Raw genomic sequence first — 72,089 nt, forward strand, 5'->3', positions numbered from 1 at the left:
TCCCTTATAACCAAGGGGATGTTCAGAGCCATTCATGAGGGATCGGCCCCCATAATCCAAACACCTCCTACCAGGTCCCACCTCCAATGTTGGGGATTACACTTCGGTATGAGAATTGGGCAGGGACAAATATCCAAACCATATCAAAGCTAAAAAGGTTCTTTTCATCTTTTTTTAATTAAAATATTTTTTTTGGCATTGGTGAATTTCTTATCATCCCAGTGATGCTTTAAAAACTTGTATATGTTTGTGTCTTTGTCCATCTGTGCTGCTACAACAAAATACCATAGCCTGGTTACTTTATAAATAATCGAAATGTATTTCTCACAGTTCATGAGGCTGGGAAGTCCAAGATCAATGCACTGGCAAGTTTCATGTGTGGTGCAGGCCGTTCTTGCTTTCAATAATGACACTTTGTTGCTGTACCCTCCTAAGTGGACAAATACTTGTCCTTACATGGCTGAATGGTCAGAAGGGCAAAAGAGACTTCCTTCAGCCTCTTTTATGAGGTCTCTAATTTCATTCATGAGGACTCTGCCCTTCTGACTTAATCACCTCCTAAAGGCACTACCTTTAATACTATCACAATGCAATGAAGTTACAACATACGAACTTTGGAGGACACATTTAGAACACAGCAGTTTGTTTTGGTTTCAGCATATCTGTTATTTCAATCCATAGGAATTTCCATCATATTTTTAGGAATCAAAAATTCAAAAAGATCTTTCTATAAAGCAAATATTTTAGTGTTATTTCCACTTGAGTTCCATAGCTTGAAACTATTCTTGATGATATTACTCTTAAAGTCTAAACTCCTTTACATGCATTACCAGATCAGCTGTGATTTGGCCTCTGCTTGCCTCTTGTCTATTTTCTCCTTCCCCTTCAACGTACTCATACTATTCCAGCTTTCTAGGCTTCTTAAAACATGGGTTCCATTCCTTTGTTCTTCTTTTGTTTTTATCTTTTAGTGTACTCCTACCTAACCTCCATCTGTTTCTGCGGCCCATTTTTTTTTTTTTTTTTTTTAGCAGAAACCCTTATCTAGAAGCTCTGCTTCCTCATTCCTCAACCCCTTCTGTCTACTTGCTGTCCTAAAACTTCACCTCTTAGAGGATACAGCCAAACTGCATCGTGTCTGCCTTGTTAGTTAACTGTCTCCAAAGTAGGAAATATACCCCTGGAGAGTGAGTTCATTGCATATTTGTATAGCATTTTTCCCTAGATCCCAGCAACAGGCCATAAATATAGAAGGAGTTGAGTGTATGTGCAACAAATAAATGAAAGCATTGTAATATTATATTACTTATGATGGCCCAAAGAATGAGAGGGTGCACATATGTGGTAATGTAAGTGTGCATGTGTTTGAGATGCTTAAAATTATTGTTCTTGTAAAAATGATTTAAAGGAAGATTTCCTGTTATAATTATTGACAATGAAACCTTTATAGCCATCTTTTCTGGCATGTAATTTAAGCAATTTGTTCTGTTTCTTGATTTAAAGTTATAATTATCATTATTTGAATTACTTGCTTTGTATCAGTTTTTACAGTATTCCTATTGTCATAAATTGAGACAATATAAATAAGTATTTATGTATCTTATTCCATGTTTTATGTCCATTGTTATTAATCTTTGGGGCCAACAACTGTAGTGTGTTCATGCCCATATTATACCACTCTAACTGCTACATTGAACGAACATAACTCATTAGGACGCAACTATTCAAAAAAACTATTCTTTTTCACTGTGGCCTGGAAATCCACCATGATATGTTCTTCCTCTTTTCTCTGGGAGAAATCTTAGATAGTCTTCATAACATTATTATTATGCCATTATTCTGGCACAATAAGTCTAACAGTCACTCTTATCTGAGGAAAATTCCCATCTTGTTAATTAAATTGCATTTTGTAGTTGAGCCTTCATTTTCACCTCCCCAAGCAAAGGCCTTCCTCAAGCTACAACCATAGTGAGAAGAAGGAATGTTGTCAGTTTCCTCTCTCTTTCGCCAATACTGTGCTAATGCTATTGCTACACTTCTTCGCTCTCAGTCCCCAATTCCCATCCCACTAGGTTGCCTGGAGCTCCCCATATGAAACAGGGGTGGGGAAGAGATGAGTAAGAAATAGTATATCAAATGCACTTTGAGTATCAAGAACATTATCTCTATTAGTAAATGTGATGATAAAGAGTAAGAAAGATATAGAAAGGTGGGAAAGAAATTTCCTTGTGGAAATTTATATTTATGTATGTCATATTTTTGCCTAGTTTTGGCAGGTAGGAGTTTTCATTAAAGTCACCTCAAGTCTCTTCTTCTCTTACTTTTGCTTCCCTCTGACAACTGGCTTTATTATCAGTAAAAGATTTTCACTCAGCAGCTCCCATATCTCACAGCAGAAGTATTTGCCATCAAAGATAGGATCAGACATGCTACACTTGGTCCCATGTCCCAAAATCACAGTAGTCTTATACACATTGGAAAGGGTATAAATCTTAGAACCAATAAGTTGTGAGGAGGAAAATATAATTTTAAAAAATGTAACTTCCATTGAACCACATATTTGGAGAGAAGAAAAGTGTTACTGCACAAAAGAGCTATGTGAGGTGTGTTAGGAATTTTAAGTGCAGAAGTCATTAACCAATGTATGGTGATGGAAGTAAAAAGGAAATGCATTCTTTTAGGAAACAGTACCACATTTGGGGGTAGAGGTTTGTTGATTTTGTTTGGTTTTGATTAAACTTGTAGAAAAAAAAACAATTCACACTGGCTTTCAGAAGACTAAATCTTTATGAAACATGATTATGTTGAAATACATAACAGATCTCAGTCATTGAAATCATTATTTTGATTTTAAAAAAAAGTATTTGGAGGCTGGGTGTGGCAGCTCATGCCTGTAATCCGAGCACTTTGGGAGGCCAAAGCAGGTGGATCTCTTGAGGTCAGGAGTTCGAGCCAGCCTGACCAACATTAGCCAGGCATGGTGGCGGGTGCCTGTAATCCCAGCTACTCGGAACGCTGATGCTGATGTAGGAGAACTGCTTGAACCCAGGAGGCGGAGGTTGCACTGAGCCGAGATCATGCCACTGGATTCCAGCCTGAGCAACACAATGAGACTCTGTTTAAAAAAAAAAAAAAAAACTATTGGAATGATTTTGATCAAACTTACAAACACTTACCTAAATACCTAGACAATAAGAATCTTGTATATATAATAGCACAACTTCTAGCCTTTGAGCAGTCTTCAGCATGGGTGGAGTCAATGGCTCAGCATTGTCATTAACAGCAGGTCCCCTTCTCTCCTGCTCCAGCCTTGACATTGGCTTTTCTTAAAAGATGGTGGCAATTTGGCTACAGCCATTTCAGCTAGTCCATAAAATGCAAAACTGATTCAGAGGATGTGAAGAGCTTAATTTTGCTATGGTTCTTATTTAGATATGAAGAGATGATTTTAGAGAAACCCTCTCACTTCCGTTAATGCGTTTGGCCAGAATTTATGTGTCTGTTTCTGATCATGCACTAGCAAATGGTTTACAATTATTATGTTGTCCACATTCTTCTTGTCTGAGGTTACATGGACATTGATGAGTCAAATAAAATATACAATATTAAAATCAGAAATCTTTGAACTTTAGGCTAGGAATTTATTTTTTGAGTTCTTGTTTGAAAGAGAAAAAGTTATTAATTGATAAAACACACATTAGAATAAAAATATAAATATCAACCCTGACCACCATTGTTTCTATTGACTTCATTATTGGATTTTACTTCTATTATGAAATAAAAAGAGAATTGGCTTTAATGCTGGTGTAAAAATAATAAGTTGTCATTTCCCAGTTTTAGAATTTTAACTGTGCTTTGTGGTGTTGAGTCATTCCTAATGACCTTTCATATTACAAATGCAGCAAATATTCCAATAAATAAACTGGGCATCTGCACTTTGACTCATAAAATCATAAAAGCCAAAGTAAATTCTGAGATTAAAATGTAAGTTATCTAAACTTCTGATAGAAATTTAACCTACGAGTCATTTAACAATAGCCAAAACCATTTAATGCCTCCTTACTATTAAATATATTTCATTTTATAGTTCACAAAAAAGTTTACGTTTAAATAAAATAAAAATATCAATTTTTAATTTAATTGATTTAATAGACTTGCTATCTAAACTGCTTTGCTTCTTTTAGGAAGTTTGTAAGAAAAAAAGGAAGTTGGCATTAGTAGATTCATCATCGAACACAGTATATGAAAGCCTGGTTATTGTCTAAAGCTGAATGATTAACAGACATGAGTTTTTCCTGTACTCTAGCAATAAAAATAAATGGTAGAAATAGTGTTTCATGATTTTGACAGTTGCTTCTGTTAATTAACAATTCATAATTTCACATGAGTAAATATTTTGGCTATTTAAGTTCTGCTGTTCACCTCTGTATCCATCTCTTGAAAATCTTTCCTAATGCTTTAAATGAATACATCTGAATAAAATAAATAAACCAGAAAAAAAATTCCAAGGATCAAACTGTAAAATACATTTGTATATTAATAGTTAATAAGAAAAAAGCATTCCAAAAGCATGTAATTTGTATAGAACACTGTAGTATAGTGTGCTTTATACCATTTTATGTAATCTAATGGAGATAAACAGCCATAGGTCCAAAGGTGTTAACATGGCCAGAAGATGGGGAGCGGCCTGCATCTAAAACACAGGACAGTGAAAAGTTTTCTTATGCTTGAGTCAATTCATGAAATCTACTTTCCCACCATTCTATTTCCTTAACATTTTCAGTTTCTAAATTTCCAGTTTAGTGAAAGGCATGTTTTAACAGAGTATATTAACTTTGTTCCATGTACCTCAGTGATGAGAATTAGAACATGTTCCTTTTTATCAAATAGTAGAAACATATTTGGATGCTGCTGAAGTCAAATATTTAGTGAACTTAAAATCTGTCATGATTTACAACTACACTATAGAAAAACAGGATTTCAACAAGCCATTACGAACTGTCCTAGAAGGGTTTGGAAGTCAGACATTAACTCAATCTTAAAATGAGTTGGGAAGTGCAAGATTAGGTCAATGTAAAAAAATACTATAGCACTAGTTGGAGTTATTATATTGGCAAGTCGGCAGAGAATTGAGAAATATAAATTATATACAACTGATTTTTATTATGAGTGGCTGATACATTCTATAAATTTGCTGCAAACACAGAATCAGTCAATATTGAACCATTGTTCCTATGGGAAATACAGGTTATGGTCCCTCAAGCCTCTGGTTACAATATTTTCATCAACTGATTAATGCAATACATGACCTTATTTTTTGTATGTCTCTTTGTCTAAAGACAACTTATTTAATATATATTGTTGATTTATAAACATTGACCTTATGTCTACAGCCCTGTAGCTCATTCTAGAAAGAGGTTAAGCTATTTTCTCCATAAGGCACATTCTTTTGTCTTCCTGTGTTTAGAAAAAAGGGCCACAGTTTAGCAATATCCTTGGGGGACATTTTAAGCAGTGAAATCACCAATAAGAAGCAAAAAAAAAAAAAAAATGCCTAAAGTATGGCACTAAATAGATCACAAAAGGACATTTGTTTATTGTTTGTGAGCTGAAAAAAGAAGGCAAGACATCACTTTGAACTCAGCTGGAAATGTGCTTGTTGGACAATTCACATTTTTTACTACACCGGACTTATCTGTTTATATCCACAAAATTGATTTTTGTATTACAAAAAGTTTTACCAAGTAGACAACTTCACAAGTAGGGAATTTGTAAGTAATGAGGATTAACCTGTACATAAAAGAGAGGCAGAAAAAAATGGTCATAATTTTTAACCTCCAAATTTTTAAATTCAAACTCATTACTACTAACAAAGATTTACAAATAGATTATTTACGGTTCAGCAACAATGCAGAAAAACAAAAATCACTCTATGTATTGCTCTACTTGCATAGACTTAAACCCCTATGTAGAGCTTAGCCAAGGTGATTTGAAAACTCAGGTTTTTAAACTTTAGCATGCATCAGATTTCATCCGAAGGCCTTATTAAAACACAGACTGTGACGCCCTCTTCGCAGGTCTAGCCTAGGGCTTGAAAATTTGTACTAGCCAGGTGACAGTGATATTCAGGAACTATATTTTGAGAACCACTGGATTAGATCAAGTATAGATCAGGAAGACCTTGTAAATCTACAGGACTTTGGCTCAAAAGAGACTGCATGGGCCTCTTTGGCCCTGTTCCTTTAGTTTCACACCTCTCATGAGATTGTGTTGCTCTCATGTCAAATATAGGAAAGTTAAGTAAAAATAAAGGAAAGGTCTGCAAAATAAAGAGCTATTCTATCTCAGTCTTGGAGCAGAATCCACCATCCCTACGTTTCCCCAGTGCATGGGGCTTGTGTCACTTGGATGGTAGCCCAATTTTACTGTATTAGACTCATGGTGGTGCTGAGAAATGTCCAAAAAGGAAATGAAATTTCAAAGTTACTAAATAGTGGGAATTCAAAGCTGAAGAAAAGCCAAAATTAATATGCCATATGAACTCAAGAGGCTTTAATCTCTCTTGGATGCATTAACATTTCTATTTCTAAATATCCTAACACTATGGACTTTATAACAGTTCTCAGTTTAAGGGGTTGAAACACAGAATGCAGTTCTCATAATCAGGTATACCAGAGGGTACATAATTAAGTGCCCTCTTATATTATTGTAATTAAATTATATTATGATTTTACCTTGGAAACATCAACAATTCAATTAAAAAGATTCCTACAAATAAATCATTAGTGCATATAATGGCAATACTGGAATTCCAAGCGAATGACAAGAAAATAGCTTATTTCTTACTAGAGCAAAAAATGTGACGTGCAACCCCTTTTGGAATGTCTATTTGTCTTTAATAAAACTGATGTATGGTTAGCAATATAGTATTACATATGATTTTTAAAAAATATTATCTTTTATAGGTCAAAGCCAGACGTGTACAAAGTATTACATGATTTTATTAGTATGGTCAGTTTTATAAAAATAGATTTTCAATATATAAAGAAATCGTTAAAATCTTTTATGATGAATGGAAAGGGACCAGAAGAATCTCTGTAAGAGGTTCTCTGCTTATTAAGTGTCAAAATGCTTACAAGAATGGTCAAATCTGAAGATACTGTCAGGGTTTTTTAAGTATTTCAAATATGCTCAAATTTTTAGAATGCACAATTGGCAAATGTCTTTTGTAGCTTACATCAGTGGCGTTTGTTCACTACTTTTACTGTAGAAGTGTCTAGCATGTACTTCTAAAGACAAACTATGGAGCTTGAGGAATAGACAAAACATATTTCTGATGGGACATGGGAATCTCAAGCTCTGGGTTTGAGCTGCTTATTCTGGTTATTTTACTTGGGCTGTTTTTTCTATCTGACCAGGATGACAAATTTCCTAAGAGACTTCTATCAGATTAATAGCAGAGAACCTGAGTCAGACTGCATGCATTTAAAAACCACTCCTGACTTTTACTTTATGGTTATCTCAGACCAGTTTATTTACATGTTTCTATCTCATTCTCTTTATCTGCAAATTGTGGGTGATAGATCCTACTTTGCAGGGATTAGAAAATTACCTAGTGTATAAATAATACTCAATATCTATTAGTATAGTTCTATTTTATTTTGTCATAAATTGATTAATATTTCTTTTTTCCTTGTTTTTTTTTTCCAAATATCCAGTTTCAGATAACTATCAATCTTGATTCCCAAAATAATGGATTAAATGATTTCTCTTGAAGAGAGAGGAAAAAAATCTGCTCAGGCCATGTATCTTTCCCCCAAGTGAACTTGCTAATTTTCTCTGTAAGTTTGGGTATGTTGATTTTTCACAGCACTGTTATAGGCACCATTTATTGCACTGCAGAGTATTCAGGGAGCAGTTCAGCTTCTAGTGCTATTAGGGTCCCCAAATTACAAATCACTGTAACTGTGACCGTGCACCTGCAAAACACTTGGCCTGCTAAATTACCTAGATCCTCTTCCTCTAATAGAATATAAATAATTTCATAATAGTTTGAAGAAAATAAAAGCCTTTTTTTGTCACCAGAGTCAATCTGACAAAGGTAATTTTGTCTATTACAGGGTTTTGCCTTCAATGTGAACTGATCATATAGCTATGTCATTGGAAGTTAATATCATGCCAACAAAGTCAATTTAAAGAGGTAGTTGTGTAGCAAACTCACCTGAGAACTTATAAGTACCAATAGTTGGCATGAAAAATACTATAGAATAAAAATATATAAAAATATCCTAATGACTCAGAAGAAGATAAGTAGTTCTGTGGGTTATTTTATTAAAAAATCAAAAAAAATTGATGGACTAGCATCATAAATAAAATATAAATATATCCAGACTGTGAAATAAAAGAAGAGACCCCTAAAGAGAAATAAGAATTAGGTGAAAAGACAACTGGTTAAGTTTAAATGAGAAATGTAGAATAACAGAAAAATTGTAAAGAATTTAAAATATAATATTTTGTTCAAATTGTATGTGGGGAGCAGAAAATTAAAACATAGACATGGCCAAAAATCCTGTCAGTAATGTAAGGTAGAGAAAATAGATAAATATTAAAATAATGAAAATATTAGAATGTAATTATGAGTGACAGAAAATGAAGACCTACGCTAAGCATTGTAGGTGCTCTGAGAAATAAAAATATTTGAAAGAAAAGCATCTTAAAATCTTTAATCAGTGAGCAATTATAAAGATGTTTTTCAAATTATTTTGTAATAATCTCTAGTTGAATGGTAGCAACAATATGAATTAGGTAATTACATGTTATGGAAATATCAAGGTTCATTTGCTGGGCTAGTATACGGGCAACTTACAGAAATACTAGAGGTGTGGTGAAAAGAAGGGGTAATAATGATATTAGCCACCTTTGTGCAGGATCTGCCTGTGCCAGACATTGTTCTGAGTACTTCACACACACTGAAATATTCAGTTTTCAAAACAACACTGATCCTCAGAATAACTATATTAGTCAGGGTTCTCCAGAGAGCAAGAACAAACAGGAGATATACCGATATGTATATCTAGAATGAGATTTATTATAAGGAATTGGCTTATGTGATTATGGAGGCAGAAAATTCCTACAGTCCACCCTCTGCAAGCTGGAGACCCAGGAAAGGTCGTGGAATAAATTACAGCTTGGAGCTGAAGGCCTGAAAACCAGGAGTTCTGATGGTGTAAGTTCTAGCTCAAGGGCAGGAAAAGACCAATGTCTCAGCTCAAACAGTCTGGCAGAGAGAGAGAATTCATCCTTCCTTTGCCTTTTTGCTCTATTCAAACCCTCAGCAAGTTGGATGATGCCCACTCACACTGGGGATGGCCAGCTGCTTTACTCAGTCCACCAATTCAAATGCCCAGTCCTTCCAGAAACACCCTTATTGACACACTCGGAAATAATGTCTAACCAAATATGTAAGCGTCTTGAAACCAGTCAAGTTGGCATATACAATTAGCCTCACCTACATTTCAGATGAGGAAACTAAAGAATAGATACGATAAGAAATTTGAGTAAGGACTGCCTAGCTTATGAATGGAAGAAGCTTGAATTTGTACCTGGCTTCTTGGGCTCCATCATTCATCCTTCTGATCAGAACTTGAACAAAGTATTACAAGAGGGCACGCATTTTTCTATAGCATCCTCTGGCATCTGAAAGAATGTCTGACACACAGTAAGCCCTCACTAAATGTTTTCAGAATGAATAAATACATATTTTTACATCAACTTCATTATTATATTTTGAACAATTTATTTCACTTGCATAATCAATTATGAATGTTAAAACATGGAAAAATTGTACCCCTCACAAATTCTCTATACATTTGAACAGATTTTGTTTTATATATTTGGTGCTTTGTTAACAAATGGCATAGAAGTTTGTGACTATGAATTGTTCCATTAGTTGTTCCTTTTATCAAACAGATTGATGTCTCAAAATTTAATTTTAGAGAAATAAATTGCCATCATTTATTTTACTTTATCTTTACCCTAATTTATCTTAGTTTGTTTTTTCATTATTAAATCTCTTTTTAAATTAGTTGCACATTTCTTTTAAGAAACATATTGTTGGACTTTGGTTTTAACCTAATCTACAGCCTTAAGTTTAACCACATATCCTAACTAATGTGCATCTGTTGCATATTGGTATATTTCAAATAATTCATTTCTCTTTCTCTTTTTAAGGTATTATTTTTGTACATTGTTGTCTCCTTTTTAACACTATCTTTGACGTAAAATTTAGTTTTATTAATAGCTATCTTAACACTTTAGGAATACAAATGAAAACAACATTTCTATAATTATTAAAGTGTAAAACAAAAGTGTAATAGCTTGATTTTTCCCTAAAGGAAATTAGCAAAATTGAATTATCCTATTTCCCAGTGTCTACTTCTTATTTTTGTTAAAGTACTGAGTTATATCTTGAAATTAATATTTTGCATGTTTTCTGCGCAGAAATTCATCAATCTTTTCCATTAGGCATCTATTTTCCTCTACAAGTATTCACCTACTGTAGCAGGGCTTCAAAAAAAAGTCTCTCTCTCTTTATATATATATGCTTCAAAACTGAGTTGTGACACTGAGCTTCTGACAGTCAAAAGGGTCCGCCACAAAAGGAAAAAAGCAACAAGTTCATGCCTGATCAAAAATTACAAAGAAAATAGAGGGAGGAAAACAGGACCTTGCCTCTGCCCAGAGAAGGCTAGACAAGCATCAGCTACAGCAGAAGGGAGAGAAGTGTTGCCACATGACTCTGAAGAAGGACAAAGATTAAAGACCAAATGACCAAACTTTGGTGAAACAGAAAAATGATTTTTTTCAAGGAATATCCCTCTATCTTGTGATGAAATACAACTTTATTTTCCTATTCACCTATATTTTAAACTCTTTGCTAACATAATCCTTAAACTGTATAGCTATTCTCTTTCTATACAATATTCTTTCTTCTTTCCTCACTGTCTACTTCCTTTTTTCTGTGTTTTTCTATGTAAAAAAGCTTGTCCTCACACAATAAAACAACTCTAAATCCGTCATGAGAAGTCAGACATAGGAAAAAAAATAGAGGAAAAACTTCAGAAGCCAAACAAGCCATAATAAATTGAATAAAATCCAGAAGTGAAGGAAAATATTTGCAAGCTGGATTACAGTAGGGAATATCATCTATTCAGATCAAGCATTATGAAAAAGATTATAAAATAATTGGCTAAGGTTAATACTTGGAAGATGCCCATGGAATGTGGGACACTGGATTTTTGAAGTAAATGAAAGGCTCAGGATATGGTCCAACATGAATACAGCAGACAAAGCTGAAGTTTAAGAAGCAGTTCAACATGTTCCGCACTGTCTTGAGAATATTTCTGCAAGTATTTAGCATCCAGCTTCCAATTTTGAGGCAGAAATTCATCTTATTCATATGCAGTCATCATATCCATGCCTTGTCTTTTGACTTTCACTTTCTTCAATTTGATATAAATGACTATACCAAAGGAAGATATATATTAAAGTACCTAATACATAAATAGATAATATATAATAGGAAACATGAAGTATAACACACAAACACATATGTCTATTACGTATTTACCTAATAACTACATAATTATACAGAATTAATTATACTATGTTGTGTTTAGGAACAAGTTGCATAATTATTAGATAAATATGAGTGTTTAATATTTTAAATGCTTCTGACATTTTAAATGCCTCTCATTTATAAAAATAGTAAGCACATTAAATTTACGGATCCAGTGTGCTTGTCAGAAATTTATAATTAAGTTTAGAGAATTTAACTTGAAATATATGAGATTTTCCATTTGAAATATATGAGAATATGATTTAGTTTAGTTCTTACTCCTTCCTTCGTGCACAAGTGCACAATATTTAACAATACTTAATTTACTAAATATATATAATTTTAGCATGAGAATTGTATATATGCCATGTCAAAAATTTAACTGCTTGTAACAGTCAAATATATTAAATTTGCATTTGTAGTTTACAATATTTAAGGTCATTTGTTGTTTCCTTTTTGCATACTTAGGAACATCACTAAAGCAAATCACTCTTACACTATTTGTTATCCATTTTTTCCTTTCTTCTTTTCATCCTGAAGTATTTACTTCTTCCACACTGACAAATATTCCTCACTTAACTTCCAGGTCATTATACTTAGCTGTCTTTTTTTTCTTTTAGACATCTACTCTTTAATTTTTATGTACCCTAGTACCCAGTACTCAGAATTATCCTCTTTTCTATTTATACTTATTCTCTTGATATTCTCCATATAATCCTGAGCCAGCTTGCCAACATTTTGGGCCTTGGTTTTCCATCTATAAAATGGAGGTAACTGTACCAATTTTATTTAATTGTGTGAAATAATGAAATTAACACATACTTAGAAACATGTTTAGAATAGATTCTGGTTCACTAACTATGAGTCATACATAGGTTCTGCAGTTATTATTACTGACTCATCAGTCACCCAAGCTCAAGGCTTAAAACACCTTTTATAGATTGACCACTACCAAATTTCTCTCTCTAACTCAGACCTCTCTCCAACTCCAGACTCACATATGAAACTTCAGGATCAACATTTCCATTTGAGTGTCTAGAGGGCATCTCAAACATAGTAAGTTTATAATCGAGCTCCTACATTTACCTGCTAAACCTGTTGCTATCTTAGTCTTTCTTAATTAATTGCAACTGCAACCTTTCGGTTGTTCACACCCAAAAACTTGGAGTCATTTTTTTCTCTTTCTTGTAAATGCTACAGCCAATCAATCAGTAAATCCAACCAGATTTGCCTTCAAAATATATTTAGAATCTCACCCATTCTGATTACTTTTGCTACCACTACACTGGTCCAAAACACTATAATCTACCACTTGGAATATTCTAATAGTTTCTCATTAGCAGAGATAAGGAAGAGCTTGAATTTGGCGTACCATTTTATTTCATTTTTATTGCACCTCATTGTATTTTGCAAAAATATCAATCTACGATAAATTGAAGAAATATTAAAAAATTGGGTCCATCACTATAGACCAGTTAAAAAGCACTGATAACACGTACGGTAAAAAGTGGTAGATAATTCATATGGGAAAAATTAAGTGGAAATGAGAATAAGGAATATGAGCATCAGAAGGCAGAGGCTATAATTGAATTTATTTTTCCCTTCATGTTCTTGTTTTAAAAATTATTTTAAATACAAAAATCTGAAAGTAGATTAGTACCCAGGTGCCTTCAACTTTTATTTAACAATTGTTAAGATCTTGCTTACTTGTCTTATAATTGTCTATAAATAAACCTATGCATCATTTTTATGTAAATATAAAAATAAGTTGCAGATATCATGACACATAAAACACTCGGCATCCATTTCTAAAAAATGAGGGCAATCTTTTTCCAAAGGTACAGTGCCATCATCACACCTAAGGAAATGTCAATAATTCTGTAATGCCATCTTTTATTAACTGTCCTGGCCACTTCTAAAACTGAATGTTAGGAAAAAAAATAATATATTATTCCTGAAATCTTGGGTCAGAAGGAGATCTGAATTTGGAGGCAACCTTGCTTTAATACAGTATGGAATTTCAGTTTAAATTTTTTTTTTACATTTATAAAAATTTTTTAATGTAATCTTAAAATAAATGTGTTCAATTGCAACGATAAAAATTTAGAAATGATTTTTCAAAGGTGTACAGACTGTTAAATACCTATATTTTAAATCCTAAACATTACTATAAGGTTCTTCCATCCAAAGCATTTTCTTCACACTTTTCTATCAGTAATGTAATATAATTCTTTAGTTCATTGATGAACACCCACATAAAAATGAGACCTCATTTCACATTATATAGATGAGGTTTTCACATATAGAGATAGTACAATTTCACTCCCTAATGTTCTTAAACCATTTCTTCAAGTTCTCTCCTAAAATGATTGTGTATATATATATATATAATGTATAAAGGCAAATAGTCAATAATTTATCATTTTAAAGCTAGATGACTATTTCAGAATGTTAGTTCATCTTTCTTATTTTAGTCAGTTTATACTGAAAATGTGTGAAACTTTTCCAGAAAGTCAATTTTAGTCTGCAGTTGGTATTACTGTATACATTTCTTTTTACTGAAAATGACATATGCATTTTAAAAATCTGTTAAATGGTGGGGATGTACATTATTGACAGAATCATTCACATAGTGGGGATGTTTTCCCCTCTCATAGAAAAAACCATGGAGTATCTAAAACATTTTGCCCTGTGCATACATCTACAGATCTCCTGTCTTCTCAACTACAGATTGGGTTGAGCAGAACACAGATAATACAGAAGTACATTTTTTTCCAGATTAAACTAGGGTAAGTACAGAAAAGCATATGTCTGTATATAATTATAATATAAAACTTTATATTTATTTGAAACACGTATATGCCAAAATCATCCTGCAGATGTTCAAGAAAGTTGTTTACTAATTTGGTCATTCACTTGTATTTTAAAAAAGAATATAATCTTAAGTTTTTAGATTGCTTAACACTTAGAATTTCATTTCTGACTGCTTTCTGAATGAGGAACTCTTAATTTGAAAGATTGTTGGCAGAACTGACTCAAGTACATCAGCTCATGCACAATATGTTGTTCCTTCTCTGGAACTGTACATATTGTTTTTCTTCCCCTTGTGGATGTTTATTTGAAGGCTGAATAGGTCACTCTTAGCAGGAGAGCTAGTCATGTGACTGCCAGATACTGAAGACAGATGAGTCAGTTCCACACAGACTACAAATTATGCATGCTGGATAAATCTATATTCATATTTGCATTTGACCTAAGCCTCAACTTCAAAAATAGATTTAACAGAAATTATACAGAAATTCAAAAATTGTTTTGCTAGGAAGCAAACAAGTTATGCAATACAATTTAAAAAAAGAATGTTCCCTCTGCAAGAAAGAGATCACATTAGTGATGAAATACTATATGTCAGTCTGAGCTTAAGCCCAAATTCAAGAACATACTGTACACAAAACTTCTGAAATCTATTTATCTGATGTGTGACTGATAGCTATTGATGCAGCTTGGAGACCTTAGGGCAATACTGACTCCCCATCATTTGTCATTATAAAGTATTCTTTGAATGGAAAGTTGTTTGCCTTTCATGGTCAGGGGAAAATAGTCCTGGTGGCTGGGTGCTAGTTAGAGGATAAGAACGTGGGCTAAGAAGGCAAGGAGCTGGTTTCAAATCCTAGTTTGGCCACTTAGTTGATTACATATATCTACAAATTATAACTGCATTAGTTTACTCATCTGTAAAACGTGACATGACTAATAATGATACGTGCTCCACAGGACCAAGCTAAGGTGTGACTCATCTGACATAATCTTTTAAACAATTTAGCATACAGGTACATACTTACCTAGGCTGTAATACCTGTATTTTCTTCTCTTTCATTCTTTTCTTTTTTTTGAGACAGGCTCTCACTGTTATCATCTAGGAGTGGTGCGATCTCAGCTCACTGCAGCCTCGACATAAAGTCAAGTGATTCTCCCACCTCAGCCTCCTGAGCAGCCAGGACTACAGGCATGCACCAGCACGCTCAGCAAATTTTTGTATTTTTTGTAGAGACTGGGTTTCATTGTGGTGTCCAGGCTGGTCTCCAACTCCTCAGCTCAAGTGATCTGCCAGTCTTGGCCTCCCAAAGTGCTGGGATTACATAAGCATGAGCCGCTGCACTTGCCGTCCTCCCTCCCTCCCTCCCTCCCTTCGTTTCTTTCTTTATTTTTGAGAGTCTTGCTCTGTCACCCAGGCTAGAGTGCAGTGATGCAATCTCGGCTCACTGCAACCTCCACCTCCTGGGTTCAAGCAATTCTCCTGCCTCAGCTTCCCGAGTAGCTGGGATTACAGGCAAGTGCCACCATGCCAGACTAATTTTTGTATTTTTAGTAGAGAGGAGGTTTCACCATGTTGTCCAGGCTGGTCCTGAACTCCCGGGCTCAACTGATCAACCCCTCAGCCTCCCAGAGTGCTAGGATTACAGGCGTGAGCCACTGCGCCTGGTCTGATTTTCTTTTTAATTAGGTCTTTGTATATGTACTATTGCACCACAAGCCTATAGTGCACACAGACTGTGATTTTTGTAAAATTTTCTATGCATTCTAAGATCTCAGAAACATTTGTCTTGCCTCTTTTCCCAACATACAAGAATTTGAAAAATAAGCCTCCTTTTAACAAAGATCTGCAACTAATTTTTTAAAAAGAACCCTGAGAAGAACAAGGATATAATGCTAAATACTGATCATAGCTAAGTAACAGCAAGTTGATGCTGTATGAGGACTAAGTTCTGATTTTTTTTTTTTTAATCTTGCCCAAATTCCTTTCTAAGGAGTCTGGGGAGTCATGCCTTACAAACCATAAATTCTCATCAGATGGGTTTTATTTGACCGTATATATCGTGACTTACTTTTCAATCTGACGCTGGCATAACTTTATAAGACAAGCAAAAAATATTTAACCCCCAAATATATTTCCTTGCCTTATCTTGAAAGTGACCTGCAAAGTCTCTTGTGGGAAAAATCCACATTGTATAGAAAATCCCCTTTCCCCCTTGTTTTCCTTCCTCTCTTTCTAGATCCAGAAGATAATCAACTAAGAGCCAGGCACCCTTTTAGGTCTGATAAGAAACAATTTACAACCTGCTCTCTCTCTGAAGTCAGCTATCTGAGAGATTCCTCTGCACAATAAAACTTGGTCTCCACAATCCTTTATCTTAACCTGAACATTTCCTTTGATCCCAGGTCTTCAGATAAACTCAACAAATTATCAATCAGAAAATATTTAAATTGTCCCGTCTTTCTGAATGAAACCAATGTTTTTTTTTTTTTTTTTTTTTTTTTTTTTTTTTTTTTTTTTTTTTTTTGAGACGGAGTCTCGCTCTGTCGCCCAGGCTGGAGTGCAGTGGCGCGATCTCGGCTACCTTTTTCACTCAGATGTGTTTTTGAGGTGTATCCATGTTGATACAGGTCACTCTAGTTAATTCACTTATCTGTTATATAATATTTGTGGATTTAAAATATATTTTTTCTTGAGTCAACATTTAAAACTTTTAAAATTTCTTGTTTTACAAACATTGCTGCTTTGAACATTTTCTACATCTCAATATACAAGAGATCTACAAGCTATCCAGCAAGAATGGAGGGGGTATTACCATCCTCAAATGCACTAGAGAGTTTCTAAATTTGTCTTTCCACCTGATTGTAGCAATTAACATTCTCATGGTATAACACAGCCTTTTTGGTACAATTACATATTGTTAATTTCATGGACACAAAAACTACTTCATGGTTATTGTAATTTGGGTTTTTCTGATTATTAGTGAAATTCTATTTCTTATTTTTTGACTATTGAGGCTTTACTTCTATAAATTTTCTCCATATTACTTGTTTATCTTGCCATTTATACAGTGGACAGTTTTCTTAATGATTTTGAAGTATTCCTGATATAATCTATACCATCTGTTGAGAGTTGCATACATTGCAAATATCCTATCCCACCTTGTAACTCATATTTTAATATTTTTCTTTTTTTGCACAAGCATTTTAACTTTTAAGGTAGTCGAGAAGTTTTTAATTAAAAAAAATCTTTCTCTGCTCAAGGACAAAAAAATTCTCCTTTACCTACACCTTGTGTAAATCAAGAATGCTAGTTTATTTTATTTTTTCATATACAACCAATTGTTTAGGCCTTTCATTTGAGTCCACTATTTCCTCACATTTGTCTTAAGTCATGTTTTTATATATGAAATGCCTGTTTTTTTGGCTTTATCTAATTCCACTGATCTCATTATCTATTATGTATCCCTGAACCAACTGTACAATATCCTGGTTGCATAAATTTATGATTTCTTAATATCCATACTGTTGACTTTTGTACTCTTCAGAATATTCCTATTACAAGTACACAATCTTCCCATATAAATGTTAGAAATAACTGGTCAAATTAATGATTGGCAAAATTTCTAAACTTAAAGATCAACTTGAAAAATATATGACTTTAATAATATTTAAAATATTAATAATATTCAAAAATATAAATGACTTTAATATATTGCTTACCTTATCCATGAACATTATATGTCTCTTCATTTTATTTAATCTCTGAAATCCTTTAAAAAGCTTATTGAATTTTCACCATCAAGGTCATTCATGTATTTTATATAATTCATTTCTGAATACCTTGTGTATATTTTTATTGTATATTCTAAAGTTTTAGATATATTATCCATCTGTTGCTGAGTTATAGAAAAGGAATTGACATTTATACATTGACCATAAACAACAATGTTGCTGACCTCATTTATTAAGTACAATAAATTGTCTATATGTGATCCATAGTAAACTATGGAGATATATATCTTATATAAAATTTAAAAATATCATTTACCTGTGTTTGTTTTATTTTCTTATTTTACGATTTTACAAAGGTATCTGGTACAAGGTTTAATAGATACAATGAGACTGGGTATCCTCGTCTGATTCTTATTTTTTAAGAGCTGGACATATTGGTTCACAACTGTGATCCTAGCACTTCGGGAGGCCAAGATGGGAAGATCACTTGAGCCCAAGAGTTTGAGACTAGCCATGTCAACATAATGAGACCCCATCCCCATTTTTTTAAAATTAGCTGAGTGTGCAGCACATGCCTGTAGTCCCAGCCACTCAGGAAGGAGGCTGAAGTGGGAGGATCATTTCCACCGAGGAGGTTGAGGCTGCAATAAGCTGTGATCATGCCACTGCACTCGAGCCAGGGTAACAGAGTAAACACCTTACACACACACACACACACACACACACACACACCACACACACACCACACACATACCACACACACACACACACATACCACACACACACACACACAAAAGAGAGAGAGAAAAGAGAAAAAAAACTTTTTGACATTTTAACTATATTAAAATGTTCAGTGTAGGCTTTGTTTATATCATTTACCAAAGTAAGAAAATTTTTATGTATGTTACCTTGTTTTGTTTGTTTGTTTTTTTCTGAGATAGAATCTCGCTCTGTCAACCAGGCTGGAGTGCAGTGGCGCGATCTTGGCTCACTGCAACCTCCACCTCCCAGGTTCAAGTAATTCTCATGCCTTGGTCTTACAGGCACACGACACCATGCCTGGTTAATTTTTGCATTTTTAGTAGAGACAGGTTTTCGGCATGTGGGCCAGGCTGGTCTCGAATGCCTGACTTCAAGTGATCCACCTGCCTTGGCCTCCCAAAGTGCTGGGATTACAGGCGTGAGCCACCATGCCCGGCCTATGTATGCTATCTTGTAATGATTTTTGTTTTTTAAATTATAAAATAGGTTTTGAATTTCATTGTGTAATTATTCTGAATCTTTTGAGATAACTGTATGCTTTATTTTCTTTCATTTATCAATGTGATAAACTTATTGATACATATTTCTAAAGGTAAGCAATCTTTGCTTTCTATGTTTGCTTATATTTTGCTGGATTTGGCTTACTTATATTTTGTTTAGAATTTTTGCACTGCATTCTATTTTAATGAGTAAGATGATTCTATAATCTTTTTCCTATTGTCTTGTCAGAAATACAATAAATCAGCACTATCTTTTTGTTAAATATTTTTGTGTGAAATTCATGTACTAAACTATCTGGAGGAAAATGTTTTTTTCTGTCTCTCTTTTTTAAGTTTAGATTTGTCTACTGATTGAATTTCTTCAATATATTTTTACTATATAGATGTTTGTTAATTCTTCTTAAGTTTGGTTTGCTTAGTTATGTTTTTCTAGGAAATAGCCCATTTTATCATCTTTCTGAATAATTGTCCCAAAGTATTTAATAGTGTTCACTTTCTAATTTTTTACTATATTTAGAGGTTTTTCTTAATTTTTATTTTTAATAGTTTCTGTCGTTTATACACTCTTATTTTCTTGATCTGTCTCAACAGAGTTTTATCAACTTTATGTGCCTTAGCAATGATTCGAAGGCTGGATTTTTTTACCTTTGCTGTATCTTTCTTTGTCTTTATTCAATTTCTGCTCTCTTCAATACCTGTTGTAATAGTTTTGTGGCTTATTCTATAACCTTTCTTTTCAAACTTTTAAAATGAGCTATTTACTTCATTTTTCTTTCTTCTTAAATTTTAATATTCAATTCCATAAATATTATTTACCATTTATTTCCACTGGATACTACTTGTTTACTCTGTATCATTTTCATTAATATTTATTTCTAAATATTTTCTTATTTCCATGATAAGTGCTCATTTGTTCCATGACTTAAGAGCATATCTTTACATTTTCCTTAAGTATCATTTATATTTACTTCTACCTCAATTATGCTGTTGTCAGACAAAGCATTTTTTTTTTCTTGTTTTGAGACGGAGTCTCACTCTGTTGCCCAAGCTGGAGTGCAATGGCGCGATCTCCATTCACTGCAACCTCCGCCTCCTGGGTTCAAGCCATTCTCCTGCCTCAGCCTCCTAAGTAGCTGGGATTACAGGCATGCGCCACCAAGCCTGGCTAATTTTTGTGTTTTTAGTAGAGACGGGGTTTCACCCTGTTGGTCAGGCAGGTCTTGAACTCCTGACCTGGTGATCCACCCGCGTGGGCCCCCCAAAGTGCTGGGATTACAGGCGTCAGCACTGCACCCGGTCAACAAAGCTTTCTTTATGACAACTATTCTTTGAAGTCTGAAACTTGTCTTACGTGCAACCATGTGGTGTATTTTCTTTAAAATTCCATGTGTGCTGAGAAGAGTATGGATTTCTAAATTAGATCTGGGATCCCATGTATGCTCTAGTCAAGCTCATTACTAATGTTATTTAAGGGATCTGTATCCACGAAAGTAACAATCAACCTGCCATTGGGAAATTCCCACAATATTGGTGAATTTGAAGCTTCAAATAATTTTTGCTTTATATATATAAAAGTCTCTGTTATTTTTGTGGTGACCAATTTAGAATTGCTGTTCTTTCCCAAATAATTATATTTTTATGTATGCAATGACTTTAGTAATAGTTTTACCTTGTAATCTACTTTATCTGATCTTTTAAAATTTAATGTTATTTTCATTTATTGATTAAAATCCATTTCTTTAGCTTAAAATTTTATATCCATGTTTTTCAAGCAAAAAGCATATGGATTTTTGTAATTCTATCTAAAACTTTACTGAATTAAGTTCATTTGCACTTCCTGTAACTACTAATATATTTGAATTTATGTTAATATATTGTTTTGTTCTTGCTATTTATTCTGCATTTTCCATTCTCTTTCCTTACTTCATTCTATTTCTTCCTTTTGGTATTAATCATTCTTCTCAGTCTAGTGTTTTGGACATCACACATTACATTTTAATTATTCTGATTGTTAACAACAAATCTTTTTTATTTTAATTTTTTAATTTTAATTTTTTTTTTGAGACGGAGTCTTGCTCTCTCGCCCAGACTGGAGTGCAGTGGCGTGATCTCAGCTCACTGCAAGCTCTGCCTCCTGGGTTCATGCCATTCTCATGCCTCAGCCTCCCAAGTAGCTGGGACTACAGGTGCTCACCACCACGCCCAGCTAATTTTTTGTATTTTTTGGTACAGACAGGGTTTCACCATGTTAGCCAGGATGGTCTCGATCTGCTGACCTTGTGATCCGCCTGTCTTGGCCTCCCAAAGTGGTGGGATTACAGGTGTGAGCCACCGCGCCCAGCCCAACATCAAATCTTTAGTATTTTAGCATTTTACAGTTTCCATATTTCTATCTCTTTTCTCTTGAACAATACCAAACCATTAGAAATCTTCAACTTACTCTTATGCAAACTGCATACTATTACAAGCCAGTGTTTTAGTCCTACCCTATTTTCACCTACAAAATTGAGAGTTTTGATTCTTATTTCATTTAGTCAAATTTTGTTTAGTTTTACCAACGTGTTTACTTACTCCTTTTTCAGTTAATTGACTCTGTTACATCTCAGTCTTTCCACCTTCCTTCTGGATTTAATTTCCTCCATCCAAAGTACATACTTTGGAAGTCCCTACATAAGTGTTTTTTAGTAGTAAATCTCTGGTTTTGTTTTTCTGACCAGAAAAGGTCTTTGTTTTGTCTACCTTATTAAATTATTTTCTACATTATTATAAGAATTCTATGTTGACAGATATTTCTGTGTAATCACTTTCAGGATATAATTTTACATTTCTGGATATTGTTGTTTTAGAAGCATGCTATCAGTCTAAAAAATTTAAGGGAAGAGTACTTTTCTGGCTGTATTTAAATGTTGTTTTTGTCTTTGTGAATTTTGAAGTTTTACAATGATTTATCTAAATGTGGAAGTTTTAAAATTTTATTTACTGCTGGCCAGGCGTGGTGGCTCATGCCTGTAATCCCATCACTTTGGGAGGCCGAAGCAGGTGGATCACCTGAGGTCCAGAGTCGAGACCAGCCTGACCAACATGGAGAAACCCCATCTCTACTAAAACTACAAAATTAGCCAAGCGTGGTGGCACATGCCTGTAATTCTAGCTACTCGGGAGGCTGAGGCAGGAGAATCGCTTGAATCCAGGAGGCGGAGGTTGTGGTGAGCTGAGTTCGTACCATTGCACTCCAGCCTGGGCAACAAAAGGGAAACTCTGTTTCAAAAATAATAATAATAATAATAATAATAATTTACTGTTTTAGAAATTCCTAGGAACATATATTGTATAAATTCAAATCCCAGATTTACATGAAGATATGCTTTTTTGGCTAAAAAGATGAGATATGATCATTTTTAACCCACTCTGATTTCAGACCATAGGTAATAATACTTTGTTGTCTTACTCTTACTTTGGACTTTTTTTTTTTGTATTCCACCATTGAATTAAGGGAATTGCACTTTGAATGCTGCTATTTTATACAAGAGTCTAAGTTACAGCTCTTCGACTTGCCTGGTTGGTCTTTTTCTATAAGCCTCTTAATACTCAAATGGTCTCTGTTTCCAAGATTAGCAATAGTGTCTGATTACCCATTATATTTTCTGCTCCCTCTTCGTTTTTCACCCCTAGGATTACCTTGTGTGTTAAAAGGTTATTTATTATATTCTACCCATGATTTCTAGGTGTTGTTTTTTGACATTTTTTCAGGGTATTTATTTTGGTACATTGCAGATAATTAAAGTCCACTGCATTTAATTTTAAGATAACTTGCAAGTGTCTTGCTTATGTCATCATGGGTAATGAATCTAGTTTTTATAATGCTTTTATATTGTTTCTTTCTTTCCCTAACACTTCTAGCTAACTTCACCTAAAAAAAAAAAAAAGTTATGTGAGGATGCTTGTAAAGAGTTTCAAAGGAAGTAAAATGGTAAGGAATGCTTACACAGAAAACACACTTTGAATGTTTAGCCTATGTCACTGACACAATGGGACTTATTAAATACTACTTAATAACTACAGACTAAACCAATTTGTCACTCAGTCAATTAACTTGAATTTCATACTGTGAGATGGATTTACGTGAAGATTTATGTGATGATGGAGCTATCACCTGGGAATAAAAAAAAGTTCTTACCCTGTACATAAATTCTTATTCTGATTGACTGAATTTACTTTAAGATGCCAGAATTTCTAGTATAATTTATGGCCTAAGTAGTACTTTGGTTTTAAAAAAAATAGTAATGTGTTTTTAAAAAACATAAAGACAGTTTAATATATAATGAAGTTCTTCAATTTTCCCATATATACTGAGTAGCCTTATTTAATTGTGTATCATAATCCCCCTTGGTTATGGCAACTTTTGAATGAAAAGCAGATAATTAGAAAACATATTTTTGTCATTGAAAACATATATTTGTCATTTTTATGGCTCATTTTATAGAGAAGTAAGAAGACACTAAAGTTAGCTGACCTTAATCATAAGATGAAACTAGGCAAAACACTAACATGAAGAATATGTTTTAAATCATATTTAACCTTAAGATGTGGTCAAAATTATGTATTTTCTGTATAAAATACTTATTTTGTATATATAAAATCTTTGATGATATAATAATTATATGACATAATATATCTTATCACAGAAGATATGTTATATGATAATAAAATAATTATCATATTATAATATAATAGAATATAGAATTCTGGAGAGAGAGTGATAGTTTTTAGTTTCTACAGATTCTCCCACAAAACACTAAGCAACTACAATAATAAAACCAAAATGTTCACAGACAACAACAATAGATATATATGAAGAAATAGGCACGGAAAAAAAAGAAAACCATCACCAAGACCTTTGTGGTATCATTTTCTTTGCAAGAAAACATAAGGGGAAGTTAAAGTGGTTTTTTGTGCCTTGAAAGCTAAAACCCATAAATCACTCTAAGACAGTCAACAGATGATTTAGAAAGACAATTTAAGTATCAGTTGAAATGAGATTTGCTAGATTTACATTGCATTTGTGTGCAAGAAGGAAATGTGAGTGAATGGAAGTAAACCTCATGTTACTGAGATGTCTGGGCCCTATGAATTGATATTAACCAAAATGAAATTTCCTTTCAGGAATAAACCTACACTGTGGTCAATCCCTTAGGGTAGAAGCTAAATTGACAAAACTGGAGACAACCCAAAAATCCACTAGTAGGCACTGGCTGAATAAAGTGTGGCTCATTTACATAATGGAAGAATACACAGCTCTACCATGAAATAAGGAAAAACTACGTAAACTACTATCAAATCTTCAGGATACAAAATAATCTGAAAAAACAAGCAAAGAAAATGTATACTGTTTGGTGTTATTTATCTACATAAATGGTGAGTGGTTACAAATTCATTTTTATATTCTTATTTTTTTAAATAAAAGTCTAAGTCATAAACCGATATTGCTACCTATGTAGAGGAGAGAGTAGATGATGAAGATCAGGAATAACAGCCAGACTTTTTTTAGGTTTTATTTTATTTTCAGGGGTACGTGTGGAGATTGGGTCTAGAGATAAATTGCATGGCACAGAAGTTTGGTTTACATATTATTTTGTCACACAGGTAACAAGCATAACTATCCTAAATATATATGCACCCAATACAGGAGCACCCAGATTCATAAAGCAAGTCCTTAGAGACTTACAAAGAGATTCAGACTCCCACACAATAATAATGGTAGACTTTAACACCCCACTGTCAACATTAGACAGATCAATGAGACAGAAGTTAACAAGGATATCCAGGAATTGAACTCAGCTCTGCACCAAGTGGACCTAATAGACATCCACAGAACTCTCCACCCCAAATCAACAGAATATACATTCTTCTTAGCACCACGTCACACTTATTCCAAAATTGACCACATAGTTGGAAGTAAAGCACTCCTCAGCAAATGTAAAAGAGCAGAAATTACAACAAACAGTCTCTCAGACCACAGTGCAATCAAACTAGAACTCAGGATTAAGAAACTCACTCAAAACTGCTCAGCTACATGGAAACTGAACAACCTGCTCCTGAATGACTACTGGGTACATAACGAAATAAAGGCAGAAATAAAGATGTTCTTTGAAACCAACGAGAACAAAGCCACAACATACAAGAATCTCTGGGACACATTTAAAGCCGTGTGTAGAGGGAAATTTATAGCACTAAATACCCACGAGAGAAAGCAGGAAAGATCTAAAATTGACACACTAACACCACAATTTAGAACTAGAGAAGCAAGAGCAAACACATTCAAAGGCTAGCAGAAGGCAAGAAATAACTAAGACCAGAGCAGAACTGAAGGAGATAGAGACACAAAAAACCCTTCAAAAAATCAAATGAATCCAGGAGCTGGTTTTTTGAAAAGATCAACAAAATTGATAGACCGCTAGCAAGACTAATAAAGAAGAAAAGAGAGAAGAATCAAATACACACAATAAAAAATAATAAAGGGGATATCACCACCAATCCCACAGAAATACAAACTACCATCAGAGAATACTATAAACACCTCTATGCAAATAAACTAGAAAATCTAGAAGAAATGGATAAATTCCTCAACATATACACCCTACCAAGTCTAAACCAGGAAGAAGTTGAATCCTTGAATAGACCAATAACAGGCTCTGAAATTGAGGCAATAATTAATAGCCTACCAACCAAAAAAACTCCAGGACCAGACGGATTCACAGCCGAATGCTACCAGAGGTACAAGGAGGAGCTGGTACCATTCCTTCTGAAACTATTCCAATCAATAGAAAAAGAGGGAATCCTCCCTAACTCATTTGATGAGGCCAGCATCATCTTGATACCAAAGCCTGGCAGAGACACAACAAAAAAAGAGAATTTTAGACCAATATCCCTGATGAACATCGATGCAGAAATCCTCAATAAAATACTGGCAAACCGAATCCAGCAGCACATCAAAAAGCTTATCCACCATGATCAAGTGGGCTTCATCCCTGGGATGCAAGGCTGATTCAACATACGCAAATCAGTAAACGTAATCCAGCAAATAAAGAGAACCAAAGACAAAAACCACATGATTATCTCAATAGATGCAGAAAAGGCCTTTGACAAAATTCGACAACTCTTCATGCTAAAAACGCAATAAATTAGGTATTATGGGATGTATCTCAAAATACTAAGAACTATTTATGACAAACCCACAGCCAATATCATACTGAATGGGAAAAAACTGGAAGTGTTCCCTTTGAAAACTGGCACAAGACAGGGATGCCCTCTCTCACCACTCCTATTCAACATAGTGTTGGAAGTTCTGGCCAGGGCAATTAGGCAGGAGAAAGAAAGAAAGAGTATTCAATTAGGAAAAGAGGAAGTCAAATTGTCCCTGTTTGCAGATGACATGATTGTATATTTAGAAAACCCCATCGTCTCAGCCCAAAATCTCCTTAAGCTGATAAGCAACTTCAGCAAAGTCTCAGGACACAAAATCAATGTGCAAAAGTCCCAAGCATTCTTATACACCAATAACAGACAAACAGAGAGCCAAATCATGAGTGAATTCCCATTCACAATTGCTTCACAGAGAATGAAATACCTAGGAATCCAACTTAAAAGGGATGTGAAGGACCTCTTCAAGGAGAACCATAAACCACTCCTCAACGAAATAAAAGAGGATACAAACAAATGGAAGAACATTCCATGCTCATGGATAGGAAGAATCAATATTGTGAAAATGGCCATACTGCCCAAGGTAACTTATAGATTCAATGCCATCCCCATCAAGCTACCAATGACTTTCTTCACAGAATTGGAAAAACCTACTTTAAAGTTCATATGGAACCAAAAAAGGGCCCACATTGCCAAGACAATCCTAAGCCAAAAGAACAAAGCTGGAGGCATCAAGCTACCTGACTTCAAACTATAATGCAAGGCTACAGTAACCAAAACAGCATGGTACTGGTACCAAAGCAGATATATAGACCAATGGAACAGAACAGAGCCCTCAGAAATAATACTACACATCTACAACCACCTGATCTTTGACAAACCTGACAAAACAAGCAAGGGGTAAAGGATTCCCTATTTAATAAATGGTGCTGGGAAAATTGGCTAGCCATATGTACAAAGCTGAAACAGGATCCCTTCCTTACACCTTATACAAAAATTAATTCAAGATGGATTAAAGACTTAAATGTTAGACCTAAAATCATAAAAACCCTAGAAGAAAACCTAGGCAATACCATTCAGGACATAGGAATGGGCAAGGACTTCATGCCTAAAACACCAAAAGCAATGGCAACAAAAGCCAAAATTGACAAATGGGATCTAATTAAACTAAAGAGCTTCTGCACAGCAAAAGAAACTACCATCAGAGTGAACAGGCAATCTACAGAATGGGAGAAAATTTTTGCAATCTATTCATCTGACAAAGGGCTAATATCCAGAATCTACAAAGAACTCAAACAAATTTACAAGAAAAAAGCAAACACCCCCATCAAAAATTGGGTGAAGGATATGAACAGACACTTTTCAAAAGAAGACATTTACATGAAAAAATGCTCATCATTACTGGCCATTAGAGAAACGCAAATCAAAACCACAATGAGATACCATCTCATACCAGTTAGAATGGCAATCATTAAAAAGTCAGGAAACAACAGGTGCTTGAGAGGATGTGGAGAAATAGGGACACTTTTACACTGTTGGTGGGACTGTAAACTAGTTCAACCATTGTGGAAGATAGTGTGGTAATTAGTCAAGGATCTAGAACTAGAAACACCATTTGACCCAGAGATCCCATATCTGGGTATATACCCAAAGGATTATAAATCATGCTGCTATAAAGACACATGCACACGTATGTTTATCGCAGCACTATTCACAATAGCAAAGACTTGGAACCAACCCAAATGTCCAACAATGATAGACTGGATTAAGAAAATGTGGCACATATACACCATGGAATACCATGCAGCCATAAAAAAGGATGAGTTCATGTCCTTTGTAGGGACATGGATGATGCTAGAAGCCACCATTCTCAGTAAACTATCGCAAGGACAAAAAACCAAACACCGCATGTTCTCACTCATATGTGGGAACTGAACAATAAGAACACCTGGACACAGGAAGGGGAACATCACACACTGAGGCCAGTCGTGGGGTGGGGGGAGGGGGGAGGGAAAGCATTAGGAGTAATACCTAATGTAAATGATGAGTTAATGGGTGCAGCACACCAACATGGCACATGTATACATATGTAACAAACCTGCACGTTGTGCACATGTACCCTAGAACTTAAAGTATAATTAAAAAAAAAGAAAAAAATATACATATACCCATTATTGGGATTGCTGGGTTGAACTGTTGTTCAAGTTTTTTGAGAAATTGCCAAACTGCTTTCCACAGTGATTGAATGAATTTATATTCCCATCAGCAGTGTATAAGTGTTCCCTTTACTCTGGAGCCTCATCAGCATGTTATTTCTTGACTTTCTAGTAATAGTCATTCTGACTAGTATGAAGTGGTATCTCATTGTGGTTTTGACTTCATTTTTCTAATGATTACTGGTGTTGAGCATTTTTTCATATGCTTGTTGGCTGCATATATGTCTTCTTTTGAAAAGTGTCTGTTCATGTCTTTTGCCCTCTTTTTAATGGGGTTGTTTTTAACAGCTAGACTTTCTTCATTTGATCTTATTTTTTAGATTTCATACTACAGACAGGTACATATTTTACACAAGTACAAAACAAATTTAAATCAGCATGAGAATATATGAAAGCAAGTGAAAAATTTGCATCAAGTTTATGGCTTAAAGAGACAGAAAGACATTATTCCAAGTGACCAAAAAACATAATAAATTGTAATACCTAGTAGGGATACATAAGGTAAGAGCAAAAATAACTGCAAAAATATTCTACAGCTATGTTCAGAAAACAAATTTTTGGTAATACTGTTTGTATTGTTATTCAGAAACTATTATGTCTACAACCAGCCTTCCATGTTCATAGGTTTGGCTTTCACAAATGCAACCAACCGTGGATCAAAACCTGCAGATGAGGAGGGCCAACTGTACCACTTGGTTTTATATGAGAGACTTGACCATCTTGGGATTTTGGTATCCTCAGGGGTCCCAGAACCAATCCCCCATGGATGCAGGTAAATTACTGTATATAACAGATAAACCAAGTCGTTATGTAAAGCCATCAAGAACCTAGATTTTTTAACAAAAGATGAAAGAGAAATTAATATAAAATGGCTGAAGTTAGGTAGAAAATGAAAATAGCACATTTGATTCATAAATATAAGTATGAATCTATGATATACATTCTCTTAAAGAAACATTTTCTCACTAGAAAGAAAGCCAATTACAGAGAACAAAAAAATGGAACAAATTAGTAGCCATGAAGAGCACAGAACAAGCTCTGTGTCTCTGTGTCTCTATGCACCACAAGGACTCATGCTCTTTGGAGATATGGCTAAATTCAGTTCTGGGGCAGGAAGTGGGAAAAATGTCACATCATAAGTTGAGGAAGCCACCAAGAACTATTTTAATCTCACCAAAGAGGCTCAATCAACCTGAAAGGGCTCACATTTATAAAATATAGTATAGTTTGGACTTTGATAAAATTGTAGCATATTTAATGTATTTTAAATTGGATTGAAGGTTACAATTTGTAAATTCAAAAATGATACTAAGGAATAAAAACAAACAAAAACTTCTTTAAACATATTTAGAAGACACTACAGAACAAATTTATTGTCCTGAGAACTGGTAAATGCAGGGAAATAACTAAACATTTCCCTGACTTCTCTGTATGAACTGCACCTCAGGATACCAAATAATTGAGACAAGAAGATTTCTTTATATAGAAGCAATTCAACTAATAAAAAGAGAAATGGGCCGGGCGCGGTGGCTCACGCCTGTAATCCTAGCACTTTGGGAGGCCAAGTCGGGCGGGTTGCCTGAGCTCAGGAGTTCGTGACCAGCCTGGGCAGCACGGTGAAACCCCGTCTCTACGAAAATACAAAAAAAGTATTAGCCGGGCGTGGCAGCCTGTGCCTGTAGTCCCAGCTACTTGGGAGGCTGAGGCAGGAGAATTGCTTCAACCCGGGAGGCGGAGGTAACAGTCAGCCGAGATCGCGCACTCCAGCCAGGACGACAGAGCAAGACTCCGTTTCAAAAAAAAAAAAAAAGAAGAGAGAAATGATAAAATTAAAATATCACCATTTTATAGACATGTACTGAAAAAAAAACACTAAAATATCACCATGTTATAAACATGTACTGAAAAAAATGGATATCAGCAAGTATTCTCAATGACCAGTGTAACCTCCAAAAAAATAGAAACAATTAGGCTGGTGCAACAGTAATTGCAGGTTTTATCATTACTTTCAATGGCAAAACCCGCAATTAACTGTTGCACCAATCTAACAGATATCATATGGCTCTTGCTGGGTTTATACACCACCACATATAAAAAACCCTTTCTAAGACCTCTACCCTGAATCGGATCATAACCTCTAGATCTATCTACCAGTGTTAAGGAAATATAGGGACACAGAAGCATTTTTTTTTTTTTTTTTTGCTTTTGTTTTCCCTCAGGTTCTGGGAGGACCCAATGGCAAAAAAAACAGAAAGTGAGAAATTACAAAACCACTATAGAACCTTTGGCACAATTTCTTCAAAGCAGTATTTTGAAAGAAAAAAAATAGGAAGTTACAGAGTAAAAGAAATTTAAAGACATATTTACTAAACACAATGTTTGGATCTGAATATAAACAACATATTAAAAATTAATCGGGCATGGTGGTGGGTGCCTGTAATCCCAGCTACTCGGGAAGCTGAGGCAGAGAATTGCTTGAACCCAGGAAGCAGAGGTTGCAGTGAGCCAAGATCATGCCACTGAACTCCATCCTGGGCGACAGAGCGAGACTCTGTCTCCAAAAAAAAAAAAAAAATTAATCAGGAAAAATTGAATATTGTCTGTTGGATAACTTTAAGGTGATTATTATTGTTGAGCTTTTAGGGATGAAAAATTTATTGTGACTACCTTTTTCTAAAGGTGTACCTATCTTTTAGAGAAACTTATTGAAACATTTTTGAGTTCAATTATGTTATGTTTGGCATTTGCCTCAAAATAATAGAGAATAATGGTGAAAGTGAATAGGGGTATAGATGTATAAAACAAAAGTGGTGATGATTATTACAGATGGGTAATTACTTCACAGGGTTTCATTTCACCGTTGTCTTCTTTGCATATGTTTGAAAGTTTCCACACACAAAAGCTTCATCTCCTTCAATATGGGCCTTAAGTCACACTTGTCTCCCTACATTTTTCTGGCCTTGGCATTTCTTTCCACTTCATTACTTCTCTAAGCATAAGAGTAGTCCAAGAAAAGCCATGTAGCTGATAGGTAATTGAGCTGATCATGTTTTTTGAACCAGAATCAAAACTTAGTCTTTATTGTCTTATCCGTGGCTCCAGTTAGAATAAAAGCTTCACAAGGACAAAAGCCACATATTTATTACTATAACATCAAGGCTTATGCTAGTATATGGAACTTTTAGCTGTTCAATCAGTGTTTTAATTAAATAGAGAAAATGTGCACATCTATGCACAATTATTTTCAAAAGGACATCTTGATTAGTTTATTATACCCTTTTTGCTATTACTATATTACAGGATCGTAATTTGTCCAGTTACTCAAACTCTTGCATATTTTAAAACATTAGGATCATGTCTCAATAGAACTCATACTGTATTGGGGTTTTAAAAATAATATCATATTTGTTTTAGGTGAAAGTATGTAACAATCTTGGCAACATATATTGGTCAGTACTCAGTCCTCACTAGACAAACTGAATAGCTCTCAAATAATGTTGTATTTCCTTCTGATCAAGAAACTAATAAAATCCTTAGATAATTGACTAGGATGATAATGGGCAAGAAACTCAACAGCTTATATATAAACATTTGGCTGAGAAACTTAGGGAGCCCTCACAATGAAAAAATAACATATTTTAACCTACAAAATATATAATTTGATTTTAATTGTAACTAACAAGACTGAATAGAATGTAGAGTATTATGTTCTAAGTAAACATATGTTAAACAACCAGAGGAGGCAAGTTGTATTCAATAACGAAAAAGGAATTAAGTCCATGTGTCTACACCACTGAGCAGATGGGACAGAGCCCTAAAGAGTAAAAATAAGTAAAGGTGCCTATTTGACAGGAATAGCACCAGAATAGACATTATGATATCCTCTCTAAATGGCAATACTCAAGATCGCCAAAAAACTATGAGACAGACAGACAGAGAGAGAGAGAAAGAGAATTTGCTCATTAGCTGACATAAGAATTTAGGTAACCTCCACAGTTAATTTTTGTTGAAATGACTACTTCAGTGTTGTCCTTGCATGAATATGCTTGGTGTGTTTAATGAGCGTGTAAGGGCCTGCGGAAGGAATCACTTTTGGATATACTGACAATAATCACATTTCTGGAACTGCCTTGGTATCTTCATCAAAGCACTTCTATATCGTAAAAGTTCTGCTGAAGTGTCCAGTTTACCCTTCCAAATAACCAATCATACAGCTTTGATGCTAGTCACCGGATTTTATGGTTTTAGGTCTAATGTTTAAGTCTTTAATCCATCTTGAATTAATTTTTGTATAAGGTGTAAGGAAGGGATCCAGTTTCAGCTTTCTACATATGGCTAGCCAGTTTTCCCAGCACCATTTATTAAATAGGGAATCCTTTCTCCATTGCTTGTTTTTCTCAGGTTTGTCAAAGATCAGATAGTTGTAGATATGCAGTGTTATTTCTGAGGGCTCTGTTCTGGTCCATTGATCTATATCTCTGTTTTGGTACCAGTACCATGCTGTTTTGGTTACTGTAGCCTTGTAGTATAGTTTGAAGTCAGGTAGCGTGATGCCTCCAGCTTTGTTCTTTTGGCTTAGGATTGACTTTAGTTTTCTCCAATTCTGTGAAGAAAGTCATTGGTAGCTTGATGGGGATGGCATTGAATCTATAAATTACCTTGGGCAGTATGGCCATTTTCACGATATTGATTCTTCCTACAAATGAGCATGGAATGTTCTTCCATTTGTTTGTATCCTCTTTTATTTCATTGAGCAGTGGTTTGTAGTTCTCCTTGAAGAGGTCCTTCACGTCCCTTGTAAGTTGGATTCCTAGGTATTTTATTCTCTTTTAAGCAATTGTGAATGGGTGTTCACTCATGATTTGGCTCTTTGTTTGTCTGTTATTGGTGTATAAGAATGCTTGTGATTTTTGTACATTGATTTTTGTGTCCTGAGACTTTGCTGAAGTTGCTTATCAGCTTAAGGAGATTTTGGGCTGAGACAATGGGGTTTTCTAGATATACAATCATGTCATCTGCAAACAGGGACAGTTTGACTTCCTCTTTTCCTAATTGAATACTCTTTCTTTCTTTCTCCTGCCTAATTGCCCTGGCCAGAACTTCCAACACTATGTTGAATACGAGTGGTGAGAGAGGGCATCCCTGTCTTGTGCCAGTTTTCAAAGGGAACGCTTCCAGTTTTTTCCCATTCAGTATGATATTGGCCGTGGGTTTGTCATAGATAGCTCTTATCATTTTGAGATATGTCCCATCAATACCTAATTTATTGAGAGTTTTTAGCATGAGACCTAAAACCATAAAAACCCTAGAAGAAAACCTAGGCATTACCATTCAGGACATAGGCATGGGCAAGGACTTCATGCCTAAAACACCAAAAGCAATGGCAACAAAAGCCAAAATTGACAAATGGGATCTAACTAAACTCAAGAGCTTCTGCACAGCAAAAGAAACTACCATCAGAGTGAACAGACAACCTACAAAATGGGAGAAAATTTTCGCAACCTACTCATCTGACAAAGGGCTAATATCCAGAATCTACAATGAACTCAAACAAATTTGCAAGAAAAAAACAAGCAACCCCATCAAAAAGTGGGCGAAGGACATGAACAGACACTTCTCAAAAGAAGACATTTATGCAGCCAAAAAACACATGAAAAAATGCTCACCATCACTGGCCATCAGAGAAATGCAAATCAAAACCACAATGAGATACCATCTCACACCAGTTGGAATGGCAATCATTAAAAAGTCAGGAAACAGCAGGTGCTTGAGAGGATGTGGAGAAATAGGAACATTTTTACACTGTTGGTGGGAGTGTAAACTAGTTCAACCATTGTGGAAGTCAGTGTGGCGATTCCTCAGGGATCTAGAACTAGAAATACCATTTGACCCAGCCATCCCATTACTGGGTATATACCCAAAGGACTATAAATCATGCTGCTATAAAGACACATGCACACGTATGTTTATTGTGGCACTATTCACAATAGCAAAGACTTGGAACCAACCCAAATGTCCAACAATGATAGACTGGATTAAGAAAATGTGGCACATATACACCATGGAATACTATGCAGCCATAAAAAAGGATGAGTTCATGTCCTTTGTAGGGACATGGATGAAATTGGAAATCATCATTCTCAGTAAACTATCGCAAGGACAAAAAACCAAACACCGCATGTTCTCACTCACAGGTGGGAATTGAACAATGAGAACACATGGACACAGGAAGGGGAACATCATACTCTGGGGACTGTTGTGGGCTGGGGGGAGGGGGGAGGGATAGCATTAGGAGATATACCTAATGCTAAATGACGAGTTAATGGGTGCAGCACACCAGCATGGTACATGTATACATATGTAACTAACCTGCACATCGTGCACATGTACCCTAAAACTTAAAGTATAATAATAATAAAATTAAAAAAAAATGCTAGTCACCGGAGCCACAACCCCTGAGTTATAATCTTGTTCTCTTTGGCTTATTAGCTGTGTGTCTTATTTTGCCCATTTATCAATCAAATTATTAATAAAGGTTACTTCATAAAATTGTCAGTTATTGTCACTATTTTTTTTTTTTTTGAGGCAGAGTCTCACACTGTCGCCCAGGCTGGATTGCAGTGGCCTGATCTTGGCTCACTGCAAGCTCTGCCTCCCAGGTTCACGCCGTTCTCCTGCCTCAGCCTCCTGAGTAGCTGGGACTACAGGTGCTCGCCACCACTTCTGGCTAATTTTTTGTATTTTTAGTAGATACGTGGTTTCATCGTGTTAGCCAGGATGGTCTCGATCTCCTGACCTCATGATCCGCCTGCCTTGGCCTCCCAAAGTGCTGGGATTACAGGCGTGAGCCACCAAGCCTGGCCTTATCACTGTTATTCTTTTTATATCTGTGGCACCCATCACTTCCACCCTTCATGATTCATTTAAGCCAAGTCAAATAAAAAACCTTTTAATATTTTGCTTTTATGTGAATTATTTCCTGATACAAATATTTATCAATTATCATTGCCATATTTTAAATGTCTTTTTATAAATATTTTTTAAGGTTTAGAAGGAACCAAAATATTAGTAAAAAATTGGGGTAAATTAGCAATTTAAAAGTGCTGTCATCTAAAGAAAAACAATTCTCTATTTTAAGGGAAATTTTATATTAGAAGGTATTAATTATTCTGTGCTTATTGTACGTGCCTATCTGAAACTTTGCAGTATGTATAATATTATTAGCCTCATTTTGCAAATAAAAAACAGTCTTTGAGAGGTAAAGTAACTGGCCTAAGGTCATACAGATTAGTAAGTGGCAGCTAAAACTAGAGGCAGGCTTGCTACTTTCAGTCGTCAGAACCCTTTCCCATCAAGTTGCTTACAACATACCACAGGGTAATTCCAAAAGTAAAAGTACAGAATTATAAAAATGTATAGCCATGCATATAGTAATAATGTTAATTTAGGAATTTGCTATGGATGGAACTGTTGAAGCCCTAACCCCTAATGTGACTGCATCTGGACACAAGGCCTTTTGAGGTAATTAAGGTCATTTTGGTCTTAAGGTTGGGTTCTGATCTCCTAAGACTGGCGTCACTACAAGAAGAGACACTGGAGAGCTCTCTTTCTCTCCATCTCTTTTCCTCTCTCTCTTGCAAGCACTCCCGCCAGCGGCCCACAATATGAGGACGGTGAGAAGACTGTCACCTGCAAGCCATGAAGCGAGTCCTCACCAGAAATGGAGCCTGTCAGACCTTGGTCTGAGACTTCTAGCCTCTAGAACTTTCTGAAAATAAACTTCTGTTGTTTAAACCATCCACTGTATGGTATTTTCCCACGGCAGGTTGAGGTAATACAGAGCTTTACTGTCATCCTCAGAAGCATCAACTGGATTTGTATAAATTATGAAAAAGACCTGAAAATTTCACACAGATTAAATGCTTTCACTTATTTCTCAGCTTTATACTAGTGCTTTCTTTAGACTCTTCAAATTGCATGTCCTTCCTTATGTTCCCTGGGCATTGACTTATTAGTTCCTGGGTGAAATTTAACAAAGGCTATGCCACAGGTCTAGGATTAGTCATTTTCACAATCTTGGATTTCTCAATAACTATGACTACATTCCCCTTAAGTATGAGTTCCTTAGAAAATCTGTTTTTATTATTTGGACATAGTGCCTGGTGATAATAGACAGCCTATGCTTTTTTGTCTTTCCCCTGAACTAGAATTCAAATGAAGGATATGCTAAACACAGCTGTTGCTGTGTATAATGACATTCAGTATGTGGATGCTGCATCCAGATTCCATTTTAAGGCAGCCATCTGTCCTTTAGCAGGCAAAATAACAGAAGATTTATACCTTAATAAAACCACACACATAAGTGCACCCTACACTCCTTCATGTGCCCTCCATGTAATTTCACATTCGTTAGTGAATTTTCTGTAGTATTTTTCTAGCTTTAAGACTATTTGAGGTGAAATTCTGGACCTGCTAAGCCTGAGCACAAGGGTTTTAGCATAATATATTTGGACTCATGATTTTCAGTAAATCTTCATAGATTGACATGAATGTCATGAAATTTAAAAGATTAAGAAACATTCCTTCTCTATTTTTCCAGGCCTGTACAGACTAATATTTGTTTAGCACTGCAGAGCTTATAAAACCTTCTCCCTTCTTATGTAATTTATATATCCAGACCTACCTGCGGAGTTGCTTAAGGTCAGAAAATCCATTAGCAAAGAAGCCAGGGCTCAAAATAATAGGTTATTTCTCCAAATTCCTTGGTTTTCTCATCACCCTGCACAGTCACCTATTAAGCTATGTACTGAATTATTCTATATTATTTTACTTAATTACAGATATTGATAATAATACTTTATTGAACCTTTATTTTGTGCCATGCATTTTTACTTTATATTTTGAATAAGTTATTCTGCTTAATCCTTACAATAACCTGATGATGTAGACACCATTTTAAAAAATATACTCTCTAATATAAGAAGTTATAGAAACAATTGTCTACATGCAGAATATATGCCCACATTCTTTCTCAAATACAAATGAACAGAATCACTTTATTTTTCTTTTTGTAGTAAAGAAAATTTAATAATTTTTTAAAGTTAGTGTAACAACTTTACTATGTTTTAAAAAGTAAAGTTTTAAAACTGTATAAACTCAGAACACTAATTTGTTTGCTAATTAATTTGCATTTCTAAATGATACTGTCCTCTTCTTTTAACTTCCTGTTAACTCTAGTTAATATTTGACTTTTCTATTTGACTTTCATAATTCTGAAGCATAAAAGTATACAAATATTGGGTAGGAGCTATTTTTCATCCTCCATATAATAAAACATTTCAACTAGTTGACCTTTTACTCAGTAAGTAATATTGAGTGTCTATCATGTGCTAGACACTGTTATGAGCACCAGAACTATAGCAGAGAAAACACAGACCAAAAAACCTCCCCTCATACAGTGTCTTCTCTAGTGGAGTCATCGATTGTTTTCATGCATTACTATTCTCTTGTCATTGTATGAAAAGCTGGCATATCTTTCTGTTGGTGATCTGGAAGGTGATTGGGTCATTTATAAACATGTGTATTCTAGAGCCCTGCTACTCAAATTGTAACCTACAGACCACCAGCACTGACATCATTTTGTTAGAGATGCCAAACCTCGGGGCCCATAACAGATCTACTGAATACAAATCTACATTTAAACTAGATCCCAAGGTAATTTTTGTTCACACTGAAATTTAAGAAGTGCTACTGTATAGGTATTCAATAAATGTTTTCACCTGAGATATGTTTATCTCTAGGTGGTCTTCAAACCACCCTTTGTGATATACAAATGCATCAAAATGTGTCTTCAATTTGACCATAACACATTCAGTCTCTCTTACAGTTGCAAAGAGCTAACAACTAATAATTTTTTTATTGAATGAATAAAAAATGATCAAACAAATTTCACTTATACTATATATTTTAAAAGTAACTTCAATTAAGTTAGCAATTTTGAATTATGCAATTTATTACAATGGGGAACAATATACTCTGTTCACATAAAATCCTTTTTTTATCTATACACTGTAGAACCTGATATATAATGAATGCTAAAGCTGTCAAAAGTTAAGTATTCCCCTAAACTTAAAAATATAGACATCTATGTTACGTTCCTGTCTACCTGTATTTCTTGACATTGTTAAAAAAAAAAAGGACAAGCTTTTTTTAAACTAATATATCACTGCTTCTACAGAAATTGATGTATAACCCACAGAAATATATTTGCTGTTTGCCTTACCTTTTGCACTCTACATACCAAGCAAACAAAATTTGCACACACTTGCACTAGCAGCTTTGCATCTATCTATTTTTAGGACAGACAGCTACATCTTTCTCTCTGCACTGCAGGGAAACTGAACATTTGTGGGAAAGTGTAGTGCATTAATCCTGTTTAATATTCCAGGACTCACACAGACAATTAATTGTGTACTGAAAAGGCAGACTAATAAATTTTTCTTCTTCAAAACACAGTAAATAAGTTTGTTTAATTGTATTTTTCTCACAAACTGTTGTAAGATCAAATAGATAAATCAAATAAATTAAATTGTGAAAATGGCCAATGTTTGAATGTCATATTCTTTCCTTATTATATTTTTTCTTCCATGTGTAATTTGCTTATTGTAATCAATTTTTGAAAAGTTGAAAAAAAAGTGCAACAAAATGTATAAATTATATGTGTTCTATGATTCTGCACCATGAAAATATATGTAACTTTTTATCTGTGGCATGATTATGAAATCTTTTAAGTGTAAAATTTTTAAAACTTTTTATTTTGTAATAAATAAAGACCTAGAGAAGATAGCAAAGAGGGGAAAAGACAGTCCCATATATCCATCACCTGGTCCCATCTTAGCTTTCCCTAATACTAGCATCTTCATAACCATGGGACAATAATCACTCTTAAGATACTGGCATTGATATACTGCTACTAATTAAGCCACAGACATTATTCAGATTTTCTCAGTTTTTCTACTTATGTGTTTCCTATTTTTATGTTTAGGATCAAATCTAAGCTATCATATTATGTATAGTTGGCAAGTATTCATTGTCTTCTCTAATTTGTGACATTTTCTCCATCTTTCTTTGTTTTTCATGGCCTGGCTTTTTTTAAAAGAATACTTGCAGTTGTGTAATTAAATGTCCTTCAATTTATTTTTGGCTGCTGTTTTCTCATATTAGATGTAGGGTATGCATTTTGGGGAAGCATAGCATAGAAATGACATGCCCTTCTCCTTCCCTTCTTCTTCTTTGTGTCAGGGAATACATGATAATCACTGTCTTACTACTGGTAATGTTAACCTTGATATCTTGGTAAAAGCAGCATCCATTAGGTTTCTTCTCTCCACTGTAGAGTTGCTTTTTTTAAACCTGCTGTACTCTATTTATTAGAAGTGAGAAAGTAAGTACACAGCCCATACCCAAAGACAGGGAAATCAAGCTCACCTCTTGAAGGAACCATAGAAGTCACCATATTAGCAAATATTTTAGAGAAGAAGCTTTGAGGACATGCAAATATCCTATTTCTTCTTAAAGTTTCTTAAGTTTCTTCCACTAATTCTAGCAGTCCTCTCTTGCATGCGGCATTGTTTACTGTGATGTTTTTGGGGTGATTTTTGTACTCCTTCACTCCTACATGTATTAGAATTCTTCTGCAAGTTAAAGTTGCTCCTTTCTCCTGACTTATTTATTGACTTATTTTCTTATATCGCTATAGATTCAAGAGAATTTTATTCTTTGAGTTATAATCCAAGACTGTCATTATGTACTTTATGGCTCAAATTGTTCCTGAGTTAATCTGTGGGAACTTTTTCCAGTTGACTTCTGTGTGGTGGTCCTCCTGCTCTTCTGCCTCCTTCTCCTCCTCCTCTTCCCCTTCCTCCTCCTCCTCCTCCATTGGCTTCTGGGTGATGGTCCTCCTGCTCCTCCTCCTTTCTCCTCCCTCTTTTCTCTCCCCTTTCTTCCTCCTCCCGTTCTCCTTCTCCTTCCCCTTCTCTCTCCTCTTTCTCCTTTTTCTCTCCTCTTGTCAATTAGTATATTTTTAAGATTCTACCTTACCTCCTGGCTTGGCAACTTGTTTTGGGTTTGTCTTGTCTTTCCCTGCTACAACCCTAGCACCAATAATTTCTCCAAGAAACCCTGGTTCAATTAATTAGAGAATTATATTTAGAAACTATAATATGGGTTCTAGGTGTTTTCTTTGCTGGTGGGGAGCCTGCTTCTAGGTTCTCCGTGTTTTGGACTAAGAAATGTATATATGTATACTAAGTCATATATATACACATATCTGTGCCTATTTCTGTATCTATGCATATATTATAATAAATGTGTTCATACTGATATCTCCAAGTTCAACCCAGCACTACATCTATCATTCCCCTTTATTTACAACCTCTTTATCCTACAGTAAAAAAATGTGGCTCACATTATCTATATTATATTTAAACATTTGTTCAACAATAATATGTTAAGTATAGTGGTTCAGAATTGCTGATCTATACCCTTTAGGCTATTTTTTTCACAAAGGCACAGTATTTGGATACAATTATACTTGCCTTTTGTCTTATGGTATCTAGTAAAAAAAAAACCCACCATTTTATGAGTTACTTGAGGTAGCTTTTTTATTCTCCTCCTGCTTCACTGTGATTATATCACACATTAGCAATATAGTCAGATATATTGGCCAAAGTCTGTATTTCATATTAGGTTTCTCCTGTCAATTGGGTTTCTCAAAACTTTGTATACAGTAAAATTCACTCTTTTGGGTGGATAGTTCTGTATGTTTGACAAACGCATTGATATATGTGTCTACCACCACAATATCATATGGAATAACTTTATTATCTCCAAAAGGCTCTTGTGTTGCTTCTTTGTAGTTAACTCGTCTTCCCGCATTCAACTCTTAGCAATCACTGACTTGTTTTCTGTCTCTATAGTTTGCCTTTTCAGAATGTCATATAATTGAAATCATACAATTGGGGCTTGTTCCTTTCATGGTAAAATGCATTGAAAATGCATCCATGTTGTGTAAATCCATGTTAATTATTTTTTATAGCTGAGTAACATTCCACTGCATGGATGTGTCTACGTGTGTTAATCATTCATCTTTTGAAAGTCATTTGGGTTGTTCCCAGTTTCAGTTATGAATAAAACTCCTATAAATTATTGCATACAGACTTTTGGGTGAACATATTCACTAGGTTAATGTATTAGTCCATTTTCACAATGCTGATAAAAACATACCCAAGACTGGGTAATTTATAAAGAAAAAGAGGTATAATGGACTCACAGTTGCACTTGGCTGGGGAGGCCTCACAATCATGACAGAAGGCAAAAGACATGTCTTAAATGGCTGCAGACAAGAGAAAATGAGAGCAAAGTGAATGGGGGAACCTGTTATAAAACCATCAGATCTCATGAGACTTATTCACTACCAGAACAGTACGGGGGAAACCACCCCCTTGATTCAATTATCTCCCACCGGGTCCCTCCCACAACATGTGGGAATTATGGGAGCTACAATTCAAGATGAGATTTGGGTGGGGACACAGCCAAACCACATCAGTTAAATAACTTGTGGTGAAATTACTAAGAAGTCTATGGTTAAGTGTATAACTTTATAACAACTATGAAAACTGCCAGTCTTTATTCCAAGGTGGCCATACCATTTCTGCATCCCTTGTGGCAACATATGAGAGTTCCACTTCTCAGCACCTTGAAAAGCTCTTATTTTCAGGTTGGTTTTTGTTCTTTTGGTTTTAGACATTATAATATATGAACAGTAATATTTCAATATGGTTTTAATTTCAATTTCCTTGAAGATTAATGACGTGGAGAATCTTTATGTTTATTTGCCATCCATATATGTTGTTTTGTGAAGAGTCTGTTCAGATTCTTGCAAGTAATGTCATAGGAATTGTTTGTTTTATAATGGTAAGTTCAACAATTTTTTATATTCTTTTAGCCTATTCTAGAGAGAATTCCTTCATCAGGCATAAGGGCTGCAAATATTTCATCCCAGGTTTTGGCTTGTCTTTTCATTTTCATAATAGTATCTTTCACAGAGAAAAAGTTTTTAATTTTTATACAATCTGGCTTATCATTTTTAAGGATTCTTCTTTTACTTTCATATCTAAAATGTCTTTGCTGAACTCAAGGACATAAAGATTCCCCCTATGTTATCTTCTAAAATGTTTGTAGGTTTACATTTAGACCTATCCTTCATTTTAAATTAATATTGTACAAGATGTGACATAGGGTTTTTAAGGTTTTTGTTGTTCTTCACTGAATTACCTTTAGAACTTTATCAAAAACAAGTACATTTTTATTTGTGTAAGTCTATTTCTGGACTCTATGTTCTTTCTAATAATGAATGTGTCTATCCTTGTGCTGATATGTACCAAACTGTCTTGATTACTGTAGCTTTATAGGAAGTCTTAAGATCAGAGATGACAAACCTCCAATTTTATTTTTCTTTTTTAATACTGTTTTGGCTCTGTCTTAATATAAATATATTATAACTAACATAAATGTTAGTGTCATGTTGTTATATTCACAATTTTGTTACTAGGATGTTAATTGGAATAGTATTAAATCCATAAGTAAAATTAAGGAGAATTGACATCACCACATTTTCAATCCTCTAACTAATGAACAATTTACATCTCTTAATTTATTTGCCTGTTTAATTTTGTTAACTAGTGTTTCATAGTTAACACAGATACTGTATTTTTTGTTAAACCGATAACTTTTCTATTTTGGTGTTATACTAAGAAGGTATTATTTCAAAATTTGATTATTCATTGCTAACATATGAGAATATAATAGACATTTATATTGACATTGTAACATAGAAAAGTGTATTTTATTTTTTCTTGCCTTATTGCATTTTCTAGGACTTCTAGTAAAATGTTTATAGGAATGGTAAGAAAGGAAAACATTGCTTTGTTCTCAAACTTGGGGTGGGGGACATTCATTATGTTAACATTAAGTATTATGCTAGCTATAGGCTTTTTGAAAATTTTATTAGCTTAATATCATTTTCTTTTCTTGATTAATAGTTTCTATTATGAATGGATATCAAATTTTGTCAAAGATTTTCTGCACCTATTAAGATTAGCATTCGGTTTATCTTCATTCATCTATTAACATGGTGAATACAATTACTAATTGCCAAATATTGAAGCAAACTTGTATTCCTAGATGAACCCAGTTGCTCATTATTTATTTTTAATTTTTTTATTTTTATTTTTATTTTTTGAGACGGAGTCTCACTCTATCCCCCAGACTGGAGTGCAATGGCGGGATCTCTGCTCACTGCAACCTCCACCTCCCAGGCTCAAGCAATTCTTCCACCTCAGCCTCCCAAGTAGCTGGGATTATAGGGACCCGCCACCATGCCCGGCTAATTTTTGTATTTTTCTTAGAGACAGGGTCTCACATGTTGGCCAGGCTGGTCTTGGAATCCTGACCTCAGGCGATCCACCCACCTCAGCCTCTCAAAGTGCTAGGATTACAGGCGTGAGCCTTCACACCTGGCCCACATTTTTTGACTTGGTCTAATAAAATTTCATTGAAGGTTTTGTCTATAGTCATTACAGATATTGGTATGTAGTTTTCTCATTTTGAAATGTCTTTTTCTGGTTTTGGTAATATGGTAATGGTGACCTGGTAAAAGGAGTGAGGGAGCATTTTCTCCTTGCCTGTAATATTAGAAGAGATTATGTAGAATTAGTATTGTTTCTTCATTACATGTTTGGTAGAACTCACCAATATAACCACCTACGTTTTCTCTTTTGGAAGGATTTTAATGAATAATTAAATGTATTTAAAGCACATATATAAAGTTATTCAGGCTATTTATTTATCCTTGAGTATGTTTTGATAGTTGTGCCTTTCAAGGAATTTTCTTTTCACCTAAGTTGTCAAATGTCTGGGCAGTGTTGTTCTTAGTATTCCCTTTGTAATCAGCAGAGATGATACTTGTTTTATTCACGATATTGTATCCTCTCTTTTTTCTTGGCTAAACTGGCAGGCTTATCAATTTTATTGATCTTTTCAAAAAACCAATGTTTGTTTTCATTGATTTTCTCTATGATTTTTCTGTGTTCAATTTCTTAGGTTTATGTGTACTACATTCATTTTCTATTTGCTTTAGGGTTGAATGGTGCTTTTTTTCTTTAGTTTTCTAAAAAAGAGTATTATATTTATTGATTTTCAAATGTTTCTTCTTTTCTAATATATGCATTTAATGATATAAATTTCCCTCTAAACACTGCTTTTACTGCATCTCACACATTTTGCTACGTTTTCATTTAGTTCAAAATATTTTTAACGATCTTGACACTTCTTCTTCAACCCATGAGTTAAGAGTGTGTTGTTCAATTATAAAATATTTTGCAGTGTTCTACCCATCTTTCTGTTACTGATTTATAATTTTATTCAATTATGACTAGAGAACATAGTTTGCAGATTTTTTTGTATTTTAAAATTTTTAGTTTGTTTTAGAGGTTAGAATGTTTTCCATCCTGTGCATGTTCCCTGTGAGCTTCAAATTAATGTGATTTTTTTTGGTGTTTGATGGGTGAAGTGTTTTGTAAATATCAATTATGAAATGTTGGTTAATAGTGTTTTGAGGTCATCATACCCTAATTTTCAGCCTACTTCTTTATTAAATACTGAGATAGACATATTGCATTTTCTACCTATAATTTTGAATTTCTCTATTTCATCTTTCAGTTCCATTCTTGTCTCATATTTTTAAAACTCTTTAAAAATTTAAGATTGTTATGTCTCGTTGGAGAATTGACCTTTTTATCATAAAGTAATGTTCCTTGTTACCTCTGATAATGTTTATTGTTTTGATGTTTACTTTGTTTGATATTAACATAGACACTCTAATTTTCTTCTTCTCCTTCTTTTTTTTTTTTTTGAGACAGGGCCTGCAGTAGTGTGATCATGGATCACTGCAGCCCCTACTTCCCAGGCTCAAGCTATCCTCCCATCTCAGCTTCCTAAATAGCTGGAACTACAAACATGTGCCACCACATCTAGCTATTTTTAAAAAAAATTTTTGTAGAGATTGGGTCTCACTATGTTGCCCAGGTTGGTCTTGAACTCCTGGGCCCAAGTGATCCTCCTGTCTCAGCATCCTAAAGTGCTAAGATTACAGGCATAAGCCACTACACCCGGCTATAATTCTATTTTTTATTATTTTGTGCATTATGTACCTTTTCTAATCCATTTGCTTTTCATATTTTTACATATTTATACTTAATATGGTTTTCCGGCTGAGAGCATATACTTGTGTCTTACATTTTTATCCCATTTGACAATGTTTTAATTTAAACTGGTGTGTTTAGAACATTTGTATTTAAAGTAAATTTGATATAGTTGGATTAAAATATACTAATCTGGTAGCTAATTTTTATTTGTTCCTTTGTTCATTGTTAGTTTTTTCTTCTTTTCTCACTTTTACAGATTAACTGAGCATTAAGAAATTCTAGCTTACTTTGCTCTTTTGGCTTACAGTACTTTAAATCAGATTTAGGAAATTTATTAGGGTTTATAATATGCATTTTAAATTAATCTGATTCTATGTTTCTATAACATTGCACATGTACGGGTTAAAGACCTTACAATAAATTTTTTCAATCACCCTCCTCTATCTTTGTGATGTCATTGTCAAATATTTAAATTTTACTTGTGCTATAAACATAGAGTACATCATTTCTGTTTTTTCTCAGTTTTTGTTTGTCTAGGACAATATTTATTTCTCCCCTTTTTTGAAAAACACATTTTTGCTGGACACAGAAGTTAGGTCTGAGCGTGTGTGTGTGTGTGTGTGTGTGTGTTCATTTAGCACGTTTAAAATGACACTTCATTGTCTTCTTGGTTGTGTGGAACGTTTGAGAAGTGTGCTGTTATTTTTAACACTGCTTTTATGTAGGAAATATGTCTTTTTCTGAATGCCTAAGAGATGTTCTATTTGTCTTTGACCTTTGGCAGTTTCAACATGGCACAACTAGGAGAGGTTTTTGTTTGTGTTTTTGCTGTTGTTTTATTTGTTTTTATTCTGCTTGGTGACCTGAGCTTCTTGAATCTGTCGTTTGGTGTCTGGCACTGATTTTGCAAAATTCTCAAAGTGTAATTGTTTTCAGCCCTTTCTGTCTTTCTTCTCTTTCTGGGTGTCAACTATGTGTATGTTAGTATATATAATATTGTCCTACAACTTTTCCTGTTTGCTTTTTTCTTTTTCCTTCTCTCTTTTCACTCTTTGTGTTTTATTTTCAGCAATTTCTATTCGGGTTATCCTCAGGTTTACTGACTTTTCTCTTGATTGTGTTGAATCTACTAATGAGTGCTTCAAAGCCATTCTTCATCCCTGTTACTGTGCTTTGACTTCTAGAATCTTCATTTGCTTCTTTCTTATAGTCAATTGATTGCTGAAAGTATCCTTCTGGTCTTTCATACTTTATTCCACTTTTATTAAAGCTTTTAATATGTTAATCACAGTTACATTACATTCTCCTTCTGATTGTTCCAACATTTTGTCATATATTAATCCTGTAATTATTTATTTCACTCATTAGAGTGTTATTTGTTATTTGTTATCTTTTCATAGGCCTCTGAATTTTTAGTTGACAGTCAGATATCTTGTATGGGAATTTAGAGACTGAGCATTTGATGTTTAAAGCATACTTCTTCTGCTAAACCTTTATTATACTTGTTTGCATTAACGTTTCAGGAATTGGGCTGAGTTTAAAGTTTGTTGTTGTTATGTGTATTCTGAGTAGAACACAGGCTAAAGGTAATTTACTTAATCATATAATTTCATTTCAATTACTGTTGTATATAGTATGATTTATTTCAAATTATTAAGATTTATGCAAACTGCTTTCTTTTCTTTTGTGAAGGATGTTATCTTTGTAAGTGTACAAAATGTGTTTCTGAGTGAGTACCTTTGGGGGTGTTCACAATGTAGATTTTGTACTTATCCTGAGATATCTGAAACAATCATACTAAGTTACTGTATTCAGATAAAATAGGTCCACCAAAAATTTAACTGTTATACTTTATTTATGACATTACACAATTTTCTAGTAGGTAATTTGAATGCTTATGATTCATGTCCTACAGGAAAATATTTAAATGTAAGAAAATATTTTAAAATAATTTAAGTCAATTAGTCTATAATGCACAAAGCAAAACCTTCTTTATATACCTAAATTAGCCAATATTTTATTAAACTGTCATAGAATAATAGCCTATACCATTATGTCAGTTGTAAAAATCTAATTTTGCCTAAGAAATAAAATGTCTTTTAGAAAATGTATTTGACTATATCCTTGAATATGAAAATTATCTTGCTAAGTTTATTATTCTTTCAAAAAATTATCTTTATTTAAGAACTATTGTTAAATGTTTCCTAGGAGTGCTGTTAAAAAGTGATGGGAATTAAAAACAAATAATCCTCAGGGGTAGAATATTCAAAGAAGTAAGACATTAGCATACTTCACATTTTAATTGTTTTTTTGTTAAGTATTAGTGATTAGTGCCACTGAATCTGAATCTAGGTCAAAGCCTAAAAGGTTTCAGATGTAAAAGACAAAAGGGAAAAATAACTGAACTAATGTTTATTTAGATATCCCAAACATTTAATTTCTAAATATAATGAATGTCTATTAAAATGTATTTAAAATGGAGCAATGAAAAATGTAAAGAGAATTAAAACAATTTTACATTCTCCTTCATCACCAGTAACTTCCACCAATAACACACTATGCCCTGTATTTTGGACTGCCTTTTAAAAAATGTTTAACATTATTATGTTATGTGTTTACATGGACAATCAACAGTTTAGGCTGATTGACAGGTATGGCAATGCAAAACAAAACACTACATGATTCACACAATGCTTGTTTGCTATGGGTTCTACTTATTTTTCAGGCAATAGCTCTAGGCTAAATTTTGGCCAAGTTGAAGTTTGTTTTCAATTCCTTCATTTTCCTAGATACAGTTAAATAATAAAATTGTCTTTATAATCATAATTAATAATAATAACAACATATTTTAAGCCCTGGAATTAAAAAACAATTAGCCCCAAGTAATAAACTTTCATTGTTGAAACTGCATAACAGTTTAAGACCAGAAATATTAGAGTCCTCTTCATTTTACCACATAGGATGGATCTACCTCTAATTAATATCATTGTAAATACAGTAATGCTGAAGTACTATTTTACACACGTGAAGACACTTCAAGATATCTTGGAATACAATTGTTTTTAGTTGAGACAAAAAAATTCATGTTTCAATACCATGTAGACAAAAACAGTTTACATAAACACAAACATTTACAGCCACAATAATGACAAAATAAATCAAACTAAATATTTTGTCCAAAGCTTTTGGTTTGGAGGATATTTTTGATAAAAATTCCAACTAAAAATTGCTTACTGTCAATAGAATCTTTTAAAAAGATTGTGAAAACTGGGTATATTTGAGTTTTATTCAATTTTATTAAAACACAATACTATTAGCTTTTTAAGGTAAGAATGCTAGTTGAAGTATAATTGCAAAAAGCCCAGAATGAATTTATCTGATAAGCAGTCTCCATATATAAACAGTTTGAGTAATAAAAAACGAAAACAATAGCTTAAAAGTATTGAAGTCTTAGTATAGTATACTAGAGAGAAGTCCATTGGTTACATTTTGGGGTTTTAAAGAAACAGTATCACAATGATAATTTTTCTTTAGAAAGCAGTATTTGTCAAGCACAAGTGAATAATTATAATTAACATTTGTCATGTCATATTTTTCAGAATTAAATATAAGATTGAGCTGACCTTTGAACAAAAACAAGCACATAAACAAAACCATTTAGAGCCTCACAGATGAATAATCCACAGAAAAGAATGATGCTGATATTCCTGATCAGAATGCCACTATAAATCCAAAGGATGCATATCCTGAACTGAATACAGAGATCACGGCAACTGTCAACCAAATAAACTAAATGGCAGTGGTATGCAAGACGGGGAATGGGTTGTGTTGTGGGTGATGGGGATATAGGAATGAACAAGACAAACAGTAAACTTGTCTTTAATAAGCTTATATTCTAATGGCAGGAAACTAAATTATCAAAGAAACTATTCAATCATTTTAGGTACAGTGTACCATGACAGGCACAAATAGGATAATGTGTTAGAGAGAGACTCAACGAATGAGAAGCAGCTTGAACTAGGGAATGAACAAGATTCTTCTAGGAATTGATGAGTTTGATCTAAATGACAAGAAGAAAACACTCATGAAACTGTTGCAGGACTTTCCTTAGTTTGGCTAAAGACAGATTTCTTCTCCATTCCACAGCCATGAAAATTTAGGCTTGCAGACGGTTTAAAGGGTGAGCTAAGCAGGGTTTTATTAGGTGAAAAGGGGAAAAAAGAGTAGGGGAAACAGGGATCCTCAGCAAGGCCAGAGTCCCCTGCTAGAGAATTTCCCACTTGCTGTTGGAATCCCTGGTTTCCAGGGAAGGAAGAGGAGGGGCCAGGCAGGCCATGCTGCAAAGGGCGTGAACTTCCCGAGGCTCCACCTCAGTGGGTAGGATGGCTGGAGTTTCTCCAAGGAGCTGGAGTTTCTCTGAGGACCCCCTCCCACCTGGCTGTCTCACTTCCCCCTCTAAAGAAGTACATCTAACTGCCATTAGATTAAGGATAAGGATGAAGACTGATCTTAACTGCTTCCTGCTGACAGGGGGCACTGTTTTGGGGAAATGGGTCAGAGTTTTCCTAGAGGCCTATTCAAGGGTTCCCAGCAGGAGAGGTCATTGTCAGAGCCTCTGGTTGCATGACTGCTTGGAGTCTGATGGCCTGAAGGCAAGAACAGACAAACTGGGTTATTAGAAAACGTATCAAAATGAAACAAGGGGAGGGCTAACGACAGCTCTAAAATTCTGAGGTATTTTACCAGTTTACACAGGGAGAGAGAGGCCAAAAGCACAACTGGTAAAACAAAACAAAACAAACAAACAAACAAAAACTTTACTCTTTTGCTGTTGCCTTGGGCTTTTGGGTTTCCGTCCCCTGACCTCAATCCTACGCCAACCAGTGTAAGTTTTGGGCAATTAACTCTTTCCAGTTTGGCAAATGCATCTGAGGGAAGTGTCTCATAGTACAGAAACATAATTACCTATTAGTGAAAGGAGAACTGAGGAGGAGAAAGGAAAAAGAAGGCGTTTTTTTCAAAGGAGTCCTAGCGGTTCAGGATGCATTTGAAAGGGGTACAGACTGAAGATGAATGGCTACCCATCTAGAAAGAGGGGAGCAGCATCCCTGGTTCCCCTCTCTTCCTAGCAGATACACAGGGTACGTGAGGGAGAGAGAGAACAGTGTCCTCTTTCCATCTTCCATCCTTGCATCCCCGAGTTCCAGTGACCTTGGCAGGTCTCATCATGAGTGCCAAAGTGGCTTGCACCCATGAAGCAGGGAGGTCCTAGAGAATAGCAAGTATCTGCTCTCATCTATGTCTCTTTCCCACCTACTGTCAGTAGCCTTGGAGTTCCCTAGACTTCATTTATGCCATAGATATTAACGTGGCCTTTATCCATGAAACAGGAAGCTTGGGGTTGGCTTAATTGGCAGGAATCAGCCATGCTCACCTGCACTGTGTCTTGTAACCTCTGTTGTCATCTGCCTCTGGATCTTTTAGATCCAGTTTTCTTTCCTAGGGCTTTGACCTGAAGCTCAGAATTGAGTTTGGGACAAAAATGTGTCTTGGGGCAGTTGCATGGACTCCTTATCATAAGCTGAATGCTAAGCTGAAACTGTGGAACTGAGTCCTCCTCCAACAAGGGAGACAAAGGGATACTTTGTGACATAACCCAGATAACTGGTAGCTACAGTTATGCTTGCTAGGATTTGGGGGCATGGTGCTTTGCTTTGGTTAGTTCCCTTGGTCTTACTTTCCCAAAAAGGAAACCTCTGGGTGATGGGCACCCTATTTATTCCATCACCTGGAAGGATTTGCAGGATAATTGCTCAGAACTAGAATATTGATCCTCATTTTCACATTTCCCATCCTCTTGTTCATTCTGAGCTGCAGCCAGAGATTGCTGGTTGGTTCACAGGAACAAGCGGGGTTAGTCTAAAAATGTAGGTAAAAACTGAAAAACAACTGGTGAGTTTAGAATTGAATGATAATGTATGATAAATTTTGATACATGATTTCTCTCTTTCTAGTCCTCATGTTTGTTAATAAAAGGCATCATCATAGGACTGAGTGGTTTGCATTTAGTTTTATAGTTGGCCTGATTATCTGCATAAAGTGCAGCAAGAATAATCATTTCTACATAGGCCTTTTAGATTGGCTTTCATGGAATTCTGTTCCGCAAGGAATCTCAGATAAAACCTTTTAAAGCCAAGCATGGGTTTGTATCCTTAAATACTTGTGCATTGAGTGATCCTCTCCTCTTAAGGTCACAAGATAAACTTGGAGCTTCTAGACCTGTTAGAAAGTGACATTCTTTACTGACCACAGGTCAGGAACTCTGTACAGGGATTGTGCAGATGAAGGTATGAGGCCAGTCTCCCATGGGGCTTTTATTGGCTCTGTAAGTAGAGTTTGACTCCTTAAAGGGAAGCATACCCTTCCAGTCAAAGCCTTGGTAACCATTTTTTCCAATTGTGTCCTGTTGCAAAAGAAAAATAAATTCTTATTGCACTGATGCAAACAGCTATATTGCCATAAGTTAAGAGTACTCACAGATAGGTTCTAAATTCTGGAGGAACCAGGCAGAGAGAAACAAACATGCTCCAAATTTTGATCACAGGAGTATATACCTTATGTAATTATTAAAGGCCATAAATCGTTCAAAATAAGTTCACTTGACTCTGAAAAAACAAAACATGGATCAGAAATATTCCAAGCAATGGTTCAAAAGGTTGCTTCAGCTTTCTAAGTTCAGTTCATTTAGTTAACTCTTGTTTTACTGGATATTCATGAACATTGCAGCTCTTCATGAATCCTATACATTTTCCTTTATGTCAATGTTAAAATGTCTAAAGTTATCAGAAACCTGATTGTCTCAAGTGCAATCAGAAATTATGTTTGAGAGCACCTGTCAGTGTCCTATAGCTCATTATAAACCATCTTTTGAAAAGGATTACAACATGACAACAGTTGTCTGTGAATAGCAAAATATCCACGTAGTTACAGTTAGAAACATGATTGACAAAGAAGTTTGGTTATCTCAGTGGTTTACAATAACTTAAACATAAAAACCTTAATTATAATTCATAGCATATACTCAGACATTAGAATTTTAGAAATCCCATACAATTTTGGCATGTATATTAGCATTATTCACCAAGATATAACCTAAAGAAGACTGAGCATCATTTTGGCAATTCCATGTACTTAAACATGTTAAATAATCCTATTTAACCTCCCTTTTCTGAACACTTCATGGGTCCTCTGAAGCATTCAAAAAGCCAGGTGCCAGAGAAGACAATTTTGAAACTGAAGTTTTATTTTGGGAAGGCTGTTAAATACTTAAGGTTTAAAACACTTGATATTATAAAATAGAATTTCAGATTATCGTAAGTTATTTTGCCAAAATCATGACTCAGAAATTTTAAAGAAACAAAGACCTTTTATAACCCTTTACAAATTTTGCCAAAGAGCAGATTAGAACCGTAGGAAAACCTTGTTATGCTTTTATTTCAATGCTCAATTTACAGAAAAACCATATAATACCCTTTTTAAAATTTAGTCAATATGTTCACACAGAGAGTCTCTTCTGCAAGATTATTTTCCACAATTCTTCTACCACTTCTTTGAACTTTCAGCTTTTTCCTAAATTAACTCAAAACAATCCTTTGCCCCTAGGCAAAGATTTTTATTTCCATCCCTTCTTATAACCTTTTACTAAAAAACACATTTTACTGTTCTTACACACCTTGCATGTAAATCTATTTTCAGTAGTTTCAATCACATGTTATAATGGTAACCCTTAACAATTGTTAACTTTAAGGTAAATCCTGGTAAGTTGCTTTAATTGTGCTAACTGGAGTCAATGTTTGCCTTCTTAGTTAAGGGTGCATTTAGTTTCATACTTCTCTAGGCCTTACCAATTGTGAAGCAGGCAAGACAGACAGTTCTCAAAACCCATGAAGCAGTTTGTAACCTCAAAACGCTTAGCAAACTTCCATCTAACCTGCATTTTCCCAGTAGTCTTTAGGGCTGTTTTTATTTCTGAAAGATATTTATTTCTGAAAGTCATGTGAACTGAAAGGTACCACAGCTTTTAACTTCCCTTAAAAAAATACTTGATCCAAACACTTCTTTCTTTAGGCCAAATTATTAGAGCTCTTTTTACAAACATCACACATAGTACTTACACAGCCAGCCAGAAGAAAACCCAGTCGCTGGGTGGGGCCCTAAAAGAGACAGGGCTAGGAAAACATGCAGATATCTAATCTGAGAAGGCTCATTCCCTCAAGAGGGTTTATCAAACAAGAGGGATTGCCAAGCAGTTACTGGCCATGCCCCCAGGATGCAAAGCAAGATGGAGGCTGCAACCAAACCACACAGACACGCAAAGCACACCAGATTGGCCACAGCCCAAGACTAGCCCCACAAATCCTTTTTCACAACCAAAACTTTACAAAGTGTACAAACAGTGATAGCTGGATAGTTGGCGGGGAGCCTGGTTTAGTAAAAACATCTTCTAAAAGGGGGAAAAAAACCTTTAAAGGTTAACTGCTGTTGGGTAGAAAAGGGAAAAGGGGAAGAAAAAAAAGTTTAAAAATGCCTGGGGAAGAACCTCTTATTCTTATGCAACTGGTTCCTCCACCAGAGGTAAAGCTTAATTACTGTCCGATAAAGCTAAACCCTTTGGCCAGGAAAGGGGGAGGCTGCGGTGGCTTGTGGTTGGGAACCAGCCAGCCAGCTGTGTGGGACCCTTGGGCCATGCGTCCTAGCCCCAGCAGGGCAAGGAACTGCTGCTTAGCAATGGGTCCCAAAAAAGTAAGGAAAAGGCTATGAAAAGTCCCGGGAGCCACGGGGGTGGGGGCATGGTTCCCCCACCCTCAGAAGTCCGAGGATGTAAAGACTTAGAAACAACAGTGACAGATTTTGAGCCCCCATTTTACTCACCACTTTTGGAGCTCCCGTGCTGCACACCAAAATGTCACAGGACTTCAGGTAAACATGTGGTTCTTGTCCGTCCCATGGCCACAAAAATTTACGCTCACAGATGCTTTAAAGAGTGAGCAAAGCAGGGTTTTACTGGGTGAAAAGGGAATAAAAGGGGGAAACAGAGATCCCAAGGAAGGCCACGATCACCTACTAGAGGATTTCCTGCCTGCCATTGGAATCCCAGCTTCCACACAGGAAGAGGAGGGGCCAGGCTCCTCCTCCCTGCAAAGGGCATGAACTTCCCCAGGCTCCACCCCAGTGGGCACGCTGGCTGGAGTTTCTCTGAGGTCCCCCCTCCCACTTGGCTGTCTCAGAGTCAGGAGGAGGAGTGGTATGGGCAGAAAAAAATAGAAAGTGAAAAATATAAAAGAATTCCCTAATCTCTAAATGTTAATAAAGTTAGCAAAGTGAAGATTTCAGGTATTAAACTTGACTTAGCTTAAGATTAATTTAGTTTTATGTTTAAATCTCTTAGAAATATCTAATAATTTGTCACAGAAAATTTTTCTTACACATTATTTGGTTACCTTTAATAGTTCTAGGTATTCCAGCTCTATCAGGAATTTAGGCTTAAAATGTTTATTCTGACTTCCACCATGAAATCAACATTATTTTCACCTTAGTCTTCCCTGGCATAGTTATTCCATACAGTGAGTCACTTTACATGATTCAATTTGACTGATCTCTATGGTTGTTTTTGTTGTTGTTGTTTTTACTGACCCAAGCTTTACTTTATTTCCACTCCTTCACTCCTAAGTATATCTAGTACTTGAAACTTCATAGACGGTTTCCATTCACACACAAACACCCTCTATACAATGTAAAAACTAGTTAACTGTTTGCAGAGAGATCTTGGAGGCTTACTCATGAATAGTTGTAGATCCTTCTCTAGTATTGTCTTCAGTCATCATCCATTTCTAAGGATTTTTTTCTTCTGAGTTACCAAGAAATTTAAGTTTGGGGATATTGAAATAAATATATTAAACACGCAATTCTACAAATATTATAAACTCTAATTTTGAGCACATAATTTCTGTGGAAAATGATTAGTAAGTAGGAACAGAGTTTCTTAACTGACATATGAAATATTTCAGTATAAATGAAAATAGAATAGAAAAGTACCTAGAATAGTCTTTTAAATTTCATTTTAACCCAATTTTCTTGGCTATTCATTTAGTTTATTCAAAAAATCAGAGTGTAAAGAAAAAATGTAACCTTATTAGTTTGTGTTGATACAATTGAAAGTGCTCAAGTATTTACAAAGACCCATTTTCTTTCAGTGAGTTCTGATCCTCTGTCCTGAAACTCCTTCAGAACTCTAGTTAGTGACCACTTACTTTTATTGATTATGTTGATACAGTTATAATATATACATAAAATAGGTGAACTTTGGCATCGCCACTAGGATAATTCTACTAATTTCTGACAAGATTTTAATACCATTATTTTACATTAATATTTTACTTTCAAGATTATATCTGCTGAGAGTGATTATACTATAAGTGAAAGAATAACCATTATTAACAGCACTTTTGAGGTTTGGACTTCATCTTGTGACATCTTCCCTCTTTGTAATTACAGTTTTCTCGTCTAAAATTCTGACTAAAAGTAGTAACCACTAAGATAAAGCAGAACTAACTTCTTCTTGAGCTTCAGATAAATGATTCACTGTAATTTCCAGATTTTAAGAACTGAAGAAGTATCCTGCAGTTCTTGATGACACCTAAGGACACAATCTTGCCTTATTTATTAATCCCAATACCTGACTACTCATAAGGCTTTCCTGGATATAATGTATATATTAATTATGGTAATAACTATATCAGTTCTTTCTATAGGAGTTCAAGAGCCTTGCACATGAAGCTCTTTTTATTCTAGGAGGTTGCTCACTCTCTGTTTTCTTGTGAGATGTAAGATCTGTATTATAAATGTTAGTGGTTGACAAGAATTCAGTATATGTAGTGTCACAATAAAATGGCATAAAAATAAAAGTTAAAGAACCTTGGTTTCTTCTATCATTATTTTTCTATTTTACCTGTAACAAAATTCTCTAGACTTTTTCGAGCTTTGAGAAATCTTGCCTTCTTGTCATTGTGGTTAGTGAATGGTCTTCTAGGTTTCTACCTGAGCCTTCTATGGGTCAATCTGGTTACTATGCAGATGTGGTGCTATTTCAGTTATGACACATACAAAATTACTTGAAGAAATTAGAAGACCTACCTGGAAAAAAAAACAGTAATTATTAACTCATGGGTTTCCAGACTTTATGCTACTCATTGCCTGTTTCTTCCAGCAATATTTTCCACATTTAGAAGAGATAAATATAATTTTTCATTAACACAAGTTCATAGGTGTAACACTCTCCCTGAAACAAAAGAAAGATAAATAAGAGAAAAGCAAGCAGAAGGATATTAATATGCATGCTTCCCATCACACTGGAGAAAAGTGTATCTAAAAGTAACTCTCTCAAAGCAGTGGTTTAGGAGCTTTGTTTAAATATTTTAAAAAACAGAAGTACATTTTATAGCAGAGAAAAGAGAAAGATGAGAACAGCTTCAAGCTCCCAAAGAAAGGAAAATTATGAGAGGGTACTAAAGTTTGCTTCATTATTACTCTGGCTTGGTTGGTGCCATTTCTGAGCTGATAAAATCCCTACACCCTCTTCAGTAAAAGTAAAATTTACTTCCTGCCTTTAGAGCAGAAAGGGGATAGGATAGAGAGAGGTTGTGTTTTCTTTCTTTATTGCTTCTTAATTGCCTTTAGCTAAAAAGATTTACATTAAAGAGACACAATTGGGTAAAATATTTTGGTTTCCTTCATTTCTAAACATATTTTCTCTTATCAATTCTAAACAATTATAATCCTCATTAAAAATTTTTCAATCCTAAAATCCACATGTCATTATATATCTACTGATTTAAAAAAAGTTTTATGTTTTACCACTCAGAATAGGAAAAAAATGGATAACTTTGACACAGGATTTTTCTCTGTCAATTTACAAGTTGGGGACCTCTGGCCAGTGATGTCCCTGCCCAGGCCTCACTCAGCCACGCTACCTGCTTCAAGAGATAGCCCACCCACTCAGTCCACTTTGGCTGTGCCTGGCTTGCACACTGGCTCAGCCCATGGCTTGCCAGGTGTACCCCAGCCTGCCCATGTTATAGGTCATACCCATATTTGGCAGTTCCCAAGTTCTTGTCCCACATCTAAGAAGAATGAGGATACATTGCCAATTGAAGGGTTAGGAGGACAGAGAAGAATTTTATTAAGTAACAAAACACATCTCAGCAGAGAAGGGACGTGAGGGTGATCAACCACCCAGAGTCAGGTGGTTTCTCTCCCAGTGTGGCTGAGTCCAGGGCTTTTATGGGCTCAGAAGGAGTGTGTGCTGACTGGTTTGTGAGTATGCAAAAAAAGGTTAAAACAAAGGCAGCACTCAAAGGTGGGCACGACAGTGTAAAAAACCAATTAGGGAAGGGTAGGTATATGTAAAATAGGTGAAGGGTGAGATTTAACCAGAGGAAAGCAAGCTAAATGGGAAGAAGTTTTCTCAATCAGGTCCATGGATTTGACTTATAGCTTGGCTTTTGGGCTTTAAACTGTCCTTGGCTTGGAGGTGGAGTTTCACTGGAGAGTTTCACCCTTATCTACCTAGGCATTTGTCTGCCTCCTGCCCCTATCAACCACATTAATTCACTTCACCAAATTTGACATTAAATAATACAGTTTATTTCTCAATCCATAATGTCCCACTAATTTTGTCATTTTTAAGACATACTTTTAACATACATGACTTCTTATATATGTGAACAGATATTAATACAGGTATATTATAAATCATTCAGATAGAGACCTCAGCCAAACCTATAGATTAAACTCCTCTAAAGCAAATTCAAAAGCCAATGCATGTAGTAAATATGGTTAAATGTCACTAAGTTAAAATTAAGAATAATTCTATCAAATTATGTTTTGGGAAAGTGAAAAGAGAAATTACCGTCATGAAGAAGATTTTTTCCCTTGTAAAGCAAATAAAAAATTAATGTGAAGAATGAATGAATATAAAATGTTGGTGCAAAAATAAAAGGAAAATAATACTACGTAAAAAAGAGAAAACAATATTGGGTTAACAAAAAGTCAATGGTTCTCATTAGTAACCAAAGGCATTTAAATTATGTGATTTACACAAATAAAAAGTCTGACAATACTAAGTACTGGGAAGGAAAGAACTTTCTATAAACTACTGCATACCACTATGAATTAGTTAACCCATATTGGAAAATAGATGTCATTGTTTATTAATGTTAAATGAATGTATACCTTCCGATGACTTGTCAGTCTCATATTGTGTTATTTCTTTAGAGAAATTAGAAGAATGTTCATGTCAAAAAGTGAAAATAGAAACCAAAACAGGCTGGGCATGGTGGCTGACACCTGTAATCCCAGCACTTTGGGAGGCCGAAGCGGGCAGATCATGAGGTCAGGAGATTGAGACCATCCTGGCTAACACGGTGAAACCCTGTCTCTACTAAAAACACAAAAAATTAGCCAGGCATGGTGGCAGGCACGTGTAGTCCCAGCTATTCAGGAGGCTGAGGCAGGAGAATGGCATGAACCCAGGAGGCAGAGTTTGTAGTGAGCTGAGATTGCGCCACTACACTTCAGCCTGGGCAACAGAGCGAGACTCAGTCTCAAAAAACAAAAACAAACAAAAATGAACAAACAAACAAAAAATGAACAAACAAACAAGAGCCAAAAAACAAAAGAGGGAATGGAAAGTGACTCAAATGTATATCAATTATAAAATGGATAAATGAACTGTGTGATAACACAAAACTGAAACACAATGGAAATAAATAAATCATATGTACAGATATCAACATATATGAATAAAGAAACAATTTTGAACAATCTTTTTTCCAAAAGAATGCCTGTAGTATAAGGCCATTTATATAAATGTTAAAGCAGGTAACACTAAGTAATATATTGTTTAGGAATAGACACCTAGGAGATAAAACCATCAGAAAAAGCAATGGATAGAGTAAGATAAAATTCAGAATATTGATATCTCTGGTGAGAGGGAAAGGAACATAATTGAAGGCGAGCACAGAATGTTGGTAATGTTCTAGTTCTCAAGTGGTGACCAAGTGAGTCTTCATTTCATTACAATTCTCTGAAATGTATATAGAGTAAATATTCTTTGATGTATGAGCTTTCAAATAAAATGTTTAAGAATAAAACACATGAAAAATAATAATATAACAGATATAGGATAAAAGCTACAGCAATTTAAATTCCAGAAAATCATCTCTCATACATAAACTGGATTTCAATCACATCATTCATTATAGAGGTAACAAAATATCTCAAAGAGTATATCCCAAATAAGTGAAACATTTATCAAAGGGTTTTAAAAAATAACTGATAAAACTTTACAATTACAACAATTTTCTAAATTTTTCACATTGTTCTCTATAACAATAACTTTTAAGTCATTCTAAGGTAGACATTAGTCTTACAGTGAAAACACACACACACTATATAATATTTATCAGAAATAAGAGAAAGTTTTAAATTCTCAGGGTAAAATATTCTTTTTATGTACATTTTTAGTATTTGTACACTGACAAAACATATAAAGAAGTCACAAAGTAGGAAAAATGGCATTTTTGTTTTAATGTGATCCCATAAAAATAATGTCAAGAGATATAGCTTATGTAAACAAAAATGTTAATTGTACTCAGTTGTTTTTGTTTAATGGCAGAGCATTTTAAATCCAGATTCGCAGTTGGTAATTGTTTTTATGCGATGTCAACTGACTTAAATTAACATCTGAATTACATAGTATATACCCAAAAATGAGATGAGAATATACTATCTTTTTGAGGTGAAATGTTTTGTATGAAAATCACAACAGTAAAATCTGTGGAAAGGTTAAATTTCAATGTTTTTTTTTTAAAGTTTAAGCTTTTATTTTTAATTATTAGGGAATTGTTCAGAAGGGAATAAAGTTATTACAATTAATTCTTTAAAGAGCATATTTTGCTTAGCATTTGACAAAAATATGTAGATGTAGAACGTTAACTTGCAGGCAATTGGAAAAATATTTATTTTAATAATATGTCATTTCTAATTATGAGAAAATCACATTAAATTACCACACTGTATTATACAAGATTAGCAGGCATAGTATGTAAAAAAATGACTACATGACAATTTTCAATATAGTAAGTAATCTATTTCTGACCTTATTTCTCATCAGAGATTGAGAATTCTCTAGGGAAAACTCATCAGATCAGTTAGTTGCATGAGTGCTCTGGATATTAATGAGCATTTACGGTCCATTGAAAGTATAACTGGTTGGGCGCTGTGGCTCATGCCTGTAATCCCAACACTTCGGGAGGTCAAGGCGGGCAGATCACGAGGTCACGACATGGAGACCATCCTGGCCAACATGGTGAAACCCCTTCTCTACTAAAAATACAAAAATTAGCTGGGCATGGAGGCACACACCTGCAGTTCCAGCTACTTGGGAGGCTGAGGCAGGAGAATCTCTTGAACCCGGGAGGCAGAGGGTGCAGTAAGCCGAGATCGCGCCTCTGTACTCTAGCCTGGTGACAGAGCAAGACTCTGTCTCAAAAAAAAAAAAAAAAAAGAAAAAGAAAAAGGAAAAGTAAAGAAAGTGTAACTGTTATTAGATTAAAAAAATAAGGAAAGGGGAACAAGATTTTTCCATATTATAAAAGTAAATTAGAGCTGGGTATGGTAGCTAACACCTGTATCCAGCACTTTAGTAGGCCAAGGCAGGAGGATCTCTTGAGCCCAGGAATTCAGGCCAGCCTGGGCAACATATAGAGCCCCTTACATTCCCAACTGTTAATACTTAGGAGTCTGAGTTAGGGGGATCAGTTGAACCCAGGAGTTTGAGGCTTCAGTGAGTTATGACTGTGCCACTGCACTCCGGCCTGGGTGACAAAGAGAGACTCTGTCTCAAAAAATAAATAAATAAATAAATAAATAATATTTAACATTAAATTTATTCATCTTTTCCTCTACTTCGAGAATATATTCAGACTTTATCTTAACTATTGGTATTTTTCAATCATAAACAGAAATCCAAGTACATTAATATTATTATAGTTGTAATAAATTTATGTATATAACATTTTGTCTCCAAGGAAATTAAACTTATTTTTTAACCTACACTCTTGCTTTAAAAAAGAAAACACAAAAAGTACAAAACAATAACTTTTAAGGAGGAATGTAAAAATTCCTGCATATGGCATCTTTGTCTGAAGTGAAGACACAGTTTCAATTTACAAAATAATCCATGTGTGTTACCATGTCCCTGAATATTCCTCCTCCATTACTGCTAGATACCAACGTTTCGGAATTTGTTAATGGTGATACCTTGGTGCTTCAGGCACTCATTGTATTTTTCAGTTAAAAAATTCGATATTAATTATTTTTCTTGCCAACACAGTGCTGATTTTTTCTTGAAACTCCTAAATGGAGATAAAGGTAAATGAATGTTGAATAAAATTGAGAAAGAAGCACAAAGAATCTTTTTCTTCTCCTGAATCCAGTCAGGTTTCTTACTTCATGGACAGTGAACATGCATCTGCAGGATATAATTCACTAAGTGACAGGAAAAATATTAACTGCTATTTCTAGCCTACATATAGTGAGGGGATGTAATTTCAGTGGCATTTTCCATAGAAATGATAGTAGAGTTTTCAGATGAGTAAAATATGTGGGTGGCAATATCATGGCTGGAGTTTGGGTAATTGAGAAATCACAGAGAATTATTGAAATTCTATCTCTGGATAAAAAGAAAATACAGACAGCTAAGTCTGAAAGAGAGAAAGAGAGGATTTGTCTCAATTATGCCAATGGAATACAAGGAAAATCTTGGTACTTTAAAAAATCTCAATATAATTCTACATGCAAAGCATTTATTTTGGTACAAATAAATATAAATTTTTACAAATTATTTGAATAGATTTTTCAATGGTAAACATTGAAACAAACGCATGTAAGCAATGTATGGGTGTCTCTTTAGCATGCATGTCTGTGACAAGCAACCACTATGGCCCTTTCTCAAATGTTATGATTTCCTAAAATATGTAGTGCTGATGAGAAAGCCTCCAGGGAGTGCTGAGCAGATATACCTTCAGATTTGGGTCATAGTTTTTTTCCCCTGAACTTCCAGGACTAGAATAACAGATTCCAACACATCATCCAACTCATTGATCAGCAATTAAGATATAGATTGAGTCAGTTCTGTTGGTCTGTAGCCAACTACCCTGACAACTAAACAGTGGGAGTTGAAGAAATGCAGCATTGTTATTAATGTTTATTATTGTTTTCACTGCAATATATAATAGTTACATCTGCTTAAAATAGCAGGGGAAAATATTAGCCATCCTTAATAGGATTGACAATGCTGCAAATAGGAAATTAGTTTACAAGGAGAAATATTAACAATCACTTGTAACTGTTGTAAACAAAGATACTTGGGAAATCTAAAGTAGTGAAACATCATTTCCATGCAAAAGAAACAAAAAGACAAGCCTACTTGTCCTTTAGAGTGCAGAAAATAAGCTGTATCAATACCATTCTTTTTTTCTCAACAGTTTCACTCTGTCTGCCAGGCTGGAGGGCAATGGCACAATCACGACTACCACAGCCTAGACCTTCCAGGCTCTAGTGACCCTCCCACTCAGCTGGGACTACAGACATGTATCACTATGCCTGGCTGATTAAAAAAAAAATCTATTGTAGAGATGGGGTCTCCCTATGTTTCCTAAGCTGGTTTGGAACTCCTGAAGAGCAGAAAAATATAGATAATTTTCTATGTCCATTCTTCTTCATTTATTCTAAGCCTGAGCTTTTACATACTTTGAAATCTAAGAGTCAATTCCCTTTAATGTACTTTGGAAAGAGGAGGGTATCGTATGTGTGCTCTTCAGTCATCCGTATTGTCACAGGATCCGTAGGGTGTCACTTTTCCAGCTGGAAACCTCTGTGGCTGATGGCACATTTACCCGAGTTTTGCTCGGGCCTGCTGGGCTTGTTCTGCCCACTTGGCTTGGCATTGTGGTCAAGAGCACTACCAGCCCAAATCGCATGCCTGCCAAGGGCGAGCCAGGCACAGAGCAGTGAGGGCTGTGTGAGTGACCACGGGGCCCGACCCCAGTGCTCAGCCAGGTGTGTGAGCTGCAGTGGGGCAGACAGTTCCAGGCACCAGCACAGGAGCCGGCTCCATGTGAGGCTGTGGCTGGGCCAGGCATACCACAAGTGGCTTCCAGTGCAGGCACCAAGGACCACGGTGGCACTGGGAAACCTGGAGATGACAGTAACCACAAAGTCCCAAAGAGGGTGTCACAGCCCTGGCTCGAGGATCCCCTAGGTCTGGGATCCCTGAAGGGTCGCAGCTCTTTTCTCCTTCTCATCACCCATAACAACTGAGTAGAAGAAGGACATGTTTCACCCCTGTTTGTGTTACAGCTCTTTCAGTCCTGCCATTTCACAGGTCCCAAGTTCTTGTCCCATATCCAAGAAGAATGAGGTATGCAGACAACTGGAGGGTGAGTAAGTGGAGAGGAACTTCATCAAGTGACAGAACAGCTCTCAGGAGACCCAAAGTGCATAGCTCCTTTCCTCAGGGAGGTCATCCTGACAAGTGTTCAGCCCTCAGCAGAGAGGATACTCACAGTAACTAACTTCCTACCACAGGCAGGTCATTCTGACATCTGTCCAGTTCTCAGTGGACAGCAGGTCTCAAAGACCTGCTCCTTTCTGCAGGCAGGTCATTCCAAGGAGTGGCCAGCTCTCAGTGGAAAGGAGACCTTTCTCCAGGCAGGTCATCCCTACATCTGTGTTAGTCTGGCTAGGTCTGGGGTTTTTATGGGCTCAGAGGGGAGGAACTCCATGCTCGTTGGTCCATGGGTGGCCATGAGTGGGACCAGAAAAAACATCATAAGTTCTCACTCCTGCTGTGGACTCCACTGGAAACTGATGGCCCAAGCCCCAGGCTTCAGGCCATCCCTGGCTTGAAGGTGAGGCTTCATCAGGCACCTGCCCCTTCCTGCCCAGGAGTCTGTCTGCCTCATGCCCATCAACAGGTAGTCCATAGTGCCCAGGCTATTCATTCTGAGGGACTCCTGCAGGCCCATGCTGAGCTGCCATCAGCCCCCACTCGGCCTCCCTGCTGTGCTCAGTGCCCAAAGTCTAGAGGGGGGAGAAGTGGCAGGGGGCTGGCTTGTCAGTGCTCACATACCCAGCCAGGTAATGACAGGCATGGGTTTAGCTTCAACTTTGCTCCAAAATCAGAGCAGGGAGAGGCCAAGCAGCAGGAGCAAGCACTTCTGAGGCTGAAAGGGTGTGGGGGCCTCCTGGGCCCCCAAGAGTGTGGGTTGCCCTGGTCCATAGCCATGGCTGAGTGGGTACAGCTATGCCTGGGAGTGTGAGGCTCCTGCCCTGCCAACTTGAAATGGGGTGGGGTTCCTGCCTGTTCCCAGATCCCCTGGACTCCCTAGAGCCCTGGCCACCCCTTCCCTGCTGCAACCAGTGTCTTTGCAGCAGCTGCTCCAGGTGGGCCACTGCTGCCATCAATATCACAGTTATTCTTCATATTATCTCTCAGCTTTGTTCAAAGGAGGGATATATCATCACTTTTGCATTCTTTTGGACAACAGACCTTCTTTGTGAGAGGCTATCTCTGTGTTATTTAGTCTACAGTAATAGTATGGCCTAATCCAAAGTATGCGTTGCTGCTCTAAGTCCTGGTTCCTTCCAATATTTTCTGTAAGGAGTGAGAAGATAAATTTATGTATTATTGTTGGTTGGCTGAGAAGCAACATTTGCATCTAACACAGCAGTGACAATAACAATAACAACCATCCATATACAAGCAGACACAGATATGCACACACATTCACTTAGACACACAGACCCTCTGAGAACATTGACAAAACAAAACAAAACAAAACCCTAAACTAATGAAATCTAAATCTGTCATATAGAAGAGAAATTTGGTCTAATTTAATCAAAATCTCAAAATCAGCACTGTTGCCCTGGCCAGGGAGGAGAGAGCATTACATCATCATGCACAGCAGAGCTATTCATGGATGACCCTCTTATGTTTCACATTCAGTTCTTGGTCTTATTGTGGACCCATTGGAAAACCACACATACCTGGAAGATTACTCCATAACTTGGAGCAATAGAAAAATTAAAATTTAAGCTTACCTTTATTTTTAGGCCATACAATTTACATATATTAATTATATAATGCTGTGCTGTAAAAGCAAGGAAAAATGTTCTTTCCATCACAGAGGAGAGAATAATGAACTCTTTTGAAACATGTCTAAGAGACATGCTTCAAAAATTCCATCTAGGCCTTGTAAAAAGGTTAGAAATTGAATGGCCTATATAGTGAGTGAGAAGAATATATCATAGGGAAAATGATGAATCAATACCAAGAGATATGATACAGATGGAACCTTTCAGAAGTATCAAGGAATGTGGAGTAGACGGAATGAAAGTTTAGAGGCAGGGAGCAGTAACAAAAGCAATGAGAGATGACGTTGCAAACACAGATTGTGACCTCCTACAAAAATATGTTTTCTCCTGTAATTCTTATAATTGGTATTGTTGAAAAATAAACATTAGCCATAGCTTTAAAATAATTGAGTCAGAGAGTTTGGTATATTTTTGCAAATGACTCAATGTGAACATATAACTACATTTTTCTTGCTTTTTAAAAATGACTGATCATTAACAATAGGCTCACATTTTTTACTTATTATCCCTTCATTTGTTCACTTTCTTTAAATTCTCATTTCAAAGAAATGGGGAAACAATTTACTGAGCTGAAGTTAAATTCCATAACAGATGACCTCAAAGGAATTAGTCTTATTACACAAAATTGCTTTGGGTAAAATGGTGCAAAGGTCTCATTCATTTCAATGAGCTGTTGCTTATTAAAAATAAAATGCATTTACAATATCAACAAGCTCCTTTTTAACAAGGGATGCTGTTATCTTTAAAATTTCAAGAAATTATAACACTTATTTACAAGTTACATTCACTATTCTTAAACAATCCTAGGTTCTATTTTACTTTAAATTCAAATGTTATTGTGAATATTATTTATGAAATTCTATTTTACATATAATAAAGAGGCTTGATAAATTAACTAAACATTACACCACAGATTTTCAGAAACAAATTGTCCTAAGCAGTGTCAAACCAAGGGTGGAGGGGCAGGACCAAGAGAACAGTTTTACTCTGCTTGTGGGAAATAAGGGAGTGTGTTTTAGGAACAAAATTTAAAACAGCAATAAAACTGACTAAAATCGGTCTGCATTATACTAACCTCATACACTGACAATTCTAAATATTGTCAGTGATTAAACATTACTCCCTGAAAACCTTTTGTTGCTCTGTTAATACAGTTGCTATGATTACTGCATATACACACAAACACACACACACATAATATTAAGTATTTATATATATATTTATATATACATATATTTATATGAATATATTTATATATATATATATTTATATATATAAATATATAAATATATATATATTTATATATATATTTATGTATATATGTAAAGTTCAAGAAGAAGAGAAGACGAGAAATGGAAGGTAGAGAATACTCAAAGAAATAATGATGGAGAATTTCCAAAAATTGAAGAAATCTATTAATCTTCAAATTGTAAAGACCCATAACATACTAAATAGAAAAGATTGTGCAAGGGTTGACACATATAGACAGCATAGTGAAATGTAAGAACATCAAAGACAAAGAGAAATTTCTAAATTTCTAGAGAGATCAAAACAGAATACCTTCAATGGGAAATGTGATTTAAAAATCAGAATTCTCAATTGCAACAATAACTGCAAGAAAGCATAGACTTACCAATTTTATATTGCATGGAGTAAATTACAAATTTTGTATCCAGAAAGAATAGCATTTAAGTGTAAAATAAAAATATTTTTAGTTATGATACCACACATGGAAAATTTTATGAAAAGGTCTGAATGTTTGACTATTAAATAGAGCATTAAACAGTGAGATTTCTCATATAATTATGCAATAAATAATACATAAACATATCCATAATGATATTTAACTAACATTTATTATTTATTATGTGCAAAGGACGGGTGGAACACTATCATATATGTTGTATATTTAAACCTCACCACAACCCTATGAGATCAGCATTATTATCATCCCCAATCCACAGACACCCAATTTGGCCATGAAATCCTAGATTACATCAATATAGATTAGAATGAAAGAGGATGAAGAAAAATAAACTGTTATTTGAAATTTTGTGAAGGTACACAATGGTCTGGTCATAAAATAAGCTATTGTTCAGTTTTAGAAAACAATAAGAATATTAAGGATAAGTAGAGATCACAATTTTTTTTTAAAGTACAGAATACCTTTTAAATCAACAGGAAAAAATTTGATCTGCCACTGGAAATTAGGAAAGGATAAATTCATGAAAAAAATGAAAGACCTAATAGTTTTAAGTTAGGAGAACTATGTCTTAATATCTAGCTGATTGCGGTTAAATGGGTTAGCCTTGCTAGTCAAAAGACAGATATGTGCAAATTGGCAGCCCCTCCCTGAAAAAACTCAGTAATACATTTTCTGTATGGCATACTTAAAAATAATGAGGCAGGAATATGGAAAATAAAATAATGGGAAAAGTTATACCATGTATGTATTAACTGGCAAGTACTAGAATAGCAAAATAACATGAGATAAAATCAATTTAAAGTAAAAACTATCAATACAAATTATATTTGCATACTGCAAATGTAACAGTAGATCTATTCTTATAACAATGACATTATAAGAAAAACTTAATACAGCCTTGAAATAGGCAAGGACAAGAAGTAAAAAAAGAAGAAATAGATAAATCAACAATTGAAGCTATAAATTTTAATATGTCATTAAAAATTGATAGATTAAATTTACAGAAAACAAAATGAGATGTGAATAAAGTAATTAACAATCTTGATATATGCAACTTTATACATCATAGAATCCACATTATTTTAAGCATATGTATAATATTTACCCCCTAAAATACATCATATTCTAGCTTCCAAGAGAATCTTCAATAAGTTCCAAAGAATCAATTTCATGCTTTCTAACCACATATGGGAACTCAGAAATTAATAATCAAACTACTACTAAAAACCCTATCGAAAAACTACAAAACATAACACTGAATACATGAGAAATAGGTAAAAGAGGGCTTAACTCATGGAAGAGAGCGATGAGAGTCAGACTCCATTTTTGGACGATGACAAATTATAAGCAGAATACCAGTCCCTCGTAAATGGGCTTGTTTAGGGCAAAATCTCTGTCCTGGGTGAAGGAAATACAAGAAATGATCAAAAATCATGTTAGAGAATCTAGGCATAGGATAAACCTTGCACACTGGTTCCCACATAAGAAAGTGGGTTCCGTGGATCACAGCCACATGGTAATCTCGGTAGTCTAGACCCTTCTGTTCTCGAGAGGCTCTGAATCCTGGGTCTCATTAGCTGCAAAATCACTTGTGAAGACTTGCTAGAGAACAGGAGTCAACAGGTATCAAATTTCAAAGAGTGAAAATGTGTCCTTCTCTGAATTGATCTGGGAATCAGAGTATTCCTCATAGTGCAAAACCCTCAGTAGACTCACATGTGACAAGTGAGGAAAAGCAAAGGCCAAGGCTACATCAATGATGCAATGTCTATCCTGCAGTCACAAAAGGTAGATTTACACAAGGAAGAAGAATCAGTGCTTACTGAGGCATATTCACTCTTCTTTATAAGCAATAGCAAAGAGAAAAAAAGGAGAACACTAAATTCAACGAACGTTTTTATCTATTATTAATTTGCCCTACAATTTTGCTGTGCTTTCAAGTTTCATGGCAATCAATGAAATAACTCCCTCTTGATTTAGTGCAAGCCAGAGGTGCAGCAGTCCTGCAGCATATGTGCGGAGAGGCTCTTGTTCTTAGATCTTCACTGGTGTCAGGCAAAAGTACTTTTTTCACTTTTCAATTGGTGGCTCCAGCATTAAAGGATAAAGGAAATAAGAGTTTTCAGTAAGAGTATCTACATCGTAAGGCACCACGCAAAGTAAAGTGTAGTATTCACTGAATATTTATTAAAGAAATAAGACCTTTTTTCCTAGAGAGGTAATGAGTAAGGAAGTAATAACTGTGCCAATTATTACAGCCACATAACAACTTAACCCAAATATTAGCAGCTTAAGACAACAATTTTATTTTGCTCACAATTTTCTGGGTCAGGGATTTTGAAACAGTTCAGCTAAGTAGTTCTCACTTGAATTCTTTCATGGAGTTTCAGTCTGATGTTGATTATGATCAAATTATCTAAAGGGTGATTTGGTTATGCATCCAATTGGGCCTATTCTCAGGGCTGGCAGTTGATGCTGGTTATTGGCTAGGTGTGTTGGCAGATGTTTCTACATGTGACTTCTTCAGGGTGGTAGTACCAGAACAGTAAGAATTGTTACATGCTGGGGGCTTCACCAAAAATAGGTGTCCCAGAGAAGCAGGAGAATGCTGCATCACTCTTTATAACCTACTTTCAGAAGTCACATAGTGTCACTTCCATCATCATTATGGGTCAAAGCAGTCACATGTCCACCAGATTCAAGGAGGAAAACAAACAAACAAAAAAAACCACTTCTTAGTGGTAGGAGATGTGTAGATATTTGATTTTTAGACATGTTTTAAAACTTTCAACATGACTAATACCTTATTTGGCAATAACGATTATTCTAAATGAAATGTCTACAGACTTAATTCTTAAAATGAAATATAGAGGTGTTAAACGAGTGAATATTCCACTATTAATATGAAAATGTCTAATAGCCAAAGATCACATTTGCTTTTAATTATACTTTTTGCCACACTATAAAATAGGTATGAAATCAAGAGAAATTTTTATTTGATTCAGAGAACACCAGAAAAAATGTGTATACTAAAGTTTCATGTTTTCCTACCTAAAATATGAAGTTTAAACATTTATAGAAAATTAATCATGTAATCACCTGCTATGTAGACTCAGCTTTAAATGATTGTTAATTTTTGCTTAAATGGTCAACGTACCCCAATAGGAAAATAAATCTAATTAGTCAGTGTGTAAAAATCAATTATCCGTATGAAAATTTCTTCAATTATAGTAGTAATTACGGAAAGTTTTTATGTCCAAAGGCAATGAAAAACAATGGAAGAAATACTACATATTAAATAAAAATTCAATATGTGTTACTTTTTAAATGTGACATTTAGAATGTTATTAGTTAAATAATAGAGGCTGACATAAAATATCTGCTATCCCAAAGGAAATGCCGAGGGATACCTCCCTACTACCCAATGCATTGCAAAAGAGGACAGCATGCTCTTTAGTGCTGTTATTTCCTCTATTCTGAAAAAATAAAAAAGAAAAACACCTTGGAATTGATTCTAGGTGACAATTTCTATTAGTCATTTTTTACAAACTATAAAAGAAAAAAATTACTTACAGATTCATGTAATTTCATTGTATTTGCCATACAAGTTCATCTATTTATTAAATGCTCTATGAACACACAGAGCTTTCTTTTCATTCATAATTGATTAAATTCGTTATTTAGAGACAGATTATTTCTGAAGTTATTACTGGCATTTCATAAAGCTCTATATGAGCTTTCACATTTCTTTTAAAAAAAATCTATACTTCTTTATGCCAGGTCAGTCTTTAGAGGAAAACAGTAAGGGTTCAAGAGTCATTATTTCTCTCTTGTTTGTCTAAAGACTCCAGGTCTTTTTTGAAAATAAATGGAGTCATAAACCATATCTTTGTCCTCACTTTTTAGCATTTCTCCCTCAAGATCTAATATGCCTTGCAGTGAAGATGCTACTTCTGTAAACAGAATGTGGAATTCATTTGTGAGTAGTGTTTTTGTTCTGTG

At 35.0% G+C, this 72,089-nt stretch overlaps 1 long non-coding RNA gene across 3 annotated transcripts; it reads right to left on the reverse strand.

Annotated features, from left to right (window-relative positions):
• Window positions 1-2,768: 2,768 nt before the first annotated feature.
• LOC107975332 (uncharacterized) lies at window positions 2,769-55,295 on the reverse strand. Of its 3 annotated transcripts, none has more exons than XR_008548679.1 (5): window positions 55,037-55,295; window positions 52,643-52,770; window positions 42,172-42,234; window positions 9,603-9,696; window positions 2,769-3,115 (listed from the first exon to the last, which is right to left on the reverse strand). It is a non-coding gene; the product is annotated as an uncharacterized LOC107975332 (long non-coding RNA). The 3 variants fall into 3 exon arrangements; XR_001718774.3 differs by having other exon boundaries at window positions 9,603-9,708; XR_008548678.1 differs by lacking the exon at window positions 52,643-52,770 and having other exon boundaries at window positions 9,603-9,708.
• Between the last annotated feature and the right edge of the window lie 16,794 nt (window positions 55,296-72,089).

The sequence above is a fragment of the Pan troglodytes genome, chromosome 5, assembly GCF_028858775.2.
Source record: "Pan troglodytes isolate AG18354 chromosome 5, NHGRI_mPanTro3-v2.0_pri, whole genome shotgun sequence".
Taxonomy (NCBI): Eukaryota; Metazoa; Chordata; class Mammalia; order Primates; family Hominidae; genus Pan; species Pan troglodytes.